Raw genomic sequence first — 72,089 nt, 5'->3', positions numbered from 1 at the left:
GCTTGAAGGTTGGGTATCAAGAGGCCCAGGGACCTGCCCCTATCTGCCCAGGAATTTTTCTATCTCCTGCCACTATGATTCGGAAAACAATCTGTTTAGGTAGTGCCACGTATTCCTAAGAATGGCTAGAAGTGCTGAGTACAGAGTAGGAGCTCTGTCCTACTGAGCCTGCTTGCAGGCAGTGGAACAATGGAGAAGCCGGGCAAGGTGGCTCACACCTGTAATCCTAGCACTTTGGGAGGCCAAGGCAAGTGGATCACCTGAGGTCAGGAGTTCAAGACCAGCCTGGGCAACATGGCAAAACCCCGTCTCTACTAAAAATACAAAAATTAGCTGGCCATGATGGCGCATTCCTGTAATCCCAGCTACTTGGGAGGCTGAAGCAGGAGAGTAACTTGAACCCAGGCGGCAGAGATTGCAGTGAGCCAAGATCATGTCACTGTACTCCAGCCTGGGCAACAAAGCAAGACTCTGTCTCAGAAAAAAAAGAGAAAAAAAAAAAAAAGAAAAAGAAACAATGAAGGAACTCTATGAAAAACCCATAGCTAATGCTCAAAAGCAAAAGACAGGATGCTTTCCCCTAAGATCAGGAACAAGACAAGAAATTATATACATATAATGCAATGACATAAACTGTCTTAGCTGGGTGACACTAATGCAAACCAAAAATAGAATTCTAAGACCCCTAAGCCACTGAATGGACCCCTCCTCTCAGCCGAGGGGATTCCAAAGTAAACCTGAAAAACCAGTTCAGGCCATGATAGGAAGAGAGTGTTGAACGTGCCTCATTATACTCTCCTCGTGTTGGAATTCAGTCACAGCTGCCCAGCATTAACATTAAAACAGGGACCTTGAGGCTGACAAAACATACTCTTTGTAGCAATAAGATACCAAATTCCAACCTGATTCTAGTATAGCATCAGATGACATCTAGCAGGCCCTAAAATATTAAAGTATTTTACTCCAAAATATATGTCTTTGACATTTTCTAAATGGCCCTGCAAAGCGGTCTCTTATGGGGGAAATGTACATTCTGTAGAGAATTCTGACCCCTCTCCAGGTCTTTTTCTAATCCTGAAGAGATTAGCTGAGAGTCTAGCACCTTTGAGAGAACTAAACAGGAAACATTTGCCATCTATTGCCTCTAAGGGCAACCACCTGTGAGACATCAGCTCTATAGTAAGAACCTTGGTCTCCACAACCCACCCCTTATCTGAACCCAGACACTCCTTTCTACTGATCACAGATTGTTTTTTGTTTTGTTTTGTTTTGTTTTGAGACAGAGTGTCACTGTCGCCCAGACTGAAGTGCAGTGGCAGGATCTCAGATCATTGCAACCTCTGCCTCCCAGGTTCAAACAATTCTCCTGCCTCAGCCTCCCAAGTAGCAGGGATTACAGGCGTGCACTACAACCCCCGGCTAATTTTTTTTTTCTTTCTTTTTGTTTTTAGTAGAGACAGGGTTTCACCATGTTGGCCGGCTAGTCTCAAACTCCTGACCTCAGGTGATCCACCCTCTTTGGCCCCCAAAGTGCTGGGATTACAGGTGTGAGCCACTGTGCCTGGCCTATTCCAAGTCTTAAGATAATAACCTAACTCTTTCAACAAATTGCCAGTCAGAAACTCTTTGAATCCACCTAGGACCTGTAAGCTCCCCTGCCCAACCTTTCCAGGCTGAACCAATGTATAGCTGATATGTATTGACTGATGTCTTATGTCTCCCTAAAACATATAAAATCAAGCTGTAACCCAACCACCTTGGGCACATGTTCTTAGGACCTCTTAAGACCGTGCCTTGGAGGCTGGGCGCGGTGGCTCGCGCATGTAATCCTGGCTAACATGGCAAAACTCCGTGTCTGAAAAAAAAACAAAAAAAAAAAAAATTAGCCAGGCATGGTGGCGGGTGCCTGTAATCCTGGTTACTCGGGAGGCTGAGGCAGAAAAATTGCTTGAACCTAGGAGGCAGAGTTTGCAGTAAGCCTAGATTGTGCCACTGCACTCCAGCCTGGGCGACAGAGTGAGACTCTGTCTAAAAAAAAAAAAAAAAAATTATCTCTAGTTTCTGTTCTTTATAGCTCTTAGGTATGTCTAAAAATCACTTTACTGATTTATATGCTTCTTGTCTGTCTCTTTCCATTCTAATGCAAATCCCATAGAACAAGAATCTTGTCTGTCTCATTTACATTATATCCCTATTGCTTAGCAAAGTGGCTGGCACATGGCAGATCTTCAAAAATTATTCATTGACATCTTTTTAATTTTTGTTTTTAAGGAACAGGGTCTCGCTCTGTCACCCAGGCCAGACTGCAGTGGCATGATCATAGCTCACTGCAGGCTCAAACTCCTGGGTTCAAGTGATCTTCCCACCTCAGCCTCCAGAGTAGCTCGGACTGCTGGAACATGCCATCATGCCTGGCTATTTTTCTTTTTAATTTTTTGTAGAGATGGAGTCTTGCCATGTTACCCAGGCTAGCATGGCTAGCACTTTTTTTTTTTTCTTTTTTATGAGACAGAGTCTCACTGTCTCCCAGGCTGGAGTGCAGTAGTGTGATCTTGGCTCACTGAAACCTCCACCTCCCGGGTTCAAGCGATTCTCATGCGTCAGCCTCCCAAGTAGCTGGGATTACAGGTGTGTGTCACCACGTCTGTCTATTTTTGTATTTTTAGTAGAGATGGGGTTTTGTCATGTTGGCCAGGCTGGTCTTAAACTCCTAGCCTCATGTGATTCACCCAATTTGGCCTCCCAAAGTGCTGGGATTACAGACGTGAGCCACTGAGGCTAGTGTTCTTGTTTTATTACACAGTACATTTTCTGCTCACAAGCTCCTGAGATCATGCATGTATTTCTCAGCTTCCTTCTGCCTAGACATGCCCATACTTTATTCAATTCAGACTAAGGTAGGAGTGCATCAACCATATGGTATTTAATATTGTGAAATTTCTAAGGCACTAAATCTTAGGGAAGCCATGTCTGACTTAACACTATAGCCTATCCCCCTCAATATAAACTCAATAAACAAATATGTACAGAATATTCATAGTAATGCCTGGGACTTAGCCATAGTAATGAGGGTTCAGAGCTCTGAATCTGCTAGATTGAGAGGGTAGGTAAGTAAACAAATAAATACAATTTAATGCTGAAGGCGCTTGACAGAGCTCCACCCAGAGTATCATGTTCCAAAAACTAACAAAGACATACATACCTCCCAGCCTAGTCAATATAGTGTAAGACCCCGCCTGCAAAAAAAAAAAAAAAAAAAAAAAATTAGCTGGGCAGGGTGGCACTTGCCTGTGGTACGAGCCCCTTGGGAGGCTGAGGTGAGTAGATCGCTCGTGTGGTTGAGGCTGCAGTGAGCTTTAATCACGTCACTGCCCTCCAGCCTGGGTGACAGAGCAAGACTCTGTCTCAAAAAAATCAAATCAAATGAAATGAAATCAAATCAAATCAAAAGCATTCCAGATACCTTTGTTTTAGGGACATCCTTACCCAAACTTGAAATTCAAATGATGGGCCTACTCATTTTAACGTGGGTGTTACTGCATAAATCATACCTCAAGGAAAGATGCAGGAACTCAGCCTTGAAAGATACTTTTTTTTTTTTTTTTTTTTGAGATGGTGTCTTGCTCTGTCGCCCAGGCTGGAGTGCAGTGGCACGATTTCAACTCACTGCAACCTCTGCCTCCTGAGTTCAAGCGATTCTCCTGCCTCAGCCTTCTGAGTAGCTGGGACTACAGGCGCCCGCCACCACACCCGGCCAATTTTTGTATTTTTAGTAGAGATGGCGTTTTACCATGTTGGCCAGATTGCTCTTAAACTCCTGACCTCCAGTGATCCGCCCACCTTGGCCTCCCAAAGTGCTGGGATTACAGGTGTGAGCCACTGTGCTCGGCGGAAAGAGATTCTTAGTAAAGGTCAACCAAGTACTAAAAAAGAATCCCATTTATTTTTTTCATTGACTGTATGCTGAATCTACCTTTGATCTTTGGAGAAAAGAGAAATAGTACTGGTACACTTCTGAACTTATTTGCTAAGTTGCTTGTTAAGCTAAATAATCACAACCATCAAGTGGCTATGTTTTTAACCTGCAGTCCTTTGGCATGTGATATGTATTGAGAGTAACAGGCTTACCGCTTCTAGGAAGACGCAATGCTGTTGTGGAAAGACGGATGGCATTTGAAGTTAGAAGACCTGTTTGGTCCTGCGTTGTCACTTACCGGCTGTGTGACTATGAACGAGTCATTTAACAGTTTGGAACCTGTCTCCGCACCCATAAAATGGAGATATCATCTGCCCACTGCATCTCAGAGGTCTGGAGTACCAAATAAGAGGGTGGATGCCAGATTGTTTTATCAACTACAAAGAAATATACAAAGATTAATAATCAGTGTTTGTATCTGTATGCTACAGCTTTAGCAAGTGACTGGCACAAATGTACTCATAAGTGTTTGTAAAATAAATTAATATCTCAAACGCTCCTGGAGTATAGACCAATGAGAGCTCTAGTCAGCTATAACCAGGAAGCCTCAATAATTACAACATTTATTTCAGATGATGTGGGCCAAGTGCGGTGGCTCATGCCTGTAATCCCAGCACTTTGGGAGGCCAAGGCAGGTGGATCACTTGAGGTCAAGTGTTCGAGACCAGTCTGACCAACATGGTGAAACCCCCTCCGTCTCTACTAAAAAAAATACAAAATTAGCTGGGTGTGGTGGTGCACGCCTGTAATCCCAGCTACTTGGGAGGCTGAGGCACGAGAATTGCTTGAACCTGTGAGGCAGAGGATGCAGTAATCTGAGATGGCGCCATTGCACTCCAGCCTGGGCAACAAGAGCAAAACTCTGTTTCAAAGAATAATAATAATAATAATAATAATAATAATAATAATAATAAAGATGATGTGGAAAGATTTTTTACCTGTTTACATTAACAGCACTTGTTTAGTGAGGATTTGATTTTTAAATTCATGGGTTGTCAAAATGCTTTTTACCTTCTGCTCTGACTTTTAATCGTTTTTCTGCCTGTTGGCACTTCCACCAATGGTGAACAGGAACAAGGGAGTTAACAAACTGTGGATCATTCTATTTTGCATGTTTCTTTTTTTTTTTTTTTTTTTTTGGAGGCAGGATCTCACTTTGCTGCCCAGGCTGGATTGCAGAGGTGTGCTCTCAGCTCACTACAGCCTTGGCCTCTGGGGCTCGAGCAATCCTCCTGCCTCAGCCCCCCAACTAGCTGAGACCACAGGCACACAGCACCATGCCCGGCTAATTTTTGTATTTTTTGTAGAGGCAGGGTCTTGCCATGTTGCCTAGGCTTGTCTTGAACTCTTGAGCTTAAGTGATCTCTCTGCCTTGGTCTCCCAAATTGCTGGGATCACAGGCGTGAGCCAGTGTGCCCAGCCGCCTAATTTTGCAAGTTTCTGTTAACTCCAATAAAGGCCATAAAGAGGTGGATGCTACTAGTCAAAAACTGTAACTTTTGTGTCTCACACTTCGATACCTGTTGATATGGAGAGGTACTGGCTTCATTCTCTGGCCAAAAAAGGTGATAAATGATAGATGACAAATTAAAAGTTTGGACATATGCTTGGGGAAAGAAAAAAGTAAAAGAATATAATTTCCACAAAGTACTACCAACTCCACTCTTCACTTTAATACATATAAAAAGGTGCTTCAGGGTAGTGTTCCACTAAGTTCAAGTCACAGCTCCTATTCAGATTGTTTATCAGATCTAAAAATGCTTCCTTTTTTTTTTTTTTTTTTTTTGAAACAGAGTCTTGTTCTGTTGCCCAGGCTGGAGTGCAGTGGTGTGATCTTGGCTCACTGCAACCTCCGCCTCCCAGGTTCAAGCAATTCTCCTGCCTCAGCTTCCTGAGTAGCTGGGATTACAGGCACACACCCCAACGCCTGGCTAATTTTTGTATTTTTAGTAGAGATGGGGTTTCACCATGTTGGTCAGGCTGGTCTCGAACTCTCGACCTCGTGATCTTCTGCCTCGGCCTCCCAAAGTGCTGGGATTACAGGTGTGAGCCACAGCACCCGGCCTAAAAATGCTTCTTTTTCTGGTTGAATTGGGAACAAATTTCACTAGACATCACTGACAGCAGTGATTTATAATGATTTATAAGAAGAAGCTGACTGCAATGCCCTCTGGTGGTTTAAAGCTTTCTTCGTATCTATAACTGCAACGTTAAAAAAAAATGCAGCCATTTTCTATCAAACGGGAGTTTGTTTATAAATTAAAACATCAACAAAGATAAGCCATAAAACTTCCTTTTGATTTCCATGACTATCATAATAATCATAAAGCACTTCTACAGATGCACTTTGCAGAGCATAACTCCATGGTTCAAGGAATTAATAAAATAATTTAGCCTGTAATCCCAGCCTCTTAGGAGACTGAGGCAAGGAGGGTCACTTGAGCCCAGGAGTTTGAGGCTGCAGTGAGCTATGACCACGCCACCGTACTCAGTCCGGGGAAATAAAGCAAGACTCAGTCTCTTAAAAAACAAAGAGATTTATAGAAAGTCCCTGCCCTATGACCTTGCCATCTAACAAAGACACGTAAACTAGGAGGCCATGCAGACATGAAACCAAATCCCAAAGGACAGAACTGCTTTTTAATTTAATAACATGATATCATGGTAGGCAAACCTTTTGGTTCAGTAACTGAATTCCTGGAAATTTTTCTTAAAGAAATAATCAGAGGCCGGGCGCGGTGGCTCAAGCCTGTAATCCCAGCACTTTGGGAGGCTGAGATGGGCATATCACGAGGTCAGGAGATTGGAGACCATCCTGGCTAACACGGTGAAACCCCCTCAGCTCTCACTAAAAAATACAAAAAACTAGCCGCAAGGTGGCGGAGCCTGTAGTCCAGCTACTCGGGAGGCTGAGGCAGGAGAAAAGCGCGAACTGAGCATGAGCTTGCAGGAGCTGAGATGGCTCTTAAGCACTGCACTCCAGCCTGGGGACAGAAAAAAAAAAAAAAAAAAAAAAGAAATAATCAGAAAAATGTAAAGAGATACATATTTTAAGGATTTTTATCACCACTTCATTTATAATAGCAAAAATTGAAAATAACCTAGAAGTCCATCAATGGGAGTCTAACTAATTATATATATATTCATATAATGCAATTCTATGCAGCAACTATATAATAAAATTGCTAATGCATTTATTAACATTATATTTGGAGGCCGGCTGGTAATTAAGCTCATCCTGACTTTGGGATCGGTGATTGATGAGTGGAGATCGAGACCTACATCACGGAAACCCCCACTCTGCCAAAAAATACAAACTAGCCGGGCGCAGGCATGCCTGCAGTCCCAGCTACTCGGGAGGCTGACGAGATCGGCGTGAACTGGAGGGAGCTTGCAGTGATGAGATCCACCATCTCCCAGCCTAAGACAGAGCGAGATCTCAAAAAAAAAAAAAAAAACATTATATTTGGAGATGAAAAGGTTACAGAATTAGGCATAGTTTCATCCTTGAGATGGAGTCCTGCTTGTCGCCCAGGCTGGGAGGCAATGCCATCTTGGCACACTGCAAGCTCAGCCCCGGTTCACACCCATTCTGCCTCAGCCTCCGAAAGGTTGTCTGACTCAGGCTCGCCAACACTTCAGCTAATTTTGTATTTTAGTAGAGACTGGTTTCACTGTGCTAGCTGTGATGGTTCTATCTCCTGACCTCATGATCCGCCCCGCTTGGCCTCCCAGCTGGGGATTACAGGCATGGGCCACCACACCCGGCCCATCCTGCTTTTTAAAAAAACCCTTATCTATAAATATACTTGTGTATGTATACATTTAAACAAGTGTGAAAATGGATATACTGAAATATTAGCGAAACGTATAGAAATATATATCTCCTCATTCTCTTCTTTTCCGTATTTTCTGAAAAATTTTATAATGACTATGTATTACTTTGGTGAGGAAAGAAAATGTCTAAAGCTAAGCAAAAATTTTAACCAAAATATAAAATACATCAACCTGGGAAATACAGTGAGACTGTTTCTACAAAAAAATTCTAAAAAATTAGCCAGGTATGGTACAGTCCTAGCTACTCAGGAGGTTGAGGCAAGAGGATTGCTTAAGTCCAGGAAGTCACAGCTGCAGTGAGCTCTGCCGATGCCACTGAACTCCAGCCTGGGTGACAGAGTGAGATCCCGTCTCTAAAAAAATAAATAAATAAAATAAATACAGATAGCCCCAAGTAGGACAAGACACTATAAGATTCTTGGGTAGAAAGAACATCAGGACGTTTGAATTCCTGTTTTAGACTCCCAGTCCTTTGCTATATGACCTGAGCCAGACCTGTGTCTCCATTTTCCATCTATACGGTATGAAGTAACTAAAATAAATGTCACACTAGAGAGAATAAAATGAGAATGAGTATATTAGAAGAAAAATCTATAAACACTACACCTATAAACTGGTTGCAAATTAAGAAAAGAAACAGGATTTTCTCAATTTAAAAAATTAAAAATATAAATGTTATATATATTTACTAACTATAACATATATGTAAATATATTTAATATGTATAACATATTAAATATGTATAAAATATATATCTAAAAACATTGAAGTCTTAAGGTAAAGGATAATTTCTATATTATCCTTATATATATTACATATAATATGTATTTAATACATTTATATATAAATGTGTGTCTAATTTATATATACATATTATATATATTTTTTGAGGCAGTATCTTGCTTTGTCACCCAGGCTGGAGGGTGGTGACATGATCATGGTTCATTGCAGCTTCAACCTTCTGGCTCCTGTGCTCAAGCAATCCTTCCATCTCAGCCTTCCGAGTAACTGGAATTGCAGGTGCGCACCACCATGCCCAGCTAATTTTTTCTTTTTCCTTTTTTTTTTGAGACGGAGTCTCGCTCGTCGGTCGCCCAGGCTGGAGTGCGGTGGCGCGATCTCGGCTCACTGCAAGCTCCGCCTCCCGGGTTCAGGCGATTCTCCTGCCTCAGCCTCCCGAGTAGCTGGGACTATAGGCAGCCGCCGCCACGCCCGGCTAATTTTCTAGATTTTTAGTGGAGACAGGGTTTCACCGTGTTAACCAGGACGGTCTGGATCTCCTGACCTCGTGATCCGCCCACCTCGGCCTCCCAAAGTGCTGGGATTACAGGCGTGAGCCAACGTGCCCGGCCATTTTTTCTATTTTTTGTAGAGATGAGGTCTTGCTATGTTGCCTAGGCTGGTCAAACTCCCGGGCTCAGGCGATCCTTCTGCCTCAGCCCCCTAGATTGCTGGGACTATAGGCATGAGCCACTGTACCCAATCTTTTATAATTTTTAATACACTAACAAATGCAAAATAAAGAAATCAAATAAAAACTCAACTAGTTTCTTTTTTTTTTTTTTTTGAGAGTCTCACTCTGTCACCCAGGCTGGAGTGCAATGGCATGATCTCGGCTCATTGCAACCTCCACCTCTTGGGTTCAAGCAATATTCTCCCGCTTCAGCTTTCCAAGTAGCAGGCAAAAACAACAAAAAACAGACAAGTTGGACTTCATGAAAATTTTAAAATGCATGCATCAAAAGACACTATCAACATAAAAAGGCAACAGAATGGTAGAAAATATTTGCAAATCATATATCTGATAAGAGATTAATATCCAGAATATATACGGAATTCCTAAAACTCAACAACAAAAAAACACTTGATTCAAAAACAGGCAAGTAACTTTTTTTTCTTTTTTTTAATTCTGAGTTGGCTCACTAGGGAGTAGGCAAGTGACTTGGATAGACATTTCTCCAAAGAAGATATACAAATGGCCAATAAGCACATGAAGAGATACTCATTATCACTAATCATTAGGGAAATGCAAATCAAAACTACAATGAGATACCACCACACACCCCATTACGATGGCTACTATCAAAAAAGCAGAAAATAGTAAGTGTTGATGAGGATGCGGAGAAAGTGGAACACTTGTACACTGTTGGTGGGAATGTAAAATGGTGCAGCTGCTGTGAAACAGTATGGTGATTCCTCAAAAAATTAAAAATAGTGCCAGGTGCAGTGGCTTATGCCTGTACTCCCAGCATTTTGGGAGGCTGAGGCGGGTGGATCACCTGAGGTCAGGAGTTCGAGACCAGCCTGGCCAACATGGTGAAACCTTGTCTCTACTAAAAATAAAAAAATTAGGCCGGGCGTGGTGGCTCAAGCCTGTAATCCCAGTACTTTGGGAGGCCGAGACAGGCGGATCACGAGGTCAGGAGATCGAGACCATCCTGGCTAACACGGTGAAACCCTCTCTCTACTAAAAAAAATACAAAAAACTAGCCGGGCGAGGTGGCGGGTGCCTGTAGTCCCAGCTACTCGGGAGGCTGAGGCAGGAGAATGGCATAAACCCGGGAGGCGGAGCTTGCAGTGAGCTGAGATCCGGCCACTGCACTCCAGCCTGGGCGACAGAGTGAGACTCTGTCTCAAAAAAATAAAATAAAATAAAATAAAAAAATCAGCCAGACGTGGTGGCAGGTACCTGTAATCCCAGCTACTTGGGAGGCTGAGGCAGGAGAATTGCTTGAACCCGGGAGGTGGAGGTTGCCGTGAGCTGAGATTGCGCCATTGCACTCCAGCCTAGGTGACAGAGCAAGACTCTGTCTCAGGAAAAAAAAAATTAAAGATAGAATTACCATACAATCCAGCAATTTTACTTCTGGGTATATGTCCGAAAGAATTAAAAGCAAGGTTTCAAAGAGATATTTGTATACCCATGTGCATAGCAGCATTATTCACAATAGCTAAAATGTGGAAGCAACCGAAATGTCCATAGAGAAGCAAAATGTGGTATACATACAGTGGAATATTATTCAACCTCAAAAAGGAAGGCAATGCTGACCTATGCTACAACACAGGTGAACCTCGAGAACATTATGCTGAGTGAAATAAGCCAGTCACAGTAAGACAAATACTGTATGATTCCACTTACATGAGGTACTTACAGTAGTCAAAAATCATAGAGACAAAAACTAGAATGGTGGCTGCCAGGGGACAGGGGAAGGTGGGGAGTGGGGAGTTAGTGTTTAATGGGCATAGAGTTTCAGTTTTACAAGATGAAGAGTTCTAGGATGAATGGTGCTGTTGGTTGAACAATATTATGAATATATTATATGCTACTGAACTCTACACTTAAAAATGGTTAAGATGGGGCTGGGTGCGGTGGCTTACGCCTGTAATTCCAGCACTTTGGGAGGCCGAGGCGGGCGGATCACCTGTGGTTGGGAGTTTGAGACCAGTCTGACCAACATGGAGAAACCCCGTCTCTACTAAAAATACAAAATTAGCCGGGCGTGGTGGCGCGTGCCTGTAATCCCAGTTACTGGGGAGGCTGAGGCAGGAGAACTGCTTGAACCCGGGAGGCGGAGGTTGCAATGAGCTGAGATTGTGCCATTGTACTCCAGCCTGGGCAACAACAGTGAAACTCTGGCTCAAAAAAAAAAAAAAAATTGGTTAAGATGGTATGCCATGTGTATTTTACCACACACACAAATTAGGAGCAGAAAAAAAAAACCTCATCTAATCTCTGTACTAGTTTCCAAGTAAACATTTCTGTATTAATCAAGATAAATCCAATTCCAGACCTTGATAGTAAGCCTAAACTGTTCTTTCTGGTCAATCTTCATAAAGGTAAAACGGAACAATTAATGCTATGTCTCATTATTATTATTATTATTTTTTGAGGCAGGGTCTCACTCTGTCGCCTAGTCCTATGTCTAATTTTTAAAGTACATTTAAAATTAGATTTTGGGCCAGGCATGGTGGCTCATGTCTACTCCCAGCACTTTGGGAGGCCAAGGCGGGAGGATTGCTTGAGTCCAGGAGTTTGAGACCAGCCTGGGCAACACAGTAAGACCTCTATATAGTAAGACCTCAACATAGTAAGATCTCTACAAAAATAAATGAAATAAAGTCAGATTTAATTATTATTATTTTTTTGAGGCAGAGTCACCCAGCATGATCTCACTGCAGCCTCCACCTCCTGGGTTCAAATGATTCTCCTGCCTCAGCCTTCCGAGTAGCTGGGATTACAGGTGCCTGCCACCAAATCTACCTAGCTTTTGCATTTTCAGTAGAGATGGGGTTTCTCCTTGTTGGCCAGGCTAATCTCAAACTCCTGGCCTAAAGTGATCCCCCGGCCTTGTCCTCCAAAAGTGCTGGGATTACAGGCATGAGCCACCGGGCCCGTGTTGTTTTGTTTTTTTTTTTTTTTTTTGAGATGGGGTCTTGTTCTGTCGCCCAGGCTGGAGTGCAGCGGTGCGACCACGGCTCACTGCAACCTCTGCCTCCTGGGTTCAGGTGTTCCTCCCACCTCAGCCTCGTAAGTAGTTGGGACTACAGGCGTGCACTACCATGCCTGGCTAATTTTTGTATTTTTTGTAGAGGAAGAGTTTTGCCATGTTGGCCAGGCTGGTCTCAAATTCCTGGGCTCATGTGATCCACCAGCCTTGGCATCCCAAAGTGCTGGGGTTAAAGGCAAGAGCCGTAACACCTGACCTAGATTCTAAATTCTTAGAGTACAAGCACCTCATCTTCCTTCCCAAGTCTACATGTAGACATAACTGCTAAGTAGAATGGGGGTCCTAATCACCCCTCCTCCCTCGTTGCAGGCCCTGTGTGACCTGATGCTGTTTCTTCTCCTCTGCTTCAGTATTTGTTCAATCCAGAGGTCCAGGTTGGAAAGCTTCTGGATCTCATTCAGACTAATGCACAAATAATAAAGTATCATCCTCTTCCTACTTTGCATATGCTCTTTATTTCCTGTGGAGGTCCTCCACCCACTGCTTGGTGTGTTTCTAGTTCAAATGTCGCCTTCTGGTCCCACAGTTCAACACAGAGTTAGGTCCCGCTTCCTCATGCTCTCAGGGCAACTCCTGAATGTTTACAGCACATTTCTCATCAGAACTCACCAGCGGTACAATTTTAAGTTGTTTTTGTCTGACTCCCACGCTGAACAATGAGATACATGAGGGCAGAGACTATTATTCATCTGTATAATCCCAGCAATTTGCATAGTGTTTGGATATGGCAGACAATCAAAAATGATTTCTTAAATGAATATAACATTATTCTTAGAAGAGGAATTTGCACTTTAAGAAGGTCCTCCATATGATACCCACACAGGGAACCACCTACTTGACTGGCCATCCAGTTTGCCAGTGGGTTCTACAGACACCAAAGCAAAACAAGAATGAGGTGCACGTGACACGATTACATAAGCAGTGCCCTTAGGGTAGATCATTTTGGTGACTCCAATTAAAGCAAAGAAATAAACGAAGGTTACTTTTTTTGTGGGGGATGGAGTCTTGCTCTGTCACCCACGCTGAAGTGCAGTGGCATGATCTCGGCTCACTGCAACCTCCGCCTCCTGGGTTCAAGCGATTCTCCTGCCTCAGCCTCCCAAGTTGCTGGGATTACAGACGCCCACCACCACACCCAGCTAATTTTTGTATTTTTAGTATAGACAGGGTTTCACCATGTTGGTTAGGCTGGTCTTGAACTCCTGACCTCAGGTGATCTGCCCGCCTTGGCCTCCCAAAGTGCTGGGATTACAGGCGTGCGCCACCGCGCCCGGTCTAGATGGCTTACTTTTAAGGACATCTGAAGAATGTAGTATGGCAGGGTAAAAAGTCAGCCTCAACTAGGAATCCCTACCCCTATTCATGACACGTGTGACTGTAGATAAATTACCCTTTAAGCTTCAACTACTTCATCTGTTAATGGAAATAAACTCCATACGCTGGAGTTGTTACAAGGATATCAAGATGTATATAAATTAATTGTAACTAGCATTTAGTGGGCATTCAGTTTCTTGCATGGAAGTTTCAGGACCCACTCTCATGCTCTATAACTAGTTTCAAACAGATTTCTCCTTCCTTTTCAATGTCATTACAGACTGAACCCCATTTGCTGGGTCCCACAGTTCACTGTCCAGTATGTACCTGCCACACATTTTTTGAACATCTCTTTGAGTGTTGTGGTAGGCACTGGTCTCTCCCTTTCCTTGACTCTCATACCATCTCCTAATTTCTTTTTCACTCTGTCTTTAGTAGTTTTCCTTCTTCTCCCACTTAGCCTCTAGAAAACTCTTTTTTTTTTGCTCATTAAGCCCACTGAATGCACTTTTCAGGGGCAACAAGTATGTCCCAGAAAGATCAGCACTAACCTTCAATTTACATAGTAATAAAGCCCTCCCACTGCTCCTGTGAAGGCAAAACAAAACAAACAAAACGAAACAAAACAAAACAGGGCGGGCGGGGTGGCTCGCACCTGTAATCCCAGCACTTTGGGAGGCCGAGGCGAGTGGATCATGAGGTCAGGAGATTGAGACCATCCTGGCTAACACGTTGAAACCCCATCTCTACTAAAAATTAAAAAAAAAAAAAAAAAAAAATCAGCCGGGCGTAGTGGCAGGCACCTGTTGTCCCAGCTACTCGGGAGGCTGAGGCAGGAAAATGGCGTGAACCTGGGAGGCGGAGCTTGCAGTGAACTGAGATTGCGCCACTGCACTCCAGCCTGGTGACAAAGGGAGACTCTGTCTCAAAAAACAAAAGAAAACCAAACAGAACAATCAGGTTCTCAGTCACTTTTTTGTGGTGGGTGGGGGGTGCGGGGTAAAGGCTCTTGCTCTGTCACCCAGGCTGGAGTGCTGTGGTGCGACTACAGTTCACTGCAACCTCTGCCTCCTGGGCTCAAGCGATCTTCTCACCTCAGCCTCCCAAGAAGCTAGGACTACAGGCATGAACTGTGGTGCCCAGCTGATTTTTTTTTTTTTTAAGCAATTGAGACGGGGTCTTACTATGTTGCCCAGGCTGGTCTCGAAGTCCTGGACTCAAGTGATCCTCCTGCCTTGGCCTCCCAAAGTGTTGGGATTACAGGTGTGAGCCCTGGTGCCTGGCCTCAATCAGCCACTTTTTTTTTTTTTTTTTTTTGAGACAGAGTCTCGTTCTGTCACCCAGGCTGGAGTGCAGTGGCCGGATCTCAGCTCACTGCAAGCTCCGCCTCCTGGGTTTGCGCCATTCTCCTGCCTCAGCCTCCCGAGTAGCTGGGACTATAGGCACCCGCCACTTCGCCCGGCTAGTTTTTTGTATTTTTTAGTAGAGAGAGGGTTTCACTGTGTTAGCCAGGATGGTCTCGATCTCCTGACCTCGTGATCCACCCGTCTCGGCCTCCCAAAGTGCTGGGATTACAGGCTTGAGCCACCGCGCCCGGCCCAATCAGCCACTTTTAGTGCACACATAAATATCCTACAAATGAGGCTTTGTGTATGTTGGGTATTCTGGTGACATTCCACACTGTCAGGCAAGTAATTAATTCACTTGCCCAGAGAAGGGCTCTTCTTAGGTGTGTGGCATTTGGCTCCTCAAGTCACCATTCTTTAGCTTTTCAAAAGAGCCAAGGTGAGTCACTAGCTCAGTCAGTGATGCTGCCATTAAACCAGTTCATGTTTTACTGATTAACTGATAAGTGTCTGGGAAACTTGACTACTAAATAAAATATAGAATTACTGGATTTGGCTTTTTTTGAGAAGATACAACAAAGGAAAGTTCCCAAAAAAGAAATGTTCACAATTAAAACAAATGGAAAGTGGAAAAGCTGCCCCAAAGCAAAACCTAGTTCATTTGCTTGGTTCAAACAGCTTTTATTAAGCACATAGATATGCCCTGTACCGTGCCAGATGCTCTCCCGTATCTACAGCTGTTAATCATCAGAACGGCTTTGAGAGGTCATCATTTCTACCTGACAGATGAAGGCCCGGAAGCTCAAAAGGTCAAGTGATTTGTCTGTAGCTGCAAATGCTAATAAAGTGACGGAATGAAAACTGGAACCAGATCTGGCTCAAAATCCAGAGTGCCTTCCACTAAACCACAGATACATCTATTCAAATAGCCATATCCCTAACCAGTAACAGTGATATCATAATAGTTGTCACCAACATTTATCTAGCTCCTCTCATGTGGCAAGCCCTGTGCTAAGCGACTTACGTATATGATCTCATTTAATCCTCACAATCACCCTATGAGGTAGGTTTATCAAGATCTCCATTTCATAGTTGAGGAAACCAAGTTTCATAAAAGCTCAGTAACTGCTTAGTTCCCACAGCTGGTAAGGAGTAGGACAAGTTTGTACCTAGGTCTATCTAATTCCAGAACCCATTCTCTTAATCATTACACTAGATTGCAGGAAACTCAAACTCTAGTCCTGCTTCTAAAGAGGCAAGTTGGGCCGGGCGCGGTGGCTCAAGCCTGTAATCCCAGCACTTTGGGAGGCCGAGGCAGGTGGATCACGAGGTCAGGAGATCAAGACTATCCTGGCTAACATGGTGAAACCCCGTCTCTACTAAAAATACAAAAAACTAGCCGGGCGTGGTGGCGGGCGCCTGTAGGCTCAGCTACTTGGGAGGCTGAGGCGGGAGAATGGCTTGAACCCGGGAGGCGGAGCTTGCAGTGAGCCGAGATCACGCCACTGCACTCCAGCCTGGGAGCACAGCGAGACTCCGTCTCAAAAAATAAAAATAAAAAAAAAGAGGCAAGTCGTTTGATAGTTTTCTCTCAATTTCCTTGCTAGTTAAATGGGGATATTGTTACTTGTCCCTACCTATTTCACAGAAATATTAGGATTATAAAATGAGAAAGTATATAAGCTTTCAAAAGGGAAATTGCTATATAAATCTAGCTACTGTCTAAAGTTTCACTCAGATCTTCCCTATTCCACAGTCACCAAGGGATTTGGCTGACATCATTAGCTCTCAAACGTCCTCTGAAGTGGAGAGTATTGTCTCCACTCATCAAACAGCAAATTACAAAGAGATGGCGTAAAATGCTAGTCAGCAACAGAGATGGGAATAAAACCCAAGATTTCTTTTTTTTGAGACGGAGTCTCGGCCTGTCGCCTCGGGTTGGAGTGCAGTGGCTGATCTTGGCTCACTGTAGCTCCACCTCCCGGCTCCTCACGCCATTCTCCCGCCCCAGCCTCCGAGTAGCTGGGACTACAGGCTCACACCACCAAGGTTTTTTTTGTATTTTTAGTAGAGACGGGTTTCACCCATGTTAGCAAGTGATGGTCTCGACCTCCTGACTCAGATCCACCACTGCCTCCCAGTGCTGGGATTACAGGCTTGAGCCACCGCGCCCGGCAAAACCCAAGATTTCTAACTCCCATTGAATATGTTCTTATGACAGATCTATTTCTGCATTTCTTACTTAACTGTAGAACAGACAAGGGTAGAAATAGGACAGTGCCCGCTTCAAAACACACATTAAATACTTACAGAAATTAAATTTTCTACTGCGGTGACACTAATACAATCCCTAAGGTTCTTAATTCTCATATTCTAGAGAAACTGCACAAAGTATCAAAAATAAAAAATTCTCTTTTCCCTAGTACAGACTTCAGCTCTTCAGGTTTTTCAAACAACTTATGGTTACAAAACTAGGTGGGTTACTAACTAGTTTCAACTGGTGAGTCTATAAATTTCCATAAGGAACATAACTCAATGTTAAATTGTTTCCTCATAAAATCAGAAAAAGAGAAGCATCAAACACATTCTCACATCATAAATAGCTAATAGAGCTATATAATTTGAATTGGAAATTATCCTAACAGACCAACTCGCAGTATTCTGAGCTCAAAATTCAAGTTCCAAAGGGAACAGCATAATTAAAACAATAATGAAAACACACATGGCACCTTTATGATCATTCTTCTCCTATTCAGAAATCAAAATAATGTTGTACTTCCCACTCAAGGTCTGCCACAGGCACATAAAAACCTTAAAGTAAAATTAAAAAGTAGTAAAAACAATTCTGTCTTCAATTCTCTGACTTAAATAGGGGATGAATGTTCAGTCCTCTTCCCAGATTATTAGCTCCTGCTAATTTTTGTTTGCTAGAACAATACGATGATCTTTAACAATCATATACTTTGAAATTACCACAGGGACTAAAGAGGAAATTAGAGAAGGAAATTTCCACTCTCAAAATTGACCTAAATCCTAAAGAATGAAGTATTTCATTATTACTCTCTCTGACTGAATCATGGACTTATAAATCAAAAACCTGCCATTTTGTTATAGGGACAAACACGAAGTCACAGAAATCCAAAGAACTGCTCTACTAATGTCAAGAAAATTTGCTTCTTGAGTGGGTCGAGATATCTAAATCCACTCCTAGCCACAGAATAAAAGCCCTACCACCTAAACGACGTGCTGTGAGTAGAAAGCAAAAGACGACATAGGACTCCTAGATTTTTCAGAGGTTGTTTGAATACATTAATCTCTTTCGTTTGAGAAAAATCTTTATCTTGATGTCCATAATTGAAACCAATCACTTCTGGTGGGTCAGGGGGTCCTATGGTCTCTGGACCTTTAATGTGGCTAAGAATCCCCCAGGGATGTTAAAATACGGAGCAGGATTCAGAAACTCTGGGTTGCATGCCCAGCAAGCTCGCGGCAGTGTCACTGTCTGATGGACTACACTGAGCAATAGGACTCTAAGGAAGGTTTCCAAATGAAATAACCTCAACCAGATGTTTATTTTCAAAATATACAGCCTACACCAAGTTTATAACGGGAGATAATATTCCAGACCTCAACAAGATACCTGCTCCCCCTCTTCTCATTTTTGTGATTTTTCCCATCTGGTTGCAAACTCAACGTAATACCTTAATGAAGAGCAATTTTCAAGAGTATCTTTTTTGTGCTGACCATTTATTGGGACTTGACTGACCAGGGCTTGTAAGGATGGACACAAAACTTCAAGTCTTTCGTAATGAAAGGATTGATTCAAAATAAATATTCTAAAAATTATGTCAAACACTAATGAATAAGTGACATTTACCAATAGTTTATAAGAGAATCGTTTTGGATGAACAATTTTCATTTCACAAAACAAATCACTCATATCCTAAAAAGACACCTCTCCTTAAGCAGGAAAACAAAAGCCCAACAAAAATCAAGTCATGCCCGTGGCACAGCCTTAATGTTAGTTTTAGGGAGGAAAACGCCAACACTGAGACATACAAAAGTATTTGAGGAGAATTACACGTTATTAAATTTGTCCTAGAACCTGGGGGAGTTCAGGGAAAGAAAACAGCTGGTATATTTAAGAAAAATTTAAATAGAAAATATTACACATGAGAGCAAAATAGTCCATTTCTCTTAAGAAAACCAATAAACACTCACAAACTTTCATTTTTAGGTTTTCAACAATGTTTTTTTCATATTAGTCCAACTGCCACCAGTCAGCATGACAATTAAGGTGACAACAGGTCCAGTTTGCCATACTCCCTGTACACCCTTGGATGCTTTTCAAGCCAAAGAGGGTACCATTTGTGGTGGGAGGAGCCAGAGTCAAAGGAGAATCATTTCTCTTCACTCACGAGGAAACCTCCCTCTTGAGCATCTTCGGAATTTGTCATGGGAAGGCATCTCAGTGTGTGTGTGCACGCTTCAGCCCCATAACTGTGAAGGTGGCAGCTGTCAGTTTCTCATAAACAAGGAACATGAGAGCAGCAGTGAGGACTGTCTGCAGCAGTTTGGCTTCCAGGCCTTTGTAGAGTCCCAGTATTCCAAAACGCCTAAAGGGAAAGAGGTTTGAAAAAACAGAAGTCAGCTCCTGCATCAGAGAACATGCTGCCTAGATAGCTACAGCACTTTGATGAGAACAAGCAGTGGAGGTTTTAGATTCAACACAGACTTCTGCTGTCAAAGTACTTCTTATCTTTAAAGGTATTTGGGGACTGATGAAACTTTAGTATTCATGAACCACTAATACTTTGTCCTTATAGTCACCATTAATTAGCAGAATGTTGACAGTATCCCACTGAGGATGCAGATCCTGAAACCTCCTGAAACCATCTTAATGGCAAAATCTGTGATCTAACTAAGAACTTCTGGATCTTCACTTTAATGCTAATTCAGTTATTTCAACTTAGTCCCTAAATGGCAGGACAGCTACCAATATGTTTAGATCATTTCAGCTCAGTATAACGAAAGAGAAAAATGAAAAGCTACCTGATTCTCAAACTTCCCATACATTTCATCCTCTCACTCGGTGGTTTTCAAATTTAGCAGGCATCCAAATCACCTGAAAGGCTTCTTAAAACATACATCGCTGGGTCAATTCCCAGAGTTTCTGATTGACTAAGTTTGGGATGAAATTCAAGAATTTGCATTTCTTCTTTTTACTAGAGACAGGGTCTCACTATGTTGCCCGTGCTGGTCTCTGACTCCTACGTTCACGTGATCCTCCAAGCCTCGGCCTCCCAGAGTGTTGGGATTACAGGCGTGAGCCACTGCACCCAGCCCAAGAATGTGCATTTCTCACAAGCTCCCAGATGAGGAGGAGGAGGATGCCAGTCACCCAGGCTGGAGTGCAGTGGCGAGATCTTGGCTCACTGCAACCTCCACCTCCTGGGTTCAAGCCATTCTCCTGCCTCAGCCTCCTGAGTAGCTGGGACTAAAGGCATGCGCCACCACGCCTGGCTAATTTATTTTTATTTATTTTTATTTATTTATTTTTTTTGAGACAGAGTTTCGCTCTATCACCCAGGCTGGAGTGCAGTGGCGTGATCTGCGCTCACTGCAAGCTCCGCCTCCCGGGTTCACACCATTCTCTTGCCTCAGCCTCCCAAGTAGCTGGGACTACAGGAGCCCACTACCACGCCTGGCTAATTTTTTGTATTTTTAGTAGAGACGGGGTTTCACCATGTTAGCCAGGATGGTCTCGATCTCCTGACCTTGTGATCCACCCGTCTCGGCCTCCCAAAGTTCTGGGATTACAGGTGTGAGCCACCACACCCGGCCTTTTTTTTGTATTTTTAGTGGAGACGGGGTTTCATCATGTTAGCCAGGATGGTCTTGATCTCCTGACTTCGTGATCTGCTCGCCTCAGCCTCCCAAAGTGCTGGGATTACAGGTGTGAGCCACCGCACCCAGCCACAGATTATGGTTCTCATAAATAATGTCGTAAATTTGGAAGCAATCTACATGTCCATCAACAGATAAATGGATAAAGAAAATGTGGTACTTATATAAAATGCAGTACTATTCGGCCGTCAAAAAGAATGAGAGCTTGTCATTTGTAACAACATGGATGGAACTGGAGGTCATTCTGCTAAGTGAAACAAACCAGGCACAGAAAGACAAATATCGCATGTTCTCACTTATTTGTGGGACCTAAAAATCAAAACAATTGAACTCATGGAGATAAAGAGTAGAAGGATGGTTCCCAGAGACTACTGGGAAGAGCAGTGTTGGGCGGAAGGCGGGGATGGTTAATGAGTACAAAAATAGAGAGTTTGAATAAGACCTTGTATTTGCTAGCACAACAGGTGACTAGAGTCAATAATAATTTAATTGTACATTTAAAAATAACTAAAAGAGTATAATAGGACGGTTTGTAACAAAAAGAATAAAGGTTTGAGAGGATGGACACCCCATTTTCCATGATGTGATTAGTATGCTTTGCATGCCAGTATCAAAACATCTCACGTACCTCAAAAATATACACCTGCTATGTACCCACAAAAATCAAAAATTAAAAAATTAAAAAAAAAAAGCCATTAATAACATCTGTATACAAGCTTTTGTGTAGACATATGCTTTCATTTCTCTTGGGTAAATACCCTGAAGTGGATGGCTGGGTCCTATAATAGGTGTGGTACATATAAATTTTTTAAAGAAAATGCCAAATTGCCTTCCAAAGCAGCTGTACCATTCTATATTCCCACCAGGAGCATGGGAAAGTAAGTTCTGGCTGCTCCAACATCCCTCCCAATACTTGATATAGTAACTATTTATTTTTTACTTTATACCTATTCTTTGTCTTTTATTGTATTTTATTTTTTGATAGAAGGTCTCACTCTGCTGCTCAGGCTAGAGTGCAGTGGCACAATCACGATTCACTGCAGCCTCAACCTCCTGGGTTCCAGCAATCCTTCCACCTCAGCCTCCTGGGCAGCTGGGACTATAGGTACGCACCAGCACGCCTAGCTAATTTTTTATTTGTGTTGAGACAGGGTCTCACTATGTTGTCCAGGCTGTTATCAAACTCCTGAGTTAAAGCAATCTGCCTGCCTCGGACTCCCAAAGTGCTGGGATTATAGGTGTGTGCCACCATGCCAGCCTAATTTTATCGTTTAGTCCCTTGAATGTTCTTTTTGTTTTGTTTTGTTTTGAGACAAGGTCTTGCCTCTATAGCCCAGGCTGGAGTACACTGGTGCCATCATAACCCAGCATAGCCTCGATCTGTCGGGCTCAAGTGAATCTCCTGCCTCAGCCTCATGTGTAGCTGTGATTACACATGTGTGCCACATGCTTGGCTAATTTTGTAAATATTTTTTGTAGAGACGGGATCTCACTACTTTGCCCAGGCTGGTCTTGAACTCCTGGCTTCAAGTCATCCTCCTGTCTCAGCATCACAAAGTGTTGGGATTACAGGCATGAGCCACTGTGCCCAGCTGCACATTTTATTTTAATAACAAATTTATTTTCAAAATATCTTGTATCTAGGAACACTAATAAAGTTGTAAGAGCTTCTGCTTCAAAGGAGGTCCCTGACATACCTGACTTCACTAAGTGTCAGTTTCTTTAAATGAAACAGGAAATGGCAATAGTTCTTAACTCACAGAGCTACTGTTAGGATTGCGATTACCTACGTGTAGCCTCTAGCTCAGTGTCTGCCACACAGCAAACCAATGAAAATGTTAGCTACTCTTACCATCATCATCATCATCACTATTATTACTTTTTCCACTGCCCCCTCCCTTCTCCAGTACTCCTATTCTATAGGCAGATGTTACATTGCTAAGAGGGGTCATAGGATATGCCACTGATGAAAGCACCACTCAGGGTGACTGGAGTATAGAAGGGTTCTCTTTCTGAAGGAGTTCTGTATATTTGTTTTTTTTTTTTTTTTTTTTGAGACGGAGTCTCGCTCTGTCGCCCAGGCTGGAGTGCGGTGGCCGGATCTCAGCTCACTGCAAGCTCCGCCTCCCAGGTTTACGCCATTCTCCTGCCTCAGCCTCCTGAGTAGCTGGGACTACAGGCGCCTGCCACCTCGCCGGGCTAGTTTTTTGTATTTTTTAGTAGCGATGGGGTTTCACCGTGTTAGCCAGGATGGTCTTTATCTCCTGACCTCGTGATCCGCCCGTCTCGGCCTCCCAAAGTGCTGGGATTAGGGGCTTGAGCCACCGCGCCCGGCCAGAAGTTCTGTATATTTGTAACTAACAAAGAATAACAACCTGAACTTTTCCATAATTTCCCAAAATACTGTCATACTGTACTAGGCTCCTGAAATGGGAAACGTCTAAGCACAGCAAGCAAGGGAAAGGTTTTGGACCGAGGCAGTAGTGTGAGAGAGGGAAATGCAACCCGTCCCTGGCAGAGACGGCTGCTGAAGGACAGCACGGGATGCGAGGCATCTGCAAAGCTCACCTTACTCGTTGGTGAAGAAGATAGAGAATATTCCGAAGACTTCCCAATGTTCTGTTTTCTGGGTTTAGTCTATGACGCCCAAACTGAGGAAAGAGGGAAAAAAAAGTAAGTACTGTTGCTGCTTTTAAAAATCTTCATTACTACCTGGAGAGGATATTATGTTGGAGCAGTATCTTATAGCATACATTAATAAATTTATCCAGTTAGTACCATAGATTTCTTTTTTTTAAAAAATTTTTTATTTATTTAATTTTTTTTGAGATGGAGTCTCGCTCTGCTGCCCAGGCTGGAGTGCAGTGGCCGGATCTCAGCTCACTGCAAGCTCCGCCTCCCGGGTTCACGCCATTCTCCTGCCTCAGCCTCCCGAGTAGCTGGGACTACAGGCGCCGCCACCACGCCCGGCTAGTTTTTTGTATTTTTTAGTAGAGACGGGGTTTCACCGTGTTAGCCAGGATGGCCTCGATCTCCTGACCTCGTGATCCGCCTGTCTCCGCCTCCCAAAGTGCTGGGATTACAGGCTTGAGCCACCGCGCCCGGCCAGTACCATAGATTTCATTAAACCTGTATTTTTCAACTGAGTGAAATATTTCAATTAAATAAGCGAAAATAAGAAAAATTTTTCTTTTCTTTTCTTTTCTTTTTTTTTTGAGACATCTTCTCACTCTGCCACCCAGGCTAGAGTGCAGTGGCGCAATTTTGGCTCCACCTCCCAGGTTTAAGCAATTCTCCTGCCTCAGCTTCCCGAGTAGTTGGGATTATAGACATGTACCACCACGCCTGGTTAATTTTTGTATTTTTAGTAGAGACGTGGTTTCACCATGTTAGCCAGGCTGGTCTCAAATTTCTGACCTCAAATGATCCATCAGCCTTGGCCTCCCAAAGTGCTGGGATTACAGGCATGAGCTACCATGTCCGACCTAAGAAAAAGTTTTCAATGAAGCAAGCATGGTAATTTTCATTTTATAGAAATGTATAGGAAAATTCTACCTCAGAAGAAAAAAATATGCCCAGGATGATGATTTAGATATTGATGGTAATAACTTCCACTTCTTTAGGAAATTCTGAGAAACGAATCATTTAGGACCTCTGCAGTCTAAGCTCTTCACATTATGTGTTTACATTATAAAAGTGTTAAAATACATTTACAAGGATGCTACTGAATTCCCTTATATTAAGTACCAATTTTAAAATAATACATTAGTAAAAATGCTTTTAACAGAAAGTACTAATTTTTCTGAACTGGAATACTCTCACTAACACCTCTATTTTATCTAGCAACAAGCCTTTTGAAATTTTTCTCCAAAACAGATCTTGCATCTGTCCTTATCCTACTCCTCTCCTCTTTAGTGCCGCCACCATGGTCCAGGCCACCATCCTCTGTCGCCTGTATTACCGAAATAGCCTCCTACTAGATTGCCCCTGGCTTTCTCTCTTAGCTTTCTGACCAGTTCACCACATCATAGCCACAACAATCTTCTCCAATTGTAAATCACAGCACATATTCTCCAGCTTAAAGCCCTTCCCATCACATATTCTCAGCTTCCAGTGCTGAGGATAAAAAATCCACATTCCTCACCTACGGTTTCCCTGCTACTCTTGTAATCTCACCCTGAGCCACTCTACTGCATAGAGGCCTTCTTTCAGTCCCTAGGATGCACCAAATTCTTAGTACATTGATATGGTTTGGCTGTGTCCCCATCCAAATCTCACCTTGAATTGTAATAATCCCCACATGTCAAGGGCAGGGCCAGGTGGAGATAACTGAATTATGGGGGCGGTTTCCCCTATACCGTTCTTGTGGTAGTAAGTCTCACGGGATCTGCTGGTTTTATAGGAGGAGTTCCCCCTGCACTTGTCCGTGCTGCAGCCATGTGAAGAAGGACATGTTTGCTTCCCCTTCTGCCATGATTGTAAGTTTCCTGAGGCCCCCCAGCCATGCTGAAACGTGAGTCAATTAAATCTCTTTCCTTTACAAATTACCCAGTCTCAGGCAGTCCTTTAGAGCAGCATGAGAATAGACTAATACACACATCATGCTCCCCCTGCCTGGAATGCACTTTCCTCCACTGTGCCTGGCTAGGGCCTTACCCTCCTTTGCATCTTGATTTAAACATCCCTTCTCAAAGAAGCCCACCTCCAATCATGCTATCTAAGAAGATCCCCACCATGCCCCTCTCCAGTAAATAATTTCCTTTATAGCTCTTTTTTCAATTTGTAATTACCTATTTATTTTGCTTGTTTACCTGTTCATTCTAACTTCCACTAGCTCCATGAGGACAGGGATTATGACTTTTATTTACCACTGCATGCCCAGTTCCTCCCACAGTGTGGATGCTTAGTAAATATTTGAACAGATAAATAACTGAATGAATTAAAAAACAGAAATTTGAGAGTGCTTCAGAAAAGCTAAATCATTCATTCCTCCTGAGTGAACTAAAGGAATCAGCCTCTGACTTTGTAAAGGATAATCCCCCCTGGGGCACCAAACCAATAAACTTGAATGAGAAGGAAGCAAAGTTATGCTTTCCTGAGGTCTTTAAAGAACTTGTCTCCACATTTGTGTTTTCTGAGACATTATGTTACCTAAGAAATCACAAATGCAAACTTCATTCTAAACCAATGACAGCCAGCCTAGTTAAGCAAAATATCAAATAAAAAAATGGGGGCCAGGCACAATGGTTCATGCCTATAATCCCAGCACTTTGGAAGGCCAAGGCAGGAGGATCGCTTTAGTCCAGGACTTTGAGACAAGCCTGGAAAACATGGTGAGACCTCATCTTCAGAAAAAAAAATTTTTAATTAGCTGGACAAGGTGGTGTATGCCTGTAGTCTCAGCTACTTGGGCGGCTGAGGCAGGAGGACTGCTTGTGCCTAGGAGGTCGAGGCTATAGAGACCCATGTCGCACCACAGTACTCCAGCATGGGTGACAGAGGGAGATCCTGTCTCAAAAAAAGAAAAGAAAAGAAAAAAAAATGGATAAGGAATACTCTGGCATACCAACTAACTGCTTTATTGCTTTATTAACACTGTTTTAAATCAAGAGACTACATATATTAGAATGCTGTTTGACTAGATGCGAAAAGAACCCCACCACTCACCCTCAGAATTGACTGTACCGTCTGCATGGGATAGGTGAGCGTGGTGGCAATCGCTTTGGCTACTGCACCAATGATGAACACATCCAAGGAAGAAAGCTGGAAAGCAAAGAAAGAACAAACCATATCAATCAAGTCAACAAGAAGGTGTCAGAGAGAATTATTTTACTGCTTTCAAAATCAGGGATTACCTTCATCCGTTTCTTTAAAAGCTGCCGTTTTAAACCTTCATAGAACATGAACTGGATGGCAGGATTGAAGACCAACAGCAATGAGGGAAATGTGCCATTCCATAAAGCCGAGATTCCTTCATCTCGAATGATCTGATGAAAAGCATCTAAACAAGAAATCAGGGACTTTTGAAAAGCATGATGACAACCCCCTAACTAGAGAAGACAATGTGAATTCCGTTCAAATGTACCCAGAACACAAACCATACTGGTTCTATAAAGATTTCCTTCTGGCAGCTGCGTACAATGGCTCATGCCTATAGTCCCAGCACTTTGGGAAGCTGAGGCGGGTGGATCATGAGGTCAGGAGTTCGAGACCAGCCTGGCCAGCATGGTGAAACCTTGTCTCTACTAAACATACAAAAATCAGCTAGGTGTGGTGGCACACGCCTGTAATCCCAGCTACTTGGGAGGCTGAGGCAGGAGAATTGCTTGAACCCGCGAGGCAGAGGTTGCAGTAAGCCAAGATTGTACCACTGCACTCCAGCCTGGGTGACAGAGCAAGACTCCGTTTCAAAAAAAAAAAAAAAAAAAAACAATATGTATTTCTTGCAATGATAGTTTGGGGGCAAGTTTATCAGTTAATTACTTTTTGATAATCAGACACTGACAGTCACCAAGTTATTGAGAGACCAACTTCAATCACAGGCAACCGTTCCTGACGATCCGGAGTTAGAACATCCAATTCTCCTAAGTCATTATCAGCATCACTGGGAATTCTGGATTACACAGAACTGTGAACTGAGCCCACATCTTTCACAAAAAAGTCCAGTACAAGAAAAGATAAGATCGTTTCCTGGAGTTTATTATACAGGATTTGACTTTTAAAAACCACTATTTCACTACAAAGATTGATGTATGGGAAAGGAGAACCTGGCAGTGTGGTACTATTGAAAGGCAGAAGCTCAAAGATACCAGATACCAATCTGGTATCTATCCAAAGACAACACTAGAATAAAAAAGTATAGATTATTTTTCAAAAATATTCATCCCCTCCCACTGACACTCCTTGGGAGCAGCATAATTCTCTACCCCTGGTCTTGGGCTTGGCTATGTGATGTGCTTTGGCCACTGGGATGTCAGCAGACAAGGTGCCAACAGGGTTGAAAGGTGTTTATACTGTTGGGTGTGCCCTCTTGACCTTTTGCCATCACAATGAGAAGAATATGCTCATGCTGGTCCCAGAAAGAGGAGAGACATGTGAACTGAGACTGTTAGGCTAGGCTCAGCCTAGATGAGCCAAATCCACGTCAATCCACAGACACATGTGTTAAAAAAAAATGTTATTGATGAATGCCGAGATTTGAGGTTGTCTGTTATGTAGCTATTTTTTTAAAAAATTATACTTTAAGTTCTAGGGTACATGTGCACAACATGCAGGTTTGTTACATATAGATACATGTGCCATATTGGCATGCTGCACCCATTAACTCATCATTTACATTAGGTAAAAGCAATGGAAACAAAAGCCAAAATAGACAAATGGGATCTAATTAAACCAAAGAGCTTCTGCACAGCAAAAGAAACTACCATCAGCGTGAACAGGCAACCTATAGAATGGGAGAAAATTTTTGCAATCTACCCATGTGACAAAGGGCTAATATCCAGAATCTACAGAGAACTTAAACAAATTTACAAGAAAAAAATCAAACATCCCATCAAAAAGCGGGCAAAGGATACTTTATGTAGCTTTATGTGGCAACATATTCCAGATACAAAGAAGAAAGAAAATCCTGAAATAGAAATTCTGCGAAGAGATACTTACCAATGATACCTTTGTAGTTCGTTGGTACAATGTCTTCATTCCTGAATTTTGCCCCTTGCAGCTTCAGTCTGGTATTTACCACCCAGAGTGGAGTTGTTAGCAACACGTTAACTACTCCTTTAACAAGAAAGATGGAGAGAAAAAGGGAAAGCAAAATGTCAGCTTTTAAGCTTTGCTGTTTTAAAGCTACATACTAATATTCCATTTATATCTCTGTCACTGACCTCTTAGGAGACCTAAGGTAAGGTGTCTCTTTGTGCCAGGGTACAACACAAGCCACTACTGTTAGAAGCGATTTGGAAGCTTTGCTGAGAGCAAAATGGCTGGCAGCAGCACCTCTCCAGATGAAGAGCAACAAGTTCCCTCATTTGTACAATAGGTAATCTATATGTCAATTTACATACCATTCAAAGTAGCAACTGCGATATAGTCATAGCTTTAAATATAATTTTAACGTTAACAGCTTTAGAGATGGGAGTGGCTTATACCTAACATGCTAAGTCCATAACAATATCAGATAAAACACACAATTTACAACTCTTACTTAAGTAGCTCACATGGTTTGAAGTGAGTATGGATCTGGTACAATGAGTGACAGGGGTGGGACAGGAAGTGGTGACATTTAAAAATGCCTTCACAGAGACAGCTCACTGAAGAGTTCCTCATTGCTTAGAGAATTAGGACAGGCAGGCAGCAAGCATCAGTTAAGTGTCACAAAACACCTGAAACAGCTTCACAAGCATCATGATCCTTACAAGCTTAAAGATGGGGATCTTGGCCCCCCAAGGTTGCCTCAGAGTAGAACAATACAATGAGCCAGGTGCTTCTTTTTTGAAAACACATGATCCCAATTTAACACCATCTTGAGATATTAAAATATTCCTCACCAGTCCTGAAATGATTAAAAAAAAAAATACCAGATAGAATTGTAACAAAGTGCCTGACACATGGTATATACTTTATAAATAAATATTTATTAAATAAATAGTGGAACAAATGAAGCAATGAACAAACTCAGTAAAAAAGCGCACATCCAGCTCTCTGGCTCTATTCAAGATCTGAAGAACCAAGAGAAAAAATCCTAAGGAAGAGAAGTCTTTTACTAAAATTCATTTAAAGACAATTGAAGAAATAAAGTTTTGATTTAAGAATCTCAAAATATTATATATAGGAAATGCAGTCTAACCAAGGATAAACTTGACAAAACAGCCAAGAGATTCAAATTCAATGTTTTCATTGGTTGCATACAGTTGTTAAAGATATTTTGCTGCCTGTCTCTAAGGAGCATTATGAGAGCACATTTCTCAAAATAAAAGACATCACCTAATAATTTTATCAGTCATATTTGTCATTTTTTTTTTTTTTTTTGAGACGGAGTCTTGCTCTGTCGCCCAGGCTGGAGTGCAGTGGCGCGATCTCGGCTCACTGCAAGGTCCGCGTCCCGGGTTCACGCCTTTCTCCTGCCTCAGCCTCCCGAGTAGCTGGGACTACAGGCGCCTGCCACCACGCCCGGCTAATTTTTTTGTATTTTTAGTAAAGACCGGATTTCACCATGTTAGCCAGGATGGTCTCGATCTCCTGACCTTGTGATCCGCCCGCCTCGGCCTCCCAAAGTGCTGGGATTACAGGCTTGAGCCACCGCGCCCGGCCATTTGTCATATTTTTATAGATTCACAGAACATTAAGAAGTCATCTTTAGTTATAACTTAAAATATTCATACATTGTCTAATACATACATAATCTAAAAAACCCTTAGTTACAGAGTCTTGCTAGTCTCATTTTTTCAAAAGCACCCATGCCCCAGAGGCCATTACAGAAGGATATTAACACATTCCTATTTGCCTAGATTTTAGAACATATTCCTATTCAATGCAATGCACACTTCACTTAACAGAGAAAAACTAACAGTCAGAAAAACCAGACTAGAAAGTGCTACTGAGCAGTCTACTACATTTGTTTTAAGAGAAAAGGAGGACAGGAGAGCTCAGGAGCAGAGATTATAAGCTTCCACAGATACGGTAGAAAGGCAAAGTGCACCCACCTTTCTAAACAAGTGAAATATGCTGCCTGTTAAATAAATTCTTTAGAAATCAAAATTTTCTTCATTTAAGAGGTAGGCACATACAAAAACACTTAGGGGGCAATGCAACTAAGATAAAGATCTAACCATTCTTTAAAATTCTGCTTTCACACCCAGTGTGGTGGCTCATGCCTGTAATCTCAACACTTATGAGAGGCCCATGTGGGAGGATCACTTGAGCCCAGGAGTTCAATAGCAGCCTGGGCAACAGAGGGAGACTCCATCTCTAAAAAAAAATATTAAAAATTAGCCAGGCATGGTGGCACACTCCTGTGGTTCCAGCTACTCAAGAGGCTGAAGTGGGAAGATCGCCTCAGCCCAGGAGGTTGAGGCTGCAGTGAGCTGTGATCGTGCCACTGCACTCCAGAGCCCGGGCAAAAGAGTAAGACCTTTTCTTATTAAAAAACAACAACAACAACAAAAAAACTGCTTTCCTATCCCCATTCTTAACACAAGCAGAAAAACTAAAAGGATTCTTCTAAAGGACAACCTCAAGTACAAAAATGAACTACATTACTTACATAACGGATTATAAAGTCCTTGTAAGAACATTTGGTATTTCAAAGCTTTTTATCTGAGAAGTTCAAGTACTTTTTTCACCCTCTAAGTCAAAATAAATGGAGGAGTACTTTTTAACCACTATAATTTTATGAGTTCTGAGAGAAGCTACTCAAAATACTTGGGAATCCAAAACTTTACTAAAACTTGCAACCTGTATCATCAAGCAAAGGTCAGCATTCCACTGAGAGAAGCATGCCACAAACCATTCGTGAGTACCAACTCCTGACAGGCCCAAAGGACAAAGAAAATTGTCTGCTTTTTTATATGCCCGTGTAACTCTTCTGCCAGTTCCGGCCAGGCGCAGCGGTTCCCGCCTGGAATCTCAGCACTTTGGGAGGCTGAGGCAGGTGGATCACGAGGTCAGGAGTTAGAGACCAGCCTGGCCAACATGGTGAAACCCCGTCTCTACTAAAAATACAAAACTGAGCAGGGCATGGTGGCGGGTGCCTGTAATCTCAGCTACTCGGGAGGCTGAGGCAGGAGAATCGTTTGAACCCGGGTGGTGGAGGTTGCAGTGAGCCGAGATTGCGCCACTGCACTCCAGCCTGGGTGACAGTATGAGACTCCATCTCAAAAACAAACAAACAAACAAAAAAGAAAAATCTTCTGCCAGTTCCAAGCTGTGGGTGCTACTTCAGTCTAAAGTGGGCATACAAATTAATACTTTACCTACCAAAGGGCAGAAGACTGTTTTTCTTTCTAATTCTAATGTCTATAATTCTATTTTCTTTCTTTCTTTTATGTAACAAATCATTTACAAGAAAGAATAAACCAAAATTAAGAGATGAAGAACAGTAATTGAACACACTGAAATTATTCACTAAATCAAGGAACAATTAGAACACAGCTATTTACTCCTGAAATCTTGATAGTTTTATCAGCAGTGAGTCTCCTTTGTTATGGAGAGAAAACACAAGTGAAGTATGCTAATTGGGTATGCACTTCCGGGAAATATGTGCAACGACCATGGATATAAGAAAATGGCAAAACAAAGGCACAAATCTAACAAATCTCACTTGACTCAGTAGGAAGGAATGAAGCTTTACACACAACAGGAACAAACCTGTCTTGCCAGATTTAAGGCCAGAGGGCAAGAAATGCATTTTTAACTATCACAACAATAATACCTTTGGCATTCAGTAAGAGTTTATTGGTAAAAATTCCAATTTCACAAAAATGAGTGTCTCTTCATATAAGTTATCTGTTAAGGTTCTGTTCCCAAATTATTCCCCAGGATATTAAGCTTTATAGGCTGGTTTTTCTGGGAAAATACAACAAATAATAAATTTCTAAGTTTCAAGAAGAATTTGAAGAACAATGCTGTTCCTAGTTCTCCTTAGAGATGATACAACTCATTTCTGCAGTGATTATAATACAGCAGGAAGAGAGAAAGCTATTATAATTATTATAAAAATATGTACATATTAAGACATAAAAACTTGTTATGAAGAGAAGTTTAAAACTCACAAAAGTAATTTTCAAGGAACTCCCAACCTTCAGAAAAAGAGAAGACCTACAATCAGAGAATCTCACAATTACAAAGGATTGTAAAATTCTTTAACCCAGAGTCTCCCAACTGTGACACTACCGATATTTTGAGGTGGAAAATTATTTGTTGTGTGTGTATGTGGGCTCTTGTGTAGGATGTTTAGCAGTCTCCCTGGCCTCTACCCACTAGATGCCACATTTGACCCTGTGGATCAAAATCAGCCTCAATTTTGCTGATTGAGGCTAATTAGCAAAACCACTAATCTAATCCAATCACCAAGTGATTATTCAGTTTATTCTTTACAATTTCAAAACACAGGAATTCACTTTCACACCTGTTGTATTCCATTAGCTGTTACAATTATTTATTTTATTTTGTTTTGTTTTTTTGAGACATGGTCTTGCTGCAGTCTCCTACTCCTGGGCTCAAGCGATCCTCCCTCCTTAGCCTCCCAAGTGGCTGGGACTACAGGCACACGTCAGCTAATTTATTTTTAACCTTTTTACCACTCCCAGCACTGAAGTTAAAATATGTAGATACAGCTTTAACTTAACACCACACTATCTAAAATGGTACCTCTTTTTTTCTTTCTTTTTTTTTTTTTTTTTGAGATGGAGTCTTGCTCCATCTCCCAGGCTGAAGTACAGTGGCGCGATCTCTGCTCACTGCAACCTCTGCCTCCTGGGTTCAAGTGATTCTCCTACCTCAGCCTCCCAAGTAGCTGGGATTACAGGTGCGTGCTGCCATTCCCAGCTAATTTTTGTATTTTTAGTAGAGAGGGGCTTTTGTCATGTTGGCCCGGCTGGTCTGAAACTCCTGACCTCAGGTAATCCACCTGCCTCGGCCTCCCAAAGTGTTGGGATTACAAGTACGAGCCACCGCGCCCGGCCGGTGGTACCTCTTTCTAACCCTCAGTACTCTATCCCCTCTTTGCTTAAATTTTGTCTGTAACTGTATCCTCTAACACACTATGTATTTTCCTTGTTTATTGTCTATCTTTTTTTTTTTTTTTTTTTTTGAGACGGAGTCTCACTCTGTCGCCCAGGCTGGAGTGCAGTGGCCAGATCTCAGCTCACTGCAAGCTCCGCCTCCCGGGTTTACACCATTCTCCTGCCTCAGCCTCCGAGTAGTAGCTGGGATTACAGGCGCCCGCCACCTCGCCCGGCTAGTTTTTTGTATTTTTTAGTAGAGACGGGGTTTCACCGTGTTTGCCAGGATGGTCTCGATCTCCTGACCTTGTGATCCACCCGTCTCGGCCTCCCAAAGTGCTGGGATTACAGGCTTGAGCCACCGCGCCCGGCCTATTGTCTATCTTATAATATTAGATTGTAAGCTTCATGAGGACAGAGATTTTCATTTTTTATTTACTGCCATATCCTTAGCATCTAGAACTGTGTTTAGCACATACTAGACACCCAATATATATTTGATGAACAAACCATGATGAATAAATGGCTTGTGGGAGAGGGTATATACTTTTTCTTTATTGTCCAAGGGAACTAGGCCAGGATCACAATATATTTACTTATCCTAAAGTATACAAAAAATCATTTTGGAATTGCTAACTCATACCTTTGTGGGGTGGGGGGAGAAAACATATGTACTAAGTTTCATCTTTGTTTCTAGTTGCTTTAAGAAGGTAGATTTAATATCAGTACAATAAATATTATTTTTATTTTTTAAAATAAATACTCAGCTGGGTGCAGTGGCTCATACCTGTAATCCCAGCACTTTGGAAGGTCGACGCAAGAGAATCGCTTGAGGCCAGGGGTTTGAAACCAGCCTGGGCAACACAGTAAGACCCCCATCTCTACAAAAAATTAAAAAAAAAATTAGCTGGGTGTGGTGGCATACCTGTAGTCCTAGCTACTTGGGAGGCCGAAGCAGGGGGATCTCTGAAGCCCAGGAGTTGGAGGCTGCAGCGAACTGCACCATTGCACTCCAGCGCCTGGATGACAGAGCAAGACCCTGTCTCAACAACAACAACAAAAAAAAAAAAAAAAAGAAAAGGAAAAAAAAAAACCTTGAAGGTTTCTCAGTATACAGTGAAGTATAACCTACCTGGATCTTGTGCCAATCATAGAGTTTCAGTTAATCACAGGCAGCCAACTGTTCAACTAAGGTAAACAAGTGGTAACTAATCTGGCTGTCTTTAAACCTCACTTCTGACTTCTATATGTCACTTTCCTGTTTCTGTCCATAAATATTCTACCATGTGACAGCTCCAGGGTCACTCTGACCTTCTGGTTCTGAGGGCTGCCCAATTTGTGAATTATTCTTTGCTTGATCAAACTCTGTAAGGCCAGGCATGGTGGCTCATGCCTATAATCCCAGCACTTTTTTCAGGTGATCCACCGGCTGATGCGGGTGGATCACCTGAGGTCAGGAGTTTGAGATCAGCCTGGCCAATACAGTGAAACGCCGTCTCTACTAAAAATACAAAAAATTTCATTTTTTGGGCATGATGGCATGCGCCTGTAGTCCCAGCTACTTGGGAGGCTGAGACAGGAAAATCGCTTGAACCTGGGAGGCGGAGGTTGCAGTGAGCTGAGATCGTGCCACCGCACCACTGCACTCCAGCCTGGGCGACAGGGTGAGACTCATTCTCAAAACAAAAACAAAAACAAAAACAAACTCTGTTAAACATAATTTGTCTAAAGTTTATCATTTAACAGTGGCCATTTAGGGAAAAACCTAAAAGGAGGTGAAGGAGTTGATCACATGGTTACCAGGCAGAGGTCACAGTAGGCACACAGGCAGACACATGCCAGGAGTGTTCAGGAAGGAGAAAAGAGGTCAGGGTGGCTGCAGCCGTGTAAGTAAAGAGAATAGGACGGCCAGGTTAAACAGGCTTTGCAGGACAAGGTAAGGGCTTTGGCTTTTCCTCTGAGTGAGATGGGAAGCAACTGGACGGCTCTCAACAGAGAAATGACATGATCTCATTCACTTTTTAAAAATTTTTTCTAAGAGACAGGGTCTCACTCTGAATGACTCCTGAATAGCTAGGACTACAAGTGCATGCTACCATGCCCAGCTAATTGTTTTTTGTTTTTTGTTTTTGTAGAAATGAGGTCTTGCTATGTTGCCCAGGCTGTCTCAAACTCCTGGCCTCAAGTGATTCTCTCACCTTAGCCTCCCAAACTGCTGGGATTATGGACATGAGCCACCGCACCCAGCCCTCATTAATGTTTTAACATGATCACACTGGCTGCCATGCTGAACACAGACTGAAGGGGACTAAGGAGGAAGTGAGAGATCAGTTAGGAGGCTCTGACTGGGCGCACTGGCTCACGCCTGTGATCCCAGCACTGCGGGATGCCGAGGCGGGCAGATCACTTGAGGTCAGGAGTTCGAGACCAGCCTGGCCAACATGGTGAAACTCTGTCTCCACTAAAAATACAAAAATTAGCCAGGCGTGGTGGTGTGCGCCTGTAATTCCAGCTACTCAGGAGGCTGAGGCAGCAGAATCACTTGAGCCCAGGAGGCAGAGGTCGCAGTGAGCTGAGATCAGGCCACCACTGTACTCCAGCCTGGGAGAGAGAGTGAGACTCCGTCTCAAAAAAATAAAATAAATAAAAACAAAACACTGAAATATTAGAAAACAGTGAATGAATAAATAATATGATTTTTCATCAGTGGTCATTCATTATTTTGCTTCTAGAAACCTGGAAGAAATTGTCTTGAATTTCAAATGTTCTGGTAAATCTAGTCATTTCTTAGCTTCCTCAAAAATCACCTTGAATTGCTGAAATAAGTGACTCTAATGAATCAAAGTTCTTTTCTGGTCTGAGGTAGCCAACAATGGCCACACGCAGGATTTCCCCATAGAAATGCTCTTTGAAGGTATGCATGGTATGTGGTTCCATGGACTTCTTCGTATTTTCATAGTATGGGTTCCATCCTATGCTCACCACCATCTTCTGACCATCTCTACTTCCAACACTGGCCCAACCATAATAAATGCCACTGGATGTATCAGCTGGCAGATTATTTACCTTGTTTAGGAAAATTAACTGTGGGGGGATGCCCAGCTGCTTGTAGCCACGGCTGAAGCCCCACACCACTTGGTCCCGGCAGGAGTAGGGCAGATGCCTCGTAATGCAGTCTGCTCGAGGCATGGGCTGTGGCCCGGTCCCTGCGTCCTAATGAGCCGCCATCCACGCGGTGCCTGGACCCTGGACCAGCTGCAGGGTGGGAAGGGGCGTGAGCTCTGTCTGCCATGGGGGGGTTGGGGGGGGGGCACCAGAAGCCAGGTGACACCGATGACACGCCACGGAGGATTCCTGATGTCGGCAACTCAGGAGCTGGGTCTCCCGACCATTTTCATTTTCTTTCCTCCTTCTCCCACCTTTTAAAATATTTTATTTGTTTGTTTGTTTGTTTATTTATTTAGAGATGGAGTTTCCCTCTTGTTGCCCAGGCTGGAGTGCAGTGGCATGATCTTGGCTTACTGCAACCTCCACCTCCCAGGTTCAAGCAATTCTCCTGCCTCAGTCTCCCAAGTAGCTGGAATTACAGGCACCTGCTACCACACTTGGCTAATTTTTTGTATTTTCAGTAGAGATGGGGTTTCACCAGGTTGGCTAGGCTGTTCTAGAACTCCCGACCTCAGGTGATCCACCTGCCTCAGTCTCTCAAAGTGCTGGGATTACAGGTGTGAGCCACTGCGTCTGGTCCAAAATTTATTTTTTTATAGAGACGGAGTCTTGCTATGTTGCCCAGGCTGGTTTCAAACTCCTGGCTCAAATGAATCTCCTGCCTTGACCTCCCAAACTGCTGGCATTACAGGGGTGAGCCACCACACCTGGCCTTGGATCATTTTCTGACAAGACAACAGATGATGCTCACAGTCAACACAGACCGGTAGGCTCTCCTATATGTCAACTGTAATCCTACCCTCTTCTCACACACTCAAGAAAACACTTCAGGCTGGGCGCAGTAGCTCACGCCTGTAATCCCAGCACTTTGGGAGGCCGAGGCGGGCAGATCACCTAAGGTCAGGAGTTTGAGACCAGCCTGGCCAACATGGTGAAACCCCGTCTTTACTAAAAATACAAAAAATTAGCTGGGCATGGTGGTGGGCGCCTGTAATCCCAGCTACTCGGGTGGCTGAGGCAGGAAAATCGCTTGAACCCAGGAGGTGGAGGTTGCAGCAATCCAAGGTCGTGCCACTGCACTCCAGCCTGAGAGACAGAGTGAGACACCATCTCAAAAAAAAAAAAAAAGTGAAAGAGTGAACTTCAAAGTTAAAATACAACAATTAAGGTCAGTAGGCTATTTATTATACGTGTTACTTTGACTTTTTAAAATTGAGCCTGGGCCGGGCGCGGTGGCTCAAGCCTGTAATCCCAGCACTTTGGGAGGCCGAGACAGGGGATCACGAGGTCAGGAGATCGAGACCATCCTGGCTAATACAGTGAAACCCCGTCTCTACTAAAAATACAAAAACTTAGCCGGGCGAGGTGGCAAGCGCCTGTAGTCCCAGCTACTCGGGAGGCTGAGGCAGGAGAATGGCGTGAACCCGGGAGGCGGAGCTTGCAGTGAGCTGAGATCCGGCCACTGCACTCCAGCCTGGGTGACAGAGCCAGACTCCGTCTCAAAAAAAAAAAAAAAAAAAAAAAAAAAATTGAGCCTGAAAAAAAAGAAAAAAGAAAAAAATTGTTCATGAGCCCTGAAAAAAAAATTTTAAGCAAGTGGAAAAAAGTAAAAAATGAAAGCTAACTGCCCTACTATACCAGTCCAGCTTGTTAGATATGGGGCAGTCTGCTGTAATCCTAAATTGCGCAAAGAGCTAGAAAGGAGACGAACAGGACACAGAGAGTAACACAAGGGTGGCATATATCTGGTAGGTAATGGGATGGCAGACAGCAAATAAACAGCTTTGGACAATTTAAAAAGCAAAAGATTTCAACATATAGTCCATGAATTAGAAGTTTCATGGAAAGTTATGAGAGTTGGTCCCTGTGAGTTATAATCTTTCAAATGCAAATACATAAACTAAAGTGATTAAAATCAAGGTATTAAAAATAACTGGTCTCAAGTACAGAAGATCCCACTAGATTGCCATTTGTTGTAATTTATGTAAAAAACAAGTCTTTTTCTGTACAGGAACTATTCTAATTTTTTTTCCCCAAGTGAACAAATCTCAAACTTGAGTTCTTTGAGTTGTGATACTCTTTGAAAACTACTCTCCTAGAAAGGCTGCAAAACTGCAAAGTGGGTTCATGAGGAAGACCTCAAAGGGAAGATCAGACTAGTGCAATAGTCCAGGTGAGCAATGATAAGGCTTGATTTGGGGAAATGGATATGGATATGGAGAAGAGGAAATGGATCCAAGAGATACTGAGGAGACAGACCAATGGTTCTGGATGGCGAAGCAGATGTGGAGTGGGTGAAGGCACGAAGAGCCTGTGATGACTCCTAGACTTCTATCCTGAGTTATTTATCCACAATTCAACCTCTTCTCGCTTCTCTCTAAGCACATGGCTGGTTCCTCTGGCCACCAGCGTCCATCCTGAAGCTATCTAGGAGCCATCCAATAGTAACCTTATTAACCTAAACTCAGGGATAGTTAAAAGGGGCTCATTAGGAATAACAAAAGATACTACCACTCAGGAAATTCCAATGGTTTTAGGAACTGTGCCAGGAACCAGGGACAAAGGCCACATATATTTTTTATTATACCACATACAGAACTCCTATAACTTTAAAGCAAAAAAATCTAATAACCCGATTAAAAAATGGACAAAGAACCAGAACAGACTTTTCTGCAAAGATAATATACAAATGGCCAACAAACATATGAAAAGATGTTCAACTGGCCGGGCGCGGTGGCTCAAGCCTGTAATCCCAGCACTTTGGGAGGCCGAGACGGGCGGATCACGAGGTCAGGAGATCGAGACCATCCTGGCTAACACGGTGAAACCTCGTCTCTATTAAGAAATACAAAAAACTAGCCGGGCGAGATGGCGGGCGCCTGTAGTCCCAGCTACTCAGGAGGCTGAGGCCGGAGAATGGCGTGAACCCGGGAGGCGGAGCTTGCAGTGAGCTGAGATCCGGCCACTGCACTCCAGCCTGGGCGACAGAGCGAGACTCCGTCTCAAAAAAAAAAAAAAAAAAAAAAGAAAAGATGTTCAACATCACTAATCATCAGAGAAATGCAAATCAAAGCCACAGTGAGATATCACCTCATACCCATTAGGATGGCTACTATCATAAAACAGAAAATAAGTGTTAGCGAGGATGCGGAAAAATGGGAACTTCTGTGTACCGTTGGGGGGATTATAAATGTTACAGTGTTATGGAAAACAGTATGGAGGTTCCCGAGAAAACTGAACAGAATTCCAAATGATCCAGCAATCCCGTTTCTGGGTATATACCCAAAAGAATGGAAAGCAGGCTCTCAAATAGATAGCTACACACTCATTTTCATAGCACTACTCACAATAGTGAAAAGATGGAAGCAACTTAAGTGACCATTAACAGATGAATGGATAAACGGAATGTGATATACACATATAATGGATTCAGTCATAAAAAAGTAAGGAAGTCATAGTACACGCTATATGGCATGGATGAAAGTCAAAGACATTATACTAAGTGAAATAAGCCAGTCACAAGAAAAACAAGTAGTATATGATTCGACTGGTATCAAGTATCTAAAGTAGTCAAATTCTTAGAAACTGAAAGTAGAATGGTGGTTACTAGGGGCTGAGGGAGAGGGAAAAAGGGAGTTTAAAGAGAATAGAATCAGGTCTGCAATATGCAAAAGTACTGGAGATTTATTTCACAACATTGTGAACATATTTAACACTACTGATCTTACACTTAAAATTATTAACATGGTAAATTTTATGTCACATGTTTTTTAACACAATTAAAAAAAAAAAAACCAAGTTAGAAAATTGGCTATATTCTTTGTAAGCATTACTTTGGGCTAAATAACCTCTTAGAGTATATAAAACCACAAGGTAAATATAAAAACATTTTATACCCAGAAAACCTTGTTACCTGCAACAAACCCAACTACCAGATCTTTTCCAGTGGTAGAACGTTGACCTTTGACCCAGACTGCTTTGAGGCTATTAAAAGTGTAGAAATAGACAAAATTGGAGCAGCAGAGACTGGAAATCACTGGAAACCACCCTCGATATGGTGCCAGGCTAGGGGAAAAACACAATAAGCAAAGTAAAGGTCATGGACAAATTAGAAATTGGCAGAGAAATCCTAGGAAAGGCTGACCATCACTCACATGGTCTCAAGCTTCACTCCTACAAGAATACAAGGGACTCCAAACTGTACACACACCTCACATTCTAAAGGATGTCCAAATCAAGGAATCTATTCTAGCACTAATGATACCAAAGAAACAACACAAAGTCTGACTGATTTATTAATTCCCTCCCTTAATTTTCTTTAGTAACGTTAGTATATAAAATTAGAGACAACTTCCTTATGGCTGTTAGTTAATAGAGTACCATTCATGTTTTATGACAGGGCAAGAACAGTTAAAATGAAGTAGTTATAGAAAATAAGTACCAGAAAAAAAAAACAGATGGAATTCATAAGGGCACAGGAGCTCACAGGATTTGGCTACAGGCCAAATCTGGGGCAATTTGAATACCAAAATAATTAGGTAATCAATTGTAAACAACTGAAAAATAGACATTTCTGAGTCTATACCAATAATAAGTAGACAAATAAATGAAGGAGAAGGGGAAGTCCTGCTTATAGCAGAATGCCAACACTGGTAAAATTGCCACTGTGGAGGCAATGCTGGAGTTGGAAAGTTTTCATTTTGCAACTTCGTGGTAAATTTAGTGAAGAAATGTTGACAAGGCGCAGGATATTTGTATTGTTTTAAAGTATCTCCACATAGACTGCTTACAGTTGCAAGAGAAGAAAAAAGTAATCGCACAGTGGCCAAATCAAATTTAAGAAATCATAATTAGCCAAACAAGGGCAGGCAGACAATATGTGAGTCAAGATGTGATACCTTGAGGACACAATATCACCTGTGCATTATTCAGGCCAACCTCAATGGAATCATGAGGAAATGTGAGGCAAACTTAAAATGAGAAACATTCTTTTTTTTTTTTGAGACTGAGTTTCACTCTTGTTGCCCAGGCTGGCGTACAATGGCGTGATCTTGGCTCACTGCAACCTCCACCTCCTAGGTTCAAGTGATTCTCCTGCCTCAGCCTCCACAGTAGCTGGGATTATAGGCATGCACCACCATGCCCAGCTAATTTTGTATTTTTAGTAGAGATGGGGTTTCTCCATGTTGGTCAGGCTGTCTCTAACTCCTGACCTCAGGTGATTCGCCTGCCTTGGCCTCCCAAAACGCTAGGATTACAGGCGGACTGTATTCTTTAAAAGTGTCAACATCATGGGGCTAAAGGCTTTGATGTATGTAACTTACTCTCAAATAATTCAGAGAAAATTTGTGTGTGGTGTGAGTAAGAAGGAGAAAAGAGAGGTGGGAGAGAGAGAGCATGAGCAAAAATGGTAAAACAAACAGGAAAAGATGTTAACAGATGAATCTGGGTAAAGCATATACTTGTCTTCTTTGTACTAAGTTTAGTTTTGCAAATTTTTGTAAATTTAAAATTATTTCCAATAAAAAGCTAAAAAAAAAGAAGTACATTGCCAGGCGCGATGGCTCAAGCCTGTAATCCCAGCACTTTGGGAGGCCGAGACGGGCGGATCACAAGGTCAGGAGATCGAGACCATCCTGGCTAACACGGTGAAACCCCGTCTCTACTAAAAAATACAAAAAAATAGCCGGGCAAGGTGGCGGGCGCCTGTAGTCCCAGCTACTCGGGAGGCTGAGGCAGGAGAATGGCGTAAACCCGGGAGGCGGAGCTTGCAGTGAGCTGAGATCTAGCCACTGCACTCCAGCCTGGGTGACAGAGCGAGACTCCGTCTCAAAAAAAAAAAAAAGAAGTACATCATCTGTCTTAATGCACCTGACAGGAATGAACTAAACAACTATTATATTTTTTTCAGTTTACTGTATATAAAACAATACATTTTAGTTTCATGGAAGACTCCATGATCAAGAATCAAATGGCTAAAGATAAATATTGTATAAAAATAAATAAATAAAAAGAATCAAATGCCTTACTACAGATCTTTAAGAAACTGAAAACAATTATGTACTTATAAATCAGGCAATTATAAATTTACAACATTATAGTGCTATGAGAATAGATAGAAAGTAAGCATAACTCTACTGGAGGCACAGGAATCTCCTAACAAGTTGCTTTGTTTAACGAAGGTGAAATGAGTTAGTACTCACAGTCCTTCTTCTTTAATGATCTCCAGGAGCACCATGTGTGTAGTTTTGGATTTTCTTTTCTCATCAACTACAAGACCAAACAATGCATGTTTATTTTATTTATTAATTAATTTTTTTTTTTTTTTTTTTTTTTGAGACAGAGTCTCACTCTGACACCCAGGTTGGAGTACAGTGGTGTGATCTCAGCTCACTGCAACCTCCACCTCCTGAGTCCAAGCGATTCTCCTGTCACAGCCTCCCAAGTAGCTGGGATTACAGGTGCACACCACCATGCCCAGATAATTTTTGCATTTTAGTAGAGGTGGGGTTTCGCTATTTTGGTCAGGCTGGTCTCGAACTCCTGACCTCAGGTGATCTGCCCAACTCGGCCTCCCAAAGTGCTGGGATTACAGGCATGAGCCACTGTGCCCCGTCTACTTTTTAATATTTTTAGAGACGGAGTCTCACTATATTGCCCAGGGTGGTCTCAAACTCTGGGGCTCAAGGGATCCTCATGCCTTGGCCTCCCAAAGTGCTGGGATTACAGGCATGAGCCACCACACCTGGCCTGTGTATGTTTAAACTAAATCCTTTGAGAATTATAATTGTCAGCATCAGCAAGTTTCACTAAAATGCCATTTACCTCACCTTTGAGCTCCCTAGGTTGCCCTAGAACTAAATGATCCGCCTGTGTGACCATGTGCTAAATTCCCACTGCAGATCCCTCGGCCTTCATCTGTTACTCATGAACCATAAAGCAATCTAATGTAATTCCTAATTTCCAAAGGAAAAGACATGACAGAAGCAATTTCTTTTCTTTTTTTTTTTTTGAGACGGAGTCTTGCTCTGTTGCCCAGGCTGGAGTGCAGTGGCGCAATCTTGGCTCACTACAAGCTCCGCCTCCCGGGTTCATGCCATTCTCCTGCCTCAGCCTCCCAAGTAGCTGGGACTACAGGCGCCCGCCACCACACCCGGCTAATTTTTTGTATTTTTAGTAGAGACAGGGTTTCACTGTGTTAGCCAGGATGTTCTTGATCTCCTGACCTCATGATCTGTCTGCCTCAGCCTCCGAAAGTGCTGGGATTACAGGCGTGAGCCACCGCACCAAGCCTAATATATTTCTTGTATTTCATAAAGCTCTCTTGTTTTATTCAATTAATGTATATATTTTCTCATTTTAGCATCTTATAAAGCAGAGAGGAAATAAATTACTCTCTACCTTTTACAGGAGAGGCTATAGACACAAAAGCTGGAAGGACAGATGTGGATGGCAGCAAAGCCAGTATTAAAATTCAAGTTTCTTTTTTCTTTTTTTATTTTGAGACAGAGTCTCGCTTTGTCACCCAGGCTGGAGTGCAGTGGTGTGGTCTCGACTCACTGCAACCTCTGCCTCCTGGGTTCAAGCAATTCTCCTGCCTTAGCCTCCTGAGTAGCTGGGATTACAGGCTCCTGCCACCATGCCCGGCTAATTTTTTTTTTTTTTTAGTAGAGATGGGATTTTACCATGCTGGCCAGGTTGGTCTCGAACTCCTGACCTTGTTATCCACTCGCCTCGGCCTCCCAAAGTGCTGGGATTACAGGCATCAGCCACCATGTCCAACCTAAAATTCAAGTTTCTTAAAGGGTTTTAGCCTTGTGTTCTGTCTCCTAATCTAAAAAATAAAAAGTCTCAAAAGGATGAGGACTGTGTTTTTCCTGGCATTCTCACTGAAAACAAAACTCACCTTAACTAACTTCAAATTTCCTACCCATACCTGAAAAGCAATTTTAGAACATAAAATATGCAAATTAACCAATTTCCTAAGAATTAAAATTGGTACCAGTATGGCTTGTGGGATGGCAAACTGGCCAAACCCCCATAGAAGGCAATCTGAGGCCGGGCGCGGTGGCTCACGCCTGTAATCCCAGCACTTTGGAAGGCCGAGGCGGGCGGATCACCTGAGGTCAGGAGTTTGAGACCAGCCTGGCCAATATGGCGAAACCCCGTCTTTACTAAAAATACAAAAATTAGCTGGATAGGGTGGCGCAAGGCTGTAATCCCAGTTACTCGGGACGCTGAGACAGGAGAATCACGTGAATCCAGGAGGCGGAGGTTGCAGTGAGTCGAGATTACGCCACTGCACTCCAACCTGGGCGACAGAGAGAGACTCTGTCTCAAAAAAAAGAAGGCAATCTGGCAATAACCATCAAAATTACAAACACAATTACCCTTCAATGCAGTAATCCTACATCTGGGAATTTATCCCATAGAATTCACAGAAACAACGTGGCATAGGAACAAATCTATTCTGACATCATTTCTGTAATAACAAAAGGGTGGAAACAACCCAAGAATCTACAACGCGGAAGGGTGACACAGATTATGGTGCATTCACACCATGCAACACTCCACGGCTGTAAGACAGACGAAGACGCTCCCAATGCGCTGATTCGGAAGGTGTCTAAAACATATTGTTAAGTGAAAAGTTCAAAGTACAGGACAGCATATAAAGTATGCTGTTTGTGTAAAAAAGAGAGAAAATTAAGACTATATATTCTTATTTGCTTGTTATCCCATGAAGAAAGTCTGCAAGGCTACTCAAGAAACTGATAAACATGTTACCTGCAGTGAAGAGGAAAGGGAGACAGGGCAGACTAAGAGTGAGCATTTTCACTACACTGTATACCTTTTTATATATTTTGCCTTTTGAATAATATAAAATTATTTATCCAAAAACTCTAAAATTAACCAAAAATAGTAGGCATGAAGCATTTAACCTTTGAATTATTACTATTCGAAGCTAATCTTACTCATCTCTTCATGCAATTTCTGGCATAGGTTTACAATTTCAACTTGAACAAATCTGAGGAAAAAACAGGCAAGAATCACAGTGAGTTGTAGAGTCCTATGAAGCTGCAAAGGCAGATTACGACTACATGCCTACATTAGCAATGGCATTGAGTATGTGGCTCCAGTATGTTCCTGCCTCTTCTTTTGAGACCATCTAACTCCCTCAAAAAACTCTCCACTGTGTGCCTTAAAAAAGTCATATGGTTTCTTAGAAAAGGATTGTCAACGATTCAAAATTATTAATGCAAGCCCACTCGGTTCTTAGATTAGAAAATGGCTGAGGCTATGACTCATCCAGGAATGACTTTGTTAATTAGGAAACATATCTTCTGGAAAGAAAAGGAAAATAAAACTTAAAAAAAAAAAAGGAAACAATGATGACCAGTATTTAAAGTCAATGTTGGATCTCTATAGTATCAGAAATCATAGATTAATTCAGAAATCACTAGACTGGGGTGGAGGCTGAGGTGAGCCAGGCCTGTATGCCCGGCCAGCCCTTCCTCTGCAGCCAACAAAAGCACATGAGTTTTTCTTGCTGTGGCCACAGGGACATCTGATAAAGCCTTTGCCCCATGGGCACCTCTGGCTTTCCCGCCCTGACCTGGAACCTCCAAGAGGGCTGTACAGTAAGCACTGCCTCTGCACCCCGGGAGGAGCAGCGGTCCTGAGCGTCTTAGATCTGCATAGAAGGGGGCACTGCCCATTCTCATTTCCAGGCTAAAGCCACCCCAGATTGTGGCTTCACAGGGTGTGTGGAGAAAATCGCAAACAGCTCATCTAAGGAATGAGTTTGAAAGCTCCCCGCTTAGCTCTGATAGAAATACACCTGCTCTGGAAATTCGAAGGGGCTGTTGATGTGGCCTTGATCTTTGCCTGTCTTGTCATCAGTTGTCAGCAACAACTGGGCAAAAAGCTCTGGAAAAGGTCGGAGGCAAATTAAGTCCATACAGCTACAGTCCACTCTTTACCCTGGGTGTTAGAGAACTCATCTCAGACAAAGTAACATGGCCTGATGTGCACCATTGGTTCCTCAGAGCCTTTTCCCCATCTGCCTCTTTCAGATCATCGACGGGCAGAAGAAAGAGTGAAAGCTTCCTTCCCCACTGTAATCTGGAGCAGGAAGTCAAGGGGCCTCTAGAGTGGGAAAGGGGGTGGCAACTTTAGGCCCCAGTCTACCAGGTATCTATCTTCTCCCACTTCTACAACTTATTTCAAACTTCTGGGATACAGTTTCAGCTGAAAAGTTTATTTTCTCAGTCAAAACTTGTTCCCCCTTAACCCTATCCCTCCTAAAAAAATAAAATCACACATACATTAAAAAAGAAAAAAAAAAAAGGCTGAGTGCAGCGGCTCATGCCTGTAATCCCAGCACTTTGGGAGGCCAAGGCAGGAGATCACCTGAGATCAGGAGTTCAAGACCAGTCTAGCCAATATGGTGAAACCCCATTTCTACTAAAAAAGAGGTTCCTGTAATCCCAGCTACTTGGGAGGCTGAGGCAGGAGAATCGCTTGAACCCGGGAGGCGAAGGTTGCGGTGAGCCAAAATCACGCCATTGCACTCCAGCCTGGGCTACAAAAGTAAATCTCCGTCTCAAAAAAAAAAAAAAAAAAAAAAGGAAAAAAAAAGAAATTACTAGAGAAAACGTTTGCTTCCTGACACCAAATGAGTAGGAATATAATTTCTACAAAAGATAAATACTCACCCTGAAGTCGAAGTCTAGCTGTATCCAGGGGAAAAAACACTGTCATTGCTGTCACGCTTCCCTGAAAAGTTTGAAAAAGGCCATGACAGTATCACAAACATAGTAAGTCACAACTTTTTTTTTTTGAGACACGGTCTTGCTCTGTTGTCTAGGCTGGAGTGCAGTGGCATGGGTGTGGTTTACAGCAGCCTCAAACTCTTGGGCTCAAGTGATCCTGCCTGCCACCTCAGCTTCTCAAGTAGTTGGGGTTACAAGCACATACCATCCAGGTGCACAGCACCATGTTTGGCTAATTTTTGTATTTTTCTGTAAAGATGGGGGTCTCACTTTGTTGCCCAGGCTGGGAGTCACAACTTTATTTATTTATTTTTTTTTGAGATGGAGTCTCGCTCTGTTGCCCAGGCTAGAGTGCAGTGGCACCATCTCGGCTCACTGCAACCACCGCCTCCCAGGTCCAAGCGATTCTCCTGCCTCAGCCTCCTGAGTAGCTGGGATTACAGGCGCCTGCCACCACGTCTGACTAATTTTTGTATTTTTAGTAGAGATGGGGTTTCACCATGTTGGTCAGGCTCGTCTCAAACTCCTGACCTCATGATCTGCCCACCTTGGCCTCCCAAAGTGCTGAGATTACAGACGGGAGCCACTGTGCCTGGCTGGGAGTCACAACTTTTAAATGAACAAAAGTTTATTATTAGCAATGGATCGAATCAGATTTTCAGTGAACAAATGCATACAATATTTTAATCTATTAGGATTAGTAATGTTGAAGCTTCTACTATGCTTTAGTAGAAGTACTTAATTTTTCAGAAGAAAACTCCTCTTTCTCTCCTCTCAGATACTGAAAAAGAAAACGTATTTCCCTCCATATGACAAACTTAGGGGTTTGCAACCTAGGACACATGTCAAAGATAGAAGGCAAATGGATTTTTTACCTTCTACAGGTCAGTTTCTGCTATCATGAGCACTCCCTGATAACCCCCAAAACCAAAATACCCAGTAATTAAACAGATACATACTTTTATTCTGTGCTTCATACATTCACCACAAAGTGAAAGGACATGTAAGAATCATATTGTCTTTGAAATAGTGGTTTGCTTGTGTTTTAAATTAAACAGGAACAATCTCTTTGCTAACAATTCTTTAAGCTCATCCAGGATAACACAATGACACAAATTATCAATGAAAAAAACAAGCAAACAACAGTCTTTCCACTCAGAAGGTCATATATAAAAACCACAAGCATATATTTAGGGATGAAACCTACATGCATGAAACTTCCCTTTTGGTTTATGGTTCTCAACCCAGATGCATACCCATTGGTATAGCAAGTTTCAGACTGCTGATCTAATAATGGTTACAAAAAAAAAAATAACTAATGAATTAGTTAATTATTTTAGAGACAGGGTCTTGCTATGTCATCTAGTCTGCAGTGCAGTGGCGAGATCATAGTTCGCTGTAACCTTGCCGGGCGCGGTGGCTCAAGCCTGTAATCCCAGCACTTTGGGAGGCCGAGACGGGCGGATCACGAGGTCAGGAGATCGAGACCATCCTGGCTAACACGGTGAAACCCCGTCTCTACTAAAAATACAAAAAAAAAAAGGCCGGGTGAGGTGGCGGGCGCCTGTAGTCCCAGCTACTCGGGAGGCTGAGGCAGGAGAATGGCATAAACCTGGGAGACAGAGCTTGCAGTGAGCTGAGATCCGGCCACTGTACACCAGCCTGGGTGACAGAGCGAGACTTCGTCTCAAAAAAAAAAAAAAAAAAAAACATAGTTCGCTGTAACCTTGAACACCTCGTCTCAAGCAATTTTCCTGCCTCAGCATTCCAAGTATTTAGGACTACAGATGTGTGTCAGCACACCCAGCTCATTTTATTTTTTGTAGAGACAGAGTCTCACTATATTTGCCCAGGCTGACCTCAAACTCCTGGCCTCCAGTGATTCTCTGGCCTCAGCTTCCCAAAGTGTGGGAGTACCAGGTGTGAGCCACTGCACCTGGCTTCATACAATATTTTAATCACGAGGTGGAGGTTGCAGCGAGCCGAGATTGCACCACTGCACTCCAGCCTGGGGGACAGAGCAAGACTCTGTCTCAAAAAAAAAAAAAAAAAAAAATTGAAAAAAAAATTGAAAAAGGGCCAGGCACAATGGCTCATGCCTGTAATCAATCCCAGCACTATGGGAGGCCGAGGTGGGCGGATCATGTCAGGAGTTTGAGACCAGCCTGACCAACATGGTGAAACCCACCTCTACTAAAAATGCAAAAAAACTAGCCGGGCCTGGTGGCACATGCCTGTAATCCCAGCTACTCGGGAGGCAGAGGCAGGGGAATTGCTTGAATCAGGGAGGTGGAGGTTGCAGTGAGCCGAGATCATGTCACTACACTCCAGCCTGGGCAAAAGAGCGAGATTCTGTCTCAAAAAAAAAAAAAAAAAGTGTGTGTGGGATACACACACACCACACATACATATACATAAATCAAGATAAATAACTAGGAACTAAGTCAACTTTAACGATAAATAAGAAAATTTGGGCCGGGCGCGGTGGCTCAAGCCTGTAATCCCAGCACTTTGGGAGGCCAAGACGGGCGGATCACAAGGTCAGGAGATCGAGACCATCCTAGCTAACACGGTGAAACCCTGTCTCTACTAAAAAATACAAAAAAATAGCCGGGTGAGGTGGCGGGCGCCTGTAGTCCCAGCTACTCGGGAGGCTGAGGCAGGAGAATGGCGTGAACCCGGGAGGCGGAGCTTGCAGTGAGCTGAGATCCGGCCACAGCACTCCAGCCTGGGTGACAGAGTGACACTCCGTCTCAAAAAAAAAAAAAAAGAAAAAGAAAATTTGGAAGGCCTATTATCAATTTAAATAGGTCAGCCTCCAAGACAAGGGAGAATATTCTAATATTCGTATTCTTCAAAACACATATTAAATGTTACCTCTCCCTACCTATCAGCTTACAATTGGTTGTTTAGTCCTTAGGTTGCCGTAGCACTTATTTATGGCTCTTTCAGCACATATACTACAGTGAAATCCAACTCTTCTGCTAATTTGTGAGAATATTCATTCTATACCTGTGCACATCCTAGATTCTCAATTAAACATTTATTCAATTCACTGTACTTTCACTTATTTATGTTTTGATGACCCCAACATAAATGTTCTTTTCTAGTCATGATAAATGATTAAATGATATTCAATGTTTCAAGAAATGATACTCAACGACTAAATGATATTCAATGTTTCACAAAACACTGAACCCACAAAGCTTTATAAATCCTACAAATCCTTGCATCCAGCATCCTTGCTCATCTTCAGGAGGCAATTTTCCAAGAAAAACGGGAGCTGGAAAGTTAGAGAGGCCGGGCGCGGTGGCTCACGCCTGTAATCCCAGCACTTTGGGAGGCCGAGGCGGGCGGATCACAAGGTCAGGAGATCGAGACCACGGTGAAACCCCGTCTCTACTAAAAATACAAAAAATTAGCCGGGCGCGGTTGTGGGCGCCTGTAGTCCCAGCTACTCGGGAGGCTGAGGCAGAAGAATGGCGTGAACCCGGGAGGCGGAGCTTGCAGTGAGCCGAGATCGCGCCACTGCACTCCAGCCTGGGCGACAGAGCGAGACTCTGTCTAAAAAAAAAAAAAAAAAAAAAGAAAGTTAGAGAAAGCTTATTAAGTTTATTACGGCTCTGGCATTGGTTTTCTATCGCATGGTACTGCATTTCTTTTCTTTCTTTTTTTAAGATGGAGTCTTGCTCTTGTCGCCCAGGCTGGAGGGCAATGGCAGGATTTCGGCTCACTGCAACCTCCACCTCTTGGGTTCCAGCGATTCTCCTGTCTCAGCCTCCTGAGTAGCTGGGGTTACAGGCGCCTGCCACCATGCACACCTGGCTAATTTTTGTATTTTTAGTAGAGAAGGGGTTTCACCATGTTGGCCAGGCTGGTCTCGAACTCCTGACCTCAGGTGATCCATCTGCCTCGGCCTCCCAAAGTGCTGGGATTACAGGTGTGAGCCACTGTGCCCGGCCTGATTTGAATTTTCATATGCCAGTTCTTGAGGTAGTAATAGACCTCAATAGGTAGCGAGTCAAGATTGTGCCACTGCACTCCAGCCTGGGCAACAAGTGGGAAACTCCATCTCAAAGAAAAGAAAAACAGAAAATTCAAATGAGTAACACCAAGTAACAGTTTTATAAATTTAGTAGTACTAGAAAGACTGGATCAAGAGGGTTGGCTGAAAACTCACCACTGCCTCCTCCCTACTCCAATGATTAATAATGAGAACAGATTTATATATAAAAGGACTATATAGAAAAACAAAAAGGGGTCTAATTGGTAGATGAGAATTAAAAGAATACCAGAGTGAGACATTTTAAAATTTATTTATTTATAAGTGCCATGTAATAACTGTACATGTTTATGGGGTGCAGTGTGGTGTTTCAATGCATGTACGCACTATATAATGATCAAACTGGGGTAATTACCACACCCATTACTTTAAACATCATTTCTTTGTGGTGATAACATTTGAAATCTTCTAGCTATGCTGAAATAAGCACAACATTGTTATTTGCTATAATCACCATACTTTGAAATAGAACACCAGAACTTATTCATGTCTAACTTTTTCTTTTTCTTTTTTTTTTTTTTTTTTGAGACAGAGTCTTGCTCTGTCGCCCAGGCTGGAGTGCAGTGGCCCAATCTCAGCTCACTGCAAGCTCCGCCTCCCGGGTTCAAGCAATTCTCCTGTCTCAGCCTCCTCTGTAGCTGGGACTACAGGCATGCGCCACCACGCCCGGCTAATTTTTTGTATTTTTAGTAGAGACGGGGTTTCACCGTGCTAGCCAGGATGGTCTCGATCCCCTGACCTTGTGATCCGCCTGCCTCGGTCTCCCAAAGTGCTGGGATTACAGGCGTGAGCCACCACGCCTGGCCAACTTTTTCTTTTTTTAAAGAGATGGGGTCTCCCTGTGTTGCCCAAGTTGGCCTTGAACTCCTGCGTTCAGGCAATCCTCTTGCCTCAGATTTGCAAATAGCTGGAACTGCAGCCCTGTGCCACCACCATACCCAGCTTAAATGAAACTTTGTACCCTCTCCTGGTCCCCATCTCCTTCGTACCATCTCTAGCCCCTGGTAACCACTATTCTATTCTCTACTTCTATAAAATCAATTTAGATTTTACTTATGAGTAACATCATGCGGTGTTTGTTCTTCTGTGCCTGGCTTATTTCACTTAACATAATATTTATTGTCCAGGTTCATCCACATCACCACAAATGGCAGGATTTCATTTTGTTTTACAGCTGAATAAAATTCCCATGTGTATATTTACATTTTTCTTATCCATTCATCTGTAGATAAGCATTGATTCCACATCTTTTCTATTGCAAATAGCACTGAAATTAACACACATATGCAGAGGTCTCTTTGACATGCGGATTTCATTTGCTTTGAATATATACCCAGTAACGGGATTGCTGGATTATACCGTAGTTCTATTTTTAATTTTTTGAGGAACCTCCATACTGTTTCCATAATGGCTGTACCAATTTACATCCCCATCAACAGTGTGCAAGAGTTCCCTTTTCTCTGTATCCTCACCAGCATTTGCTAGTTTTTTTGTTTTTTTTTTTAAATGGCTAAGTTGGAAAGTGGCGGCTCACCATATGCTACACATTTCCACTATGTCGGATCTCACTTCTAGTTTCCAGCTGAGCCATCTGAGGTGACTGGGCAGGTCCTTTCTCTGAATGTTTCATTTCCCATAAATGAGAAAACAGGTGGAGGACCTTAGAGAGTTTTGATGCGAATAACGGCTATTAGATATCCTCAAGAGCTTTTTCTCCAGACGACATGGACACAGGCACACTGGGTTCTGCTTTCCTTGTATCCCACTTCTGAGCCCAGGCCCTGTTCCTCTCACTTTCAATCCCAATTCGGGTTCCAAAGGAATAGCAAAAGGAGTCCTTTTAATAATATCTAGTGCTCCTTTGTCCTGAAATCTGGCTAAGGGAGGATTTCAGGGCCTCAGCTGGTTGAGGGAAGGTAGAGACAATCCATCCTTGCCCATCTACCCACCCAACCCTAGAGCAAGTGAGTACTTGGGGCTCTCTGGTACCTAGACATGCAAGTTCGTTCTACCAGGGCCCCTGTGAAGGAATGGGATCCCTATTTTCTGTCCTTTTTATAATAGTCAATCTAATTGGGGTGCGGTGATATCCCATTGTGATTTTGACTTGCATTTCTCTAATGATTAGTGATGTTGAAGTTTTTTTATATATCTGTTGGCCAATTCTATGTCTTCTTTTAAGAAATGTCTATTCAGAGCTTTCATTTTTTAAATTATTTACTTGGTTTTTGTTTGTTTGCTTTGTTTTGTTTTTGCTATTGAGTTGAGTTGCTTATATATTCTGGATATTAACCTCTTGTCACATGCATAGTTTGCAAATAGTTTCTCCTATTGTATAGGTTGTCTCTTCACTCAGGCCAGTCATTGTGCCAGGCCTGAAGTGTTTTACTGAGTCTGTGAGAAAAGGGTGGGATTATGGTTGACATGCAGGAGAGCCTCCGGGTCTGTGTCAATTGTGAGCATCATTTGCTGTCTTGTCAGAAAATGGTCCAAGGCCAGGTGCAGTGGCTCACCCCTGTAATTCCAGCACTTTGGGAGGTCAAGGCAGGAGGATCACTTGAGCCAGGAGTTCGAGACCAGCCTGGGCAACATAGCAAGACCCTGTCTCTATAAAAAATAAATATAAAAAAGGTGAAAAAAGAAAGAGAAGGAAGGAAAGAAAAAGAAAATGGTTTAGAACTGCTATTCTGAGGAAAGCATTATTGGCTGGGCACAGTGGCTCACGCCTGTAATCCCAGCACTTTGGGAGGCCGAGGTGGTAGATCAATTGAGGTCAGGAGTTCGAGACCAGCCTGGCTAAAACAGTGAAATCCTGTCTCTACTAAAAATACAAAAATTAGCTGGGAATAGTGCCACACACCTGTAATCCTAGTTACTTGGGAGGCTGAGGCAGGAGAATCACTTGAACCTGGGAGGCAGGAGAATTGCTTGAACCAGAGGTTGCAGTGAGCTGAGTTTGTGCTACTAAACTCTACCCTGGGCAACAGAGTGAGTGAGACTTTGTCTCAAAAAAAGGTAGCAGAGGAATACAGAAGAGTAGTGGGAATGTTGCATTGTGATGAGGACTCAACCCACCATTGCTGGCTTTGAAGATGGGATAAAAAGCCACTAGCTAGGGAATGTGGCAGCCTCTAGAAGCTAAAAAGGCAAGAAAATGGATTATCCCCTAGAGCACACATGTTCAGCCTTTTAGGGATAATCCTGGGACACACTGGAAGAAGAATTGTCTTGGGCCCACATATAATACACTAATACTAATGAAAGCTGACGAGTTTAAAAAAAGATCCATGCATAATTTTTGTGATATCCGCTACAACAGATAAGCAAAAAACTCCTTGCATTCAAAGAACTGGACACAGTTGCAGGCCTGGAGCCTCCAAAAAGGAACACAGCTCTGCTGACACTTCGATTTCAACTCTGTGAGACCCGCATCGGTCTGATCTACAGATCTACAACACCTACAGATAATAAATTTGTATTATTTTAAGCCGCTAAGTCTGTGGTCATTTGTTACAGCAGCAATAGAAAACTAGTAATACAACAGAATTACTATTATACAAATGGTGGACACAAACCCTGGGAAGCAGAAGGAAGCCCTGGGCCAACTTTCAGGTTGATTGGCTGGATGCCACAGTAATACCAGACAGGCAGTACCAGTCCCAGCTAGTAACTGTGAGTACGGGAACCTGACTTGCCAAAGGTGACTTGGAGCACCCAGTTGGAACAGGAAATTCTGTGCCCAGAAATCTAACCATTATCATATTTTGCCAGAAACCCATTCTACCTTTTTGCTACAATCCCTGGAGACTGGAAGCAGTAAACAGATAGGCAGAGGCAGGGGGAGAGCTGTGAAGTGGGGAGGAAACTAAAAGCTGACCAGTTTTAACCAATTAAAGGAGATTTGTTTACACACACACACGTATGGATTTGTTTTAGGCTTTGTTAGAAAACATAAGTGTAAATGTGCCGGGCGCGGTGGCTCAAGCCTGTAATCCCAGCACTTTCGGAGGCCGAGACGGGCGGATCACAAGGTCAGGAGATCGAGACCATCCTGGCTAACACGGTGAAACCCCATCTCTACTAAAAAAAATACAAAAAACTAGCCGGGCGAGTTGGCGGGCGCCTGTAGTCCCAGCTACTCGGGAGGCTGAGGCAGGAGAATGGTGTGAACCCGGGAGGCGGAGCTTGCAGTGAGCTGAGATCCGGCCACTGCACTTCAGCCTGGGCGACAGAGCGAGACTCCGTCTCAAAAAAAAAAAAAAAAAAAAGTGTAAATGTGAGGGTTAAATATTTAAAGTTGAAATGTAGGCTTCCATTTCCAGCAATATGGTAGCCTAGACAACATGCTACAAAATACCTAGAAATGTTGAATAAAATATATATAACAAATATCCTTTAAATGCTTAGCTGAGCTCACAAGAAAGTAAGGGAAATCCACTGGGGCCAGGAAGAAGATTAAAAACCTACAGGGTTATGAAGTCTCTTCTATTTTGGTTGTCTGAGCATTTTTTTGCCAGTCTAATTGCTCAAGGGGCTTTAAAAAAACAGGTGGAATTAACATATTATAAAATCAACCATTTTAAAGTATTCCATTCTATAAATTCATAATATTGTTCAACCACCACCAACGTTCCAAAATATTTTCATCATCCCAAAGAAAATCTCATACCCTGGCCAGGCGCGGTGGCTCAAGCCTGTAATCCCAGCACTTTGGGAGGTCAAGGTGGGTGGATCACAAGGTCAGGAGATCAAGACCATCCTGGCTAACACGGTGAAACCTCATCTCTACTAAAAAATACAAAAAAATTAGCTGGGTGTGGTGGCAGGCGCCTGTAGTCCCAGCTACTCAGGAGGCTGAGGCAGGAGAATGGTGTGAACCTGGGAGGCAGAGCTTGCAGTGAGCCGAGATCGTGCCACTGCACTCCAGCCTGGGTGACAGAGCGAGACTCTGCCAAAAAAAAAAAAAAAGAAAAAAAGAAAATCTCATACCCATTAAGCAGGTACTCCCCACCTCCCCTCTTCACTCAGTTCCTGGCAGCCACTAATCTGCTTTCTGTCTTTATTCTGGATATTTACTCTAAAGGAAATCACATAACCTGTGACTTTTTGCTACTGGCTTTTCTTTTCTTGTCTTAGAGATAGGGTCTTGCTATGTTGCCCAGGCTGGAGTGCTGTCTGTACCTTTTCATAGGCACAATCATGGTACACTACAGCCTTGAACTTCTGGCTCAAGTGATCCTTCTGCCTCACTCTCCCAAGTAGCTATGACTACTGATGATTGCCACCACGCCCGGCCATGGCTTCTTTACACTTATCATGCTTTCAAGGTTCACCCATCCTGTAGCACGTATAAATTCTTCATTCCTTTTTATAGCTGAGTATTCCATTGAGTGTATATGCCACATTTTATCTATTCAGAATGGTTTGGAATGAGATAGAGGTGGTGGTTGTACAACATTCTGAATATATTAAATACCACTGAACTATACTTGAAGTAATTTTATGTTGTATGAATTATATCTCAATTTAAAAAATTTAATCCTCACAACAACCCAATGAAGCAGGCACTATCATTCTTTTTATTTTACAGATGAGGAAGCAGATGCCCAAAGGTACAGCAATTTTTCTAAAGTCAGATAGTTTGTGACAGAATCAGTATTTGAACACAGGCAGCCTGACTACACAGCTCATGCTCTTACTATAATGAAAACTTTTTAAAAATTATAGAATTAAATTAAAAATAAATTAAATTAAAAATAAATTAAAAAAAATATAGAAATAAAAATTAGAGGCCGGGCGCAGTGGCTCCTGCCCGTAATCCCACCACTTTGGGAGGCTGAGGTGGGCAGATCACGAGGTCAGGAGATCGAGACCATCCTGGCTAAAACAGTGAAACCCCATCTCTATTAAAAATACAAAACATTAGCTGGGTGTGGCAGCATGCGTCTGTAGTCCCAGCTACTCGGGAGACTGAGGCAGGAGAATGGAGCTAACCCAGGAGGCGGAGCTTGCAGTGAGCTGAGATCGCGCCACTGCACTCCAGCCTGGGCAACAGAGTGAGACTCTGTCTCAAAAAAAAAAAAAAAAGAAATAAAAATTAGAAAATAGTCTTAATATAGAATCTATTTTATGTGTCAATTTTTTTTAATGAACTAGTCTGAAAATACAGCATAGAGCCTGGTATAGCATAAGCCCTGAACTTATTAATGAATGTATAAATGTGTACCTTTATAGACAAGTTTATATCTACAAGATAATGTACTCCAGGCTGGGTGCAGTGGCTCACACCTGTAATTCCAGCACTTTGGGAGGCCAAGGCAGGCAGATCACAAGGTCAGGAGATCAAGACCATCCTGACTAACATGGTGAAACCCCATTTCTAATAAAAATACAAAAAATTAGCCAGGTGTGGTGGTGGGCACCTGTAGTCCCAGCTACTTGGGAGGCTGAGGCAGGAGAATGGTTTGAACCCGGGAAGCAGAGCTTGCAGTGAGCGGAGATCGCACCACTGCACTCCAGCCTGGAAGACAGAGCAAGATTCCATCTCAAAATAATAATAATTAAAAAAAAAAAAAAGATAATGTACTCCAAATGCTAATGGTAAATTTAGAACACAGCATTCTATACCTCAGGGGCTTGCTGTATTTGTCTCCAAGTCAAGCAAACACAAAGATGACTGTTTTTATAAGCAGCTGTTACCTGAAGCAAAATATTTGTTATATATATGAGTCTTATGCCAAGCTGTATAAGCACAAACTTTTCAGAATCTGAATTAAATTTGTCTTAACATAAATACTCATTTTCTTTCCCCCTGAGGACTGTCTGTTCACTTACACAAAATCAGAAGGCACAAAATACCGAGAAGATAACCACAGTGTACAATACTGTTGTGCCAGAGAGGCACAAAATAAATCCATTATTTGGAGTCCCACAGAATTCTAACCATCTATCTAAGTGGGAGTTCTATCGCTGACAGCAATTACAATTTTAAAGAATCTATTTCCCAAGAGACACCATTCTTTGTATCTCACTCAAAACATTTTTAATTACAACACTCTATCTTCCCACCCCCGCAGCATTTAACCATTCAGTGTTGGGAGAGTAAGTGACTTCCTACACTATATTGGTACTTGAAGCAGAGGAGTCCCTTCAGCTGAGAAATGAGGAGACAGGACAGGGTAGTTAAGGGGTCTGCCCAAAGCCAGAGTGGCAGAGAAAAGGCTACAACCAAGATCTCTGACTCCTACTCCTACTGTTTGTTGCTCTCCTACCAAAGTTCTCAACCTTTTTTCAATCAAGACACACATGATGTTGAAATTTTCTCTTCCACTTACAAAAGTGTACACAACACATACACATAAGATCTGGGAAAATCAAACAGCTAATTCTTAAGAATGATTATATGCGGAGGGAGGGAATTAAGAGTGGTTTCTATTTCTCATGTTACGCATCTCTGTACAATTTTTTATAAAGAAGCATGCGTTAAACATTTCAGTTTTGAAGTGGGTAAGAGGCAAATATTTTTTGTAAAAGACATCAGAACACAAGATATAATATAGTCTAGTTATTCTCAAACTATAGTCTGGAGATCCCTAAAAGTCCCCAAATCCTTTCTAGGAGGCTTTGTAGGATTAAAAATCTTTTCATAAGAATCATTATGAAATAATAAGATGCTATTTGCCTTTCTCATTCTCATTCTCTCACAGTGTGTAGCAAAATTTTCCAAAAGCTACGCATAAGTGTGTGATATTGCAACAGACTGAATTCAGAAGCAGAGAAAAGGATCCAGCTATCTTCTATCACGTCAAAGAGAGGTGTTTGCAAAACTATACATCAATGCCATTCATCTTACAACATTTTGGAAAATATGGTTTTAAAAATATAGCTTACATATGTTAACATGCAATGGATGTATTTTACCTTTTTTTTCTTTTTTGTAGAGGCAAGAGAACATTGGAATTACAGGTATGAGCAACCACACCCAGCTAATGTATTTTTAATTATTTTTAATGAATTAACAAATACCTTGGCCGGGCTCAGTGGCTCATGCCTGTAATCCTAGCACTTTGGGAGGATGAGGTAGAAAGATTGCTTGAGGCCAAGAGTTCAAGACCACCATGGCCAACAACATAGACCACATCTCTTTAAAAAAACAAACAAAAGGCCGGGCGCGGTGGCTCAAGCCTGTAATCCCAGCACTTTGGGAGGCCGAGACGGGCGGATCACGAGGTCAGGAGATCGAGACCATCCTGGCTAACACGGTGAAACCCCGTCTCTATTAAGAAATACAAAAAACTAGCCGGGCGAGGTGGCGGGCGCCTGTAGTCCCAGCTACTCGGGCGGCTGAGGCCGGAGAATGGCGTGAACCCGGGAGGCAGAGCTTGCAGTGAGCTGAGATCCGGCCACTGCACTCCAGCCTGGGCGACAGAGCGAGACTCCGTCTCAAAAAAAAAAAAAAACAAAAAAACAAAAAAACAAAAAAACAAACAAAAAGGCCAGAAGCGGTGGCTTACACCTGTAATTCCACTTTGGGAGGCCGAGGTGGGCGGATTGCTTGAGCCTAGGAGTTCGAGACCAGCCTGAGCAACATGGTGAAACATGTAGAAACCCAGTCTCTACAAAAAACAAAAACAAAAAATTAGCTGGCATGGTGGTGCATGCCTGTAATCCCAGCTACTTGGGAAGCTGAAGTGGGATAATTGCTTGAGCCTGGGCTGTCAGGGCTGAAGTAAGCTGAGATTGCGCCACTGTACTCCAGCCTGGGTGACAGAGTGAGACCCTGTCTCAAAAAAACAAAAAAAACAAAAAACAAAACCAAATATCTCAATGATTTCTCAGTTTTAATTTCCAACACAATAATATTGAGAGTTATAACCACATAAGCAAGACTCTGGGATAGGTGAAAATTTTTAGGAGTGTGAATGGGTCCTATGACCATAGTTTGAACACAGGCCATTAACTACAAAAAAAAAAAAAAAAATACATTATTAACAAACTTCATTATTATTTACTATCAATTCTAATACTCCCTTCAGCTAATCTTACCATACCAGTGTCACAAAAAACAGAACCTGACATCATCACACTACCTCTGGGTTGGCCACTGTCCTTTCCAAGAAAACTCTATAAAAAGGTAAATACCACTAGGAAAAATAAATTATATAATTTATTATCTCTATATATTATATAGGATATTACTTATACCCTATAATTAATGTCTTACAGATGATCATTTAGTAGGGGATTTTTTTTTAATGACGGGATGTGGTATTATGATGCAAAGTATATATTTGGTCCTCATCTCAGGCTCCTGACACAGAGCTCCTGGTAAAATTCTTGTAATTTCCCGAATGATAGGAATGTCTTTTGTTATAATAGTGTCTTAGTCCCTGGTTCCTGATACAAGAGTGTCCAAGACCCCTGGAATCTCCAGAGTGCTAAGAGTGTCTTTTTGTATACTGGTGGCCCCTTATCTTTTAGTGCATTAATTGCATCTTCAGCTGTATCTAGTATGTTCAGAAATCTGTGCTTGAATTTGAACATATCACTAAGCTTCAACAATTAACATAAAATTCATAGCTATGTATTAAATATATATATATATATATTTTTTTGAGATGGAGTTTCACTCTTGTTGCCCAGGCTGGAGTGCAATGGCGCAATCTCGGCTCATTGCAACCTCCACCTACCGGGTTCAAGTGATTCTCCTGCCTCAGCCTCCTGAGTAGCTGGGATTACAGGCATGTGCCACTAGGCCCGGCTAATTTTGTATTTTCAGTAGAGACGGGGTTTCTCCATGTTGGTCAGGCTGGCCTCAAACTCCCGACCTCAGGTGATCTGCCCGCCTCGGCCTCCCAGAGTGTTAGGATTACAGGTGTGAGCCACTGTGCATTAAATATTCTAATTGTAAATTTTTAATTGATCAAAGCAAAGCATGCACATAGTTTAAAAAAATCACATAGTATAAATGACAAAATACAGCAGTTTTTGCCCCACTCCTGTCTATTTTATCCAATCTTCCTTCACAGAGGCAATTAAATTCTTCTAGTTGTTTGTTTTGGAATTTATACATCTTCATATATAATATACTGATACCTTATTAATCACTTTTAGACATTATTTACATTCTCTTATGGGGAATGAAAATTCAGCTCTCTTATACCACATTCCCTCTTTTTTTGTGGTTATTGTTTTGAGATAGGGTCTCACTCTACTGCCCCGGCTGGAGTGCAGTGGCACGATTTCAGCTCACTGCAACCTCCACCTCTGGGTATCAAGCAATCCTCTCACCTCAGCCTCCGAGGTGGCTGGGACCACAGACGTGAGCTACCACACCCAGCTGATTTTTGTATTTTTTGTAGAGACAGGGTTTTGCCATGTTGCCCAGGCTGGTCTCAAATTCCTCTCTTTATTCTATCCATCCTTTTAATAGTTAAGATTTTTCCTTAAATCAATATTTGGTGTTCCCATGATTATCATGTATTAACTTTTAAATTTTTTTTTTTTTTTTTGGTAGTAGAGACAGGGTTTCACTGTGTTGGTCAAGCTGGTCTCGAACCCCTGGCCTCAAGTGATCTACCCGTCTCGGACTCCCGAAGCACTGGGATTACAGGCGTGAGTCACTAAGCCTGGCCAATTGTGCAGTAACTTTTAAAGTGTAGTCATTTTATTTCTAGATTTTTTTTTTTTTTTTTTTTGAGACAGGGTCTCATTCTGTCGCCCAGTGCAATCGTGGCTCACTGTAACCTTGGCTTCCCAGACTCAAGCGATTTTCCAGCCTCAGATTCCTGAGTAGCTGAGACTACAGGTATGAGCCAGCACAGTGCTGGAATCTGCTTCTGCTGAGGGCCTCAGGTGGCTTATGATCATGGTGCAAGGTGAAAGGGGAACAGGTATGTCACATGGTAAGAGAGGGAGTAAGAGAGCGAGCAGTGGGTACCAGGCTCTTTTAAATAACCAGCTCTCCCATGAACTATCAGTGAGAACTCACTCATCACCAAGGGGATGGCACCAAGCCATTTATGAGGGATCCGCCCCCATGACCCAAACACTTCCCACGAGGCCTCACCTCCAACACTGGGGGTCACATTTCAACATGAGATTTGGAGGGGTCAAATAGCCAAACTGTATCAGTCATATAAACGATTTTTAGCCTAAGTTCCTAGGGATTTGGGGGTTCCTCTTTTTTTGTGAACAATTCTGCAACTGACACCTGGATTTCTTTCTTTTTCTCTTTCTTTCTCTCTCTTTCTTTCTTTTTAACTTATTTATTTATTTTTAGAGATGAGGTCTCACTACATTGCCCAGGCTGGTCTCGAACTCCTGGCCTCAAGTGTTCTGCCTGCCTCAGCCTCCCAAGTGCTACGATTACAGGCTTGAGCCACTGTGCCCAGCCTGGCACCTGGATTTCTTAAGAATGCATCATCATCTACACTTCAGGCTATTTACTAAAAAAAAATAGATGGTTTATTCATTCTGGGCTATATCTCTCCTGTAAAAGGGCAATAAATATCTAAAGTATACTTTTAAATTTGGCCAATACAATCCACACATGAAGTTGAGCTTACAGACAGAGTAAGAATTAAACACTGGGTAAATCTGGGTAAATCTGGTCAAGACTTGGTCTCCCCAGCGTGTACAATCTTATGGGAATAACAGGAACATACATAAATACAGAAGCAGATTTTCATGTCTTTTAAGCATAAAACAACGATGTTTGGGTTGGTATGCCAACCAAATCACCAAATGTGACTATTTCTAAAATGCTGATTCATCCTAGCAGGGTGAAAACTAGTTGGGGGTTTGGGGGAGACAAACTGACAACTGATTGCTAGTCCAAAATCAGTTTCCAGAGGAGTCCAGAAGTGGCTGAGTCACAGCAGCACCACTGAAATCAGTGTACAGCCTCTCCTGATTTAGAACACTGCATTATAGAACAGAAAGATTATTTTAAAGCCGGGCACGGCGGCTCACACCTGTAATCTCAACACTTTAGGAGGTGGGAGAATGGCTTGAACTCAGGGGATTGAAGCTGCTGTGAGCTGTGATCATCCCACAGCACTCCAGCCTAGGTAACAGAATGAGACTTTGTCTCAAAATAAATAAATAAATAAAAATTAAAAAAAAAAATTTTAAAACCACCTAAGATGTTTTCTGTGGTTTGAGCTAATAAAATTCTAAAGATTAAAAGTCACTTACTGTGGCTTTCATATTGAAAAATGTTATTCACCTTATCAGAGTTAATGTAAGTCTTTTCCCTGACATAACAATCAAGCTAACTCACATACGTACACGGACAGGCAAGTTACACAAATGGCCTCATGGATGACACTCTCGAGTGTTTAATGGAAAGACTGTGGGCTTTGGGATAAAATCTAGGTTCAGGTCCCGAGAATAGTACATATTATCTAAGTAACTTCAAACCTCTATGTCATAATTTCCTCATTTGTAATTTTGAGACCAGTATCTGTCAAGGTTGCTATGAGAAGTTAGAATCAAATTATGGAAAGTAGCTGGGCGCGGAGGCTCACGCCTGCAATTCCAGCATTTTGGGAGGCTGAGGTGGGTGGATCACTTGAGGTCAGGAGTTCAAGACCAGCCTGGCCAACATGGTGAAACCTCATCCCTACTAAAAATACAAAAATGAGCCAGGAGTGGTGGCACACACCTGTAGTCCTAGGTACTCTGGAGGCTAAGGCAGGAGAATCACTTGAACCCACGAGGCAGAGGTTGCAGTGAGGCAAGATCATACCACTGCACTCCAGCCTGGGTGACAGAGTGAAACTCTGTATTTAAACAAAAACAAAACAAAAAACAAAAAAACACATCTCTACTAAAAACACAAAAAAAAATTAGCCGGGCGTGGTGACAGGCGCCTGTAGTCCCAGCTACACAGGAGGCTGAGGCAGGAGAATGGTGTGAACCTGGGAGGCGGAGCTTGCAGTGAGCCGAGATCACGCCACTGCACTCCAGCCCGGGCAACAGAGAGAGACTCCATCTCAAAAAAAAAAAAAAAAAAAAAAAAAAATTATGGAAAGCACCTAGCATCATACCAGGCACACAGTCAGCACTCAACAATTGCTGGTTTCTACATGTCCTTTATAGCTGTAGCATCTGTTAGTACTAGAAGCCAGTGTTAATTTTAGGTCCCTAAAATGAGTAATGTCTTCTCAAGTTCCTTCCAAAAGAGTGATTGCTGTTTAGTAAAAAATAAACACCAACTGCTCTTTCAGAAGGAGCTTCAGAAAGGTAGAAGGGTCAACAGTATCGAATACTTACAAAGAACTGGAATCAATTAAGAATGCAAAAACAGTCAGGAGATGTACAGAGCACTCTTGACATAAGTAACTCCATCTTAGAAAAAGACTCCATCTTACATTTTAAAAAGCACTTTGACAACAGGAACCAGATGTTTTTCCACATAAAGACACAACCAAGCATACTCTTCCACTATCAGTCCTCACCAGAAGACTCTGTGACCATAAAAAGAACAGGACTGAAAATACTCAAAATGGTCTTCTTAACAGACACTGTCTTGCTGTCACTTTTTATAAATGCCTGATATCACGCCCGGCGCGGTGGCTCACGCCTGTAATCCCAGCACTTTGGGAGGCCGAGGCAGGCGGATCACGAGGTCAGGAGATCGAGACCATCCTGGCTAACATGGTGAAACCCCGTCTCTACTAAAAATACAAAAAATTAGCCGGTTGTGATGGCGGGCGCCTGTAGTCCCAGCTACCCGGAGGCTGAGGCAAGAGAATGGCATGAACCCAGGAGGCGGAGCTTGCAGCCAGCCGAGATCTGGCCACTGCCCTCCAGCCTGGGCGACAAAGCGAGACTCTGTTTCAAAAAAATAAAAAATAAAAAAAAAGCCTGATATCTGTGTCCGAAGGCTCTGCCTACATCAAGGATTCTTTCCTACAAGACCAACACACCGCCATGACGCCATGAGGAGACCAGGATACTTGTCTATATCGCTCTCCCTGGACTGGTTAGGTAACCCTTTTTCCTAATCCTTTTCTCTTGATGTTCAATGTTACTTTGTTGCAGAATGTTTAATCTACAACATTTATATATTAATTAGGTATACTATTATGTATGATTTACAATATTGACTGACTAGTGAATAAGAAGTACTAAAAAAAATCGCCTCCTTGAGAACTCCATGTAACTTGTGACTTCTGTAACTGAAATAACACAGTAATAAGTCTGACATTGTGAAAAGACACAAACATGTGTGTACCTGGTTATCCCTGACCTTATACCATTCACAATAGTAGATTAAGCTGTCAGGAAGTCAGAGTTGACCTTTGGAAGAGCAGTTCAAGTGGTCAAAGTAGGATGAGGAAAGGCAGTACATGTGAAAAAAAATACATATTTATATATTTATAAGTATATGATATATAAAATATTAAAATATATATTTTTTATATAATATTAAAAATATATATATATATTTTTTGAGACGGAGTCTTGCTCTGTCGCCCAGGCTGGAGTGCAGTGGTGCGATCTCAGCTCACTACAAGCTCAACCTCCCGGGTTCATGCCATTCTCCTGCCTCAGCCTCCCGAGTAGCTGGGACTACAGGTGCCCGCCACCATGCCCGGCTAATTTTTTGTATTTTTAGTAGGGTGGGGTTCCACCGTGTTAGTCAGGATGGTCCTGATCTCCTGATCTCATGATCTGCCCGCCTCGGCCTCCCAAAGTGCTGGGATTACAGGCATGAGCCACTGCGCCCGGCCCAGGATATTCTTTAAATAAGCTTAGCCTAAAGGGAAGGAGAACAGGCCGAGGCTGAAGAAGCTGCCAGATTCCAGATCAGATTGGTATAGTTCTCTGATGGGACAGGCCTGACCATGTTTGCAGGCTGAACAGAAGCAGACACTAGGTTAAAGCTACAGCAAAGAGGTGAAAGATTACTGGAGCAAGGTCCTAGAAGAAAACTGGCAGTGGGGTGGAAGGGAGGACCAAGATCGAAGGTATGGCCGGGCGCGGTGGCTCACGCCTGTAATCCCAGCACTTTGGGAGGCCGAGACAGGGGGATCACGAGGTCAGGAGATCGAGACCATCCTGGCTAACACCGTGAAACCCCGTCTCTACTAAAAAATACAAAAAACTAGCCGGGCGAGGTGGCGGGCGCCTGTAGTCCCAGCTACTCGGGAGGCTGAGGCAGGAGAATGGCGTGAACCCGGGAGGCGGAGCTTGCAGTGAGCCGAGATCCGGCCACTGTACTCCAGCCTGGGCGGCAGAGCGAGACTCCATCTCAAAAGAAAGAAAAGATCGAAGCGGCCGGGCGCGGTGGCTCAAGCCTGTAATCCCAGCACTTTGGGAGGCCGAGACGGGCGGATCACGAGGTCAGGAGATCGAGACCATCCTGGCTAACATGGTGAAACCCCGTCTCTACTAAAAAATACAAAAAACTAGCCGGGCGCGGTGGCGGGCGCTTGTAGTCCCAGCTACTCGGGAAGGCTGAGGCAGGAGAATGGCGTAAACCCGGGAGGCGGAGCTTGCAGTGAGCTGAGATCCGGCCACTGCACTCCAGCCTGGGCTACAGAGCGAGACTCCGTCTCAAAAAAAAAAAAAAAAAAAAAAAAAAAAAAAGAAAAAAAAGATCGAAGGTAGCAGACACTGAATATGTCTGTTTTTCCTCTGAGACCAGCAGAATGTAGAAAACTGTACAACTGTAATTAGAAAAAAATGAAAAAACTCATCCCAAGTAGGTTCTATTTTATCTAGAGAGTAAAAGGTAATCTACAACAAGTGAAGGGAACAGGTGGAGATGGCCATGAGGCAAGAGAACATTTCAATTCCCTTAAATTTCTAAAACTGGGTATAGTGCTGTATTTGCAAGAATATACTTGAGACAGAAATTAATAATTATGGTTTTACTACAATGTTCCATTAAGGTAGATGCTCCACAAACATAAACACATTTACTTCTCACAAGAACCCAGTTAAGTGAGGCGTTGTTATTGTCCCTGTTTTATAGTTCGGTTAAAGATAACACTCATAGTTAAGCTTTACTACAGAACTTTTTTTTCAGCTATTATGCCATATTTGCTTCTTAAAAAAATTAAGTTATAGAATACTATATATGATGATATAATTTCATTAATCCTTTTTGATTCAGGCATAAACAAACAAAGTTAGAAAAGCAATTCCAGGCCAGATAGAGTGGCTCACGCCTGTAATCCCAGCACTTTGGGAGGCCAAGGCGGGCGGATCACCTGAGGTCGGGAGCTTGAGACCAGCCTGACCAACATGGAGAAACCCCGTCTCTACTAAAAACACAAAATTAGCCAGGTGTGGTGGCGCCTGCCTGCAGTCATAGCTACTGGGCGAGAGGCTGAGGCAGGAGAATTGCTTGAACCCAGGAGGCGGAGATTGTGGTGAACCGAGATCGCATCATTGCACTCCAGCCTGGGCAACAAGAGCGAAACTCCATATCAAAAACAAAAAAAAAAAAAAAGAAAGAAAAAGAAAAAATGAGAAAAACAGGCAACAAGTGAAAAAAAGAAATATCTTTATAGATTAAATAGAAATATATTACCACTATTGCCAGTCAGGAGTCAGAAAACTATGGCCTATGGGCCAAATCCAATCTACCACCTGTTTTTGAAAACAGGATTTTATTGGAACACAGCTCTGTCCATTCATTTACTGTCCACAGCTGATTTCACACGACCATGGCAATGTTGGGTAGTTATGACAACTGTACGCAAAGCCTAAAATATTTCCCATCTGCTCTCTTTAAAAAGTTTGCCAACCTCTATGTTCTTTTATAGCACTTAACTGTATCTAAAATTATTCTACTTATTTTTATTTATTAATTTATTTTTTATTAATTAATTTTTTTTGAGACCGAGTCTTGCTCTTGTCTCCCAGGCTGGAGTGCAATGGCACAATTTTGGATCACTGCAACCTCCGCCTCCCGGGTTCAAGTGATTCTCCTGCTTCAGTCTCCCGAGTAGCTAGGATTACAGGCGTCCACCACCATGCCTGGCTAAGTTTTATATTTTTAATAGAGACGGGGTTTCACCGTGTTAGCCAGGCTGGTCTTGAACTCTTGACCTCAGGTGATCCGCCCACCTCAGCCTCCCAAAGTGTTGGGATTACAGGCGTGAGCCACCGTGCCCGGCCTATTCGTTTATTGTCTGACTCCCCTACTGGAATGCACAGTCCATGAAGAAAAAGACCTTCTTCTCTACTATATTTCTAGCACCTAGAACAGTGCGTGGCACATAGAATGCACTCAGTAAAGGTATTTAATGAACAATATTTATTGCAGGAAGGAAAAGAAAAACATTTCCCATCTCCCCACTTTCTTCTCTTAGATGCACTCCAACTATTTACCCCACCACTCCACCAAAACTGGTCTTCTCAATTAACCACTGGATTTCTCAACATGATAAATTCTCAGTTATTTCTCAGTCCTTGCCTTACTCGACCCCTCAGCAGCATCAGACCCAGCTGGTCTACATCCTTCCCGGGAAACTTTCTTCACGTAGCTTTCACTCTTAGTTCTTAGCTTCCCTCCTACCGTACTGATCCATCTTTCCTTTGTCTCCTTTGCTAGTGCAATCTTATTTTCCCGGCCTCTTAATGGTTAGCCTGCTCAAAGACTCAGTCATTCAGATTCTTCTGTCAGTCCATACTCACATCCTTAGTAAACTCATCCAGTCTCACGACTACTCTTAGGCATTTCAAACTCCTCCAAAACCAAAGCCAAAGCCAACGCCAAATCTATCTTTTCCCCCAAAACCTTCTCCTTCACAGCCTCTGCCATCCCAGTAAATAACACCATCCCTCCAGTTACTGAAGCCAAAAGCTCTTGGAGTCAACCAACCCTCATTTTATAAATATATTCCAGGTCAATGACCACTTCAACCATGTCTGCTACCACCCTGATCCAAGTCACCATCATCTCTCGCCTGATAATTAATTGTCCCCTGTTCCCTTACATTCTACTCTCAACACAGCAGCCAGGGTGATCACATTTAAAGGTAAATCAGCAAGTTCAACAGCTAGCCAGAGCGAAAGTCTCACACAATTTGGTCCCCTGAAAACTATTTGCCTCTTTGTTCCCTCCACTCCGGACACCCAGGCCTCCATGCCCATCTTAAAGCAAGTCACGCAAGCGTCCATCTCGGCCTTCATACTGGCTGAAAGGCTCTTCTGGCTGAACTGAATGAACCAGGCTTCCTGAATTAGGCATTTTCATGAAATGCTGTGTCGCTTAATTCTCTAAACTTTGTGAGGTAGGTATCACTTCCCCCACTTTACACATCAGGAAAGTGAGGTTTACAGGGCATCTAGCTAACAAATGATGGAGTTAGGGTTCAATCCAGATTAGTCTACACAGAACATGAGCTCTCAGTGAAGTTTCTGGAGGCTAAACAGAGGATTCAGTGATGTTCCTCTGAAGTCACAGTGATTTTAACAGCTAAAGGTGTATGCTAACTGGTGAAGGATATGAGAAAAGGCAATCAAAGAGATAAAACAACCACAAGAGGAGTCACCCAAGCCACAAGTGGAAAGTTTTAAGGAAAAGCGGGGAGAGGGGAAGTGTCAAGTGGAACCTAGACGCCAGAAGCCCAAGAATCAAGTGTATACCTCATAACAAACCACATTTGTGGTAGACAGGAACCCAGATCTTGATTTAGAAAGAAACAAAAAAAAGCCAGGCACAATGGCTCATGCTAGCACTTTGGGACGCCAAAGAGAGATTTGTTTGAGGCCAGGAATTCGCGACCAGCCTGGGCAACATTGCCAGACCCAAAAAATTAAAAAAAAAAAAAAAAATGTAGCCGGGTGTGGTGGCTCACACCTGTAGTCCCAGCTACTCAGGAGGCTGAGGTGGGCGGATCGCTAGAGCCCGGGAGATCCAGGCTGCTGTGAGCCGTGATCGCGCCACTGCACTCCAGCCTGGGCAACACAGCGAGACCCTGTCCGGGGAAAGAAAGAAAAAAAAAAAACAACTATCTTCTCTTGCCAATAATGCTGCCCAGAGCTATCCTACTAGGTATTGCCACTTGCCCGCGGCAAGCGTGAAGACAGGCTGTAGGGAAGCATGTGACTAAGCAACACGGCTTCACACCTACGTTCTCCTCCGGGTCAGTGAAGCAAAGTGTGAGTGTGCGGTGGTGGACTGATCTTAAATTTCCCAAGGCAAAGATGTGGACCCTGATTGTGCACGTGTGACCACGGCTCTCTACCCCACAGTCTCTAGGAGACCAGGACGTGGCGGAGTCTCGGCCCTTACCCCGAATTCCTCCAACAACTTTCCGCCTATGGCCCATTCCTCTCTGCCCCACAGTCACGACAGAGGACCCCAACCCACACTACCTCCCTCTCAGACCCATCTCCCAGGCATATCCCGGGACTGGCTGCCGAGAAGCCTTACAACCAGTTAAGGCCCGGGCGTGAAGACCCCGTCTCACCACGGCTCCGGCCACGGCGTGGACCAGGCTTTCGTAGGACAGCACAGAGGCCATTGGTGCGGCTCCTCGAAGACCCAGCCACACTTTTCCCACAGATGCCGCAGCCAGTGGAGTTAGGAAAGGAGCTCCGGAGCCTGGGGCGTGAAAGTCGCAAGCTCCACCCTCTCAAACCCGCCCGCCTGCCTTAGAACCACTTCCGGGTCGCGGGGTGGGAACGAGGGCCTAAGAACGCCCCTGAGTGCTGATTGGCCCCTGTGGGCGCGGGGCGGGACAGCGAGGTGTTCGCGGGGGCCGGGCTCCAAGGCGCAGGGCGGCCTGATTACCAGGTACCCGGCTCCCAGCTCCTGGGTCCCACGACGTTCTCTCGTGTTCCCGGGCCCTGACCAGTCCCTCCATCTCAGAAATCTTAATGGCCCTCTTTTACTCTGGTGACAAAGATGGGGAAACTCAATGAGACTCCAGTCTCCCTGTTTCTCTGCGCCTGAGCTCTTTTCTATTCTGAGTCACATTTTGGCCAAGAGGAAAACAGCTTAATTGTGGACTTGGAAACTTCTCCCTCCCGAAAAACCCTTGAGTGTGGTAGGAAGAGATATTGAGCTCAGGAGACCAAGATACCAGACGCGAGTGGGAGCCTCCCCCTAGTTGGCAACTATGGAAGTCATTTAACCTCTTGGGTTTCCAACTTTGTGAAATGACAATGTGCTAGTACCAACAATCCCCGTTTGCTGTGAGGATTATGAAAGCCAGTTTATGTAGCAGTACTTCATAAAATACTGAAGGAAAAATTTTTTTTTCCATGTTGCAAAGTGAGTAACAATTACATAGCACTAAAGAAGCCACATTCAGCTTTAACCTGTCATACTGTGAGATTCTGCTTCAGGATGCTCCTCAGGGACTCTTTTATGAGACACCATCACCACTTGTCTGTACCATGTTTCCTTTTAGAATACCCTTGTGATAACTCCTGAGTGCTGACTACATGCCAGGGTTAGTGTTTTATGCCCAGCGTCACACTTAATCCCTAGGAGAGGGTCCTAACA

At 43.0% G+C, this 72,089-nt stretch overlaps 1 protein-coding gene and 1 pseudogene across 3 annotated transcripts; both read right to left on the bottom strand.

Annotated features, from left to right (window-relative positions):
- Positions 1-18,709: 18,709 nt before the first annotated feature.
- On the bottom strand, positions 18,710-71,254 carry SLC25A17 (solute carrier family 25 member 17). Of its 3 annotated transcripts, XM_003905587.3 has the most exons (9): positions 71,050-71,254; positions 47,491-47,551; positions 42,979-43,045; positions 40,689-40,840; positions 28,548-28,664; positions 26,744-26,889; positions 26,556-26,651; positions 23,457-23,539; positions 18,710-19,597 (listed from the first exon to the last, which is right to left on the bottom strand). In XM_003905587.3, exons 1-9 carry the CDS (start codon positions 71,101-71,103, stop codon positions 19,450-19,452), a joined length of 924 nt encoding a protein of 307 aa, XP_003905636.1. In that variant the 5' UTR covers positions 71,104-71,254; the 3' UTR covers positions 18,710-19,449. The 3 variants fall into 3 exon arrangements, with proteins under 3 accessions (XP_003905636.1, XP_021777282.1, XP_021777284.1); XM_021921590.2 differs by lacking the exon at positions 47,491-47,551 and having other exon boundaries at positions 71,050-71,247; XM_021921592.2 differs by lacking the exons at positions 40,689-40,840; positions 42,979-43,045; positions 47,491-47,551; positions 71,050-71,254 and adding an exon at positions 34,395-34,442.
- LOC103888383 lies at positions 36,235-37,073 on the bottom strand (annotated as a pseudogene).
- Positions 71,255-72,089: the final 835 nt, after the last annotated feature.

The sequence above is a fragment of the Papio anubis genome, chromosome 16, assembly GCF_008728515.1.
Source record: "Papio anubis isolate 15944 chromosome 16, Panubis1.0, whole genome shotgun sequence".
Classification (NCBI taxonomy): domain Eukaryota; kingdom Metazoa; phylum Chordata; class Mammalia; order Primates; family Cercopithecidae; genus Papio; species Papio anubis.
This window is presented reverse-complemented; position numbering and strand designations above follow the sequence as displayed.

Excerpts from the sequence above, each read along its gene's own strand:
- SLC25A17 (XM_003905587.3), bottom strand. The coding sequence starts at position 71,103 with ATGGCCTCTGTGCTGTCCTACGAAAGCCTGGTCCACGCCGTGGCCGGA. Across the intron at positions 43,046-47,490 it reads AGCTAGACTTCGACTTCAGG|TTGATGAGAAAAGAAAATCC; the intron begins GTGAGTATTTAT and ends TTGGTCTTGTAG. Across the intron at positions 23,540-26,555 it reads CGGTACAGTCAATTCTGAGG|TTTGGGCGTCATAGACTAAA; the intron begins GTGAGTGGTGGG and ends CTCTTTCCTCAG.